At 43.9% G+C, this 72089-nt stretch overlaps 1 protein-coding gene across 1 annotated transcript; it reads left to right on the forward strand.

The window, feature by feature from the left end:
• The first annotated feature begins 13322 nt into the window (after positions 1–13322).
• LOC135196974 (peroxiredoxin-2-like) lies at positions 13323–47305 on the forward strand. Its single transcript, XM_064223848.1, has 6 exons — positions 13323–13599; positions 37805–37922; positions 38586–38721; positions 41561–41664; positions 41858–42023; positions 46225–47305. Exons 1-6 carry the CDS (start codon positions 13434–13436, stop codon positions 46276–46278), a joined length of 744 nt encoding a protein of 247 aa, XP_064079918.1. The 5' UTR covers positions 13323–13433; the 3' UTR covers positions 46279–47305.
• Positions 47306–72089: the final 24784 nt, after the last annotated feature.

Below are 72089 nucleotides of genomic sequence, written 5' to 3' on the forward strand. Positions count from 1 at the left end.
TTCCTAACAAGAACCGAATCAATGCCGACCCAGTTCCCGAAAAGAAACGAATCAAAGCTGACCCTGTTCTTGACAAGAAGCAAATCAATCCTGACCCAGTTCCCGACAAGAACCGAATCAAAGCTGACCAGTTTCCGACAAGAACCGAATCAAAGCCGACCCAGTTCCCGACCAGAACGAATCAAAGCCCGAACCAGTTTCCCGCCCACAAGAACCGAATCAAAGCCGACCCAGTTCCCGACAAGACCGAATCAAAGCCGACCAGTTCCCGACAAGAACCGCAATCAAAGCCTACCCAGTTCCCCAACAAGAACCGAATAAAGCCCGACCCAGTTCCCCACAGAACCGAATCAAGCCGACCCAGTTCCGAAAAGAACCGAATCAAAGCTTGACCGTGTTCCCGACAGAAGCAAAATCAAATCCTGACCCAGTTCCCGACAATAACCGAATCCAAAGCCGACCCAGTTCCCGACAAGAACCGAATCAAAGCCTACCCAGTTCCCAACAAGAACCAAATAAAAGCCCGACCCAGTTCCCAACAAGAACCGAATCAAAGCCGACCCAGTTCCCGACAAGAACCGAATCAAAGCTGACCGGGTTCCCGACAAGAAGCAAATCAAATCCTGACCCAGTTCCCGACAAGAACCGAATCAAAGCTGACCAAGTTCCCGACAAGAACCGAATCAAAGCCGACCCAGTTCCCAACAAGAACCAAATCAAAGCCCGACCCAGTTCCCAACAAGAACCGAATCAAAGCTGACCCAGTTCCCAACAAGAACCAAATCAAAGCTGACCCAGTTCCCGACAAGAACTGAATCAAACCTGACCCAGTTCCCGACAAGAACCAAATCAAAGCTGACCCAGTTCCCAACAAGAACCGAATCAAAGCTGACCCAGTTCCCGACAAGAACCAAATCAAAGCTGACCCAGTTCCCGACAAGAACCGAATCAAAGCCGACCCAGTTCCCGACAAGAACCAAATCAAAGCCCGATCCAGTTCCCGACAAGAACCAAATCAAACCTGACCCAGTTCCCGACAAACGCAGAATCAAAGCCGACCCAGTTCCCGACAAGAACCGAATCAAAGCCGACCCAGTTCCCGACAAGAACCAAATCAAAGCCCGATCCAGTTCCCAACAAGAACCGAATCAAAGCCGACCCAGTTCCCGACAAGAACTGAATCAAAGCTGACCCAGTTCCCGACAAGAAGCAAATCAAATCCTGACCCAGTTCTTGATAAGAACCGAATCAAAGCTGACCCGGTTCCCAAGAAGAACCAAATCAAAGACCGACCCAATTCCTGACAAAAACCGAATCAAAGCCTAACCCAGTTCCCGACAAAAACTGAATCAAAGCCCAACCCAATTCCCGACAAAAACCGAATCTAAGCCGACCTTGTTCCAGACAAAAACCGAATCAAAGCCCAACCCAATTCCCGACAAAATCCGAATCAAAGCCCAACCCAATTCCCGACAAAAAACAAATCAAAGCCCAACCCAATTCCCGACAAAAACCGAATCTAAGCCGACCCTGTTCCAGACAAAAACCGAATCAAAGCCCAACCCAATTCCTGACTAAAACTGAATCAAAACCCAACCCAATTCCCGACAAAACCCAATTCAAAGCCCAACCTAATTCCCGACAAAAACCGAGTCAAAGCCGACCCTCTTCCAGACAAAAACCAAATCAAAGTCGACCCTGTTCCCGACAAAAACCAAATCAAAGCCGGCCCTGTTCCCAAGAAAAACTGAATCAAAGCCCGAAACCATTCCCAATGAAAACCGAATGAAAGCCTGACCCCATTCCCGACAAAAACAGAAACAAGGCCCTAATCCCTTTCCAGAAAAAAATAAAATCAATGCCCAACCCCTTTCCCAACAAAAACGGAATCAAAGACCAACCCCGTTCTTGACAAAAACCGAATCAAAGCCCGACTCCGTTCCCGACAAAAAACCGAATCAAAGCCTGACCCCACTCCCGACAAAATCTGAATCAAATCCGACCCAGTTCCCAACAAAAACGGATTCAAAGCCCACCCCTGTTCCCGACAAAAATCAAAACCATATCAAAGCCAACCATGTTACCGACAAAAACCAAATCAAAGCCCGACCCCGTTCCCAACAAAAACTGAATCATAGCCTGACACCGTTCCCGACCAAAACCGAATCCAAGCCTGACTCCGTTCCCGACCAAAACTGAATCCAAGCACGACCCCGTTTCCGACCAAAACTGAATCCAAGCACGACCCCGTTTCCGACCAAAACCGAATCCAAGCCCAACTCCATTCCCGACCAAAACTGAATCCAAGCCCAACTCCATTCAAGACCAAAACTGAATCCAAGCACGACCCCGATTCCGACCAAAACTGAATCCAAGCACAACCCCGTTTCCGACCAAAACCGAATCCAAGCCCAACTCCATTCCCGACCAAAACCGAATCCAAGCCCAACTCCATTCCCGACCAAAACCGAATCCAAGCCCAACTCCATTCCCGACCAAAACTGAATCCAAGCACGACCCCGTTTCCGACCAAAACTGAATCCAAGCACGACCCCGTTTCCGACCAAAACCGATTCGGATCCAAGCCCAACTCCATTCCTGACGAAAACCAAATCCAAGCCGAACTCCATTCCCGACCAAAACTGAATCCAAGCCCAACTCCATTCCTGACCAAAACCGAATCCAAGCCCAACTCCATTCCCGACCAAAACAGAATCCAAGCACGACCCCGTTTCCGACCAAAACCAAATCCAAGCCCGACTCCATTCCCGACCAAAACTGAATCTAAGCACCACCCCGTTTCCGACCAAAACTGAATCCAAGCACGACCCCGTTCCCGACCAAAACCGAATCTAAGCCCGACCCGTTCCCGACCAAAACCGAATAAAAGCCTGACTCCGTTCCCGACCAAAACCAAATCAAAGTCGACCCGTTCCTGACCAAAACCGAATCAAAGCCCTCCCTCATTCCCGACCAAAACTGAATCCAAGCACAACCCCGTTCCCGACCAAAACCAAATCAAAGCCCGACCCCATTCCCAACCAAAAGTGAATCAAAGCCCGACCCCGTTCCCAACCAAAACCGAATCAAAGCCCGACCCCGACCAAAACCGAATCAAAGCCCTCCCTCATTCCCGACCAAAACTGAATCAAAGCCCGACCCCGTTCCCGACCAAAACTGAATCAAAGCCCGACCCCATTCCTGACACAAACCTAATCAAAGTCGAGCCCGTTCCCAACAAAAGCAGAATCAAAGCCCGACCTTGTTCCCGATAAAAACTGAGTCAAAGCCCTGCCCCGTCCCTGAGAAAAACTGAATCAAAGCCCGACCCCATTCCCAACAATAACTGAATCAAAGCCCGACCTCGTTTTCAACATAAACCAAATCAAAGATTGACCCCGTTCTCAACAAAAGCTGAATCAAAGCCCGTTCCCAACAAATGCAGAATCAAAGCCCGACCTTGTTCCCGACAAAAACTGAGTCAAAGCCCGACCTTGTTCCCGACAAAAACTGAGTCAAAGCCCGGTCCCGTTCCCGACCAAAACCGAATCAAAGCCCGACCCCATTCCAAACAAAAACTGAGTCGAAGCCCGACCCCGTTCCCAATAAAAACCGAATCAAAGCCTGACCCCGTTCCAAACAAAAACCGAATCAAGCCCGACCCCGTTCCCAACAAAAACCGAATCAAAGCCCGACCCCATTCCCAACAAAAACCGAATCAAAGCCTGACCTCGTTCCCAAAAACTGAATCAAAGCCCGACCCCATTCCCAACAAAAACCGAATCAAAGCCTGACCTTGTTCCCAACAAAACCCGAATCAAGCTTTGAACCCGTTTCCCAACAAAAACTAAATCAAAGCCCGTTTCCCCAAACAAATGCAGAATCAAACCACCCCGACCTTGCTCACGACAAAACTGAGTCAAAGCCCGACCTTGTTCCCGAAAATCTAAGTCAAAGCCCGCCCGGCCCCCATTCCCGAAGAAAAATAAACGAATCAAAGTTCGACCCCACCCTTCCCAACAAAAACCGAATCAAAGCCTGACCTCATTCCCAACAAAAACTGAATCAAAGCACGTTCCTGACAAATGCAGAATCAAGCTCGACTTGTTCCCGACAAAAACTGAGTCAAAGCCCGACCCCGTTCCAACAACAAACCAATCAAAGCCCGACCCCGATCCCTAAAAAAAACCGCCCGACCTCGTTCCCAACAAAAACCGAATCAAACCAGCCCGACCCGGTTCCTTAAAAAAAACCGCCGACCTCGGTTACCCAACAAAAACCGAATAAAGGCCTAAACCTCCTTCCCGACCAAAAAACCCAAATCAAAGCCCGACCCCATCCAGAACCCCAAAAAACCCGAATCAAAGCCCGACCCTGTTTATCCCAACCCTCTCCAAAAAATGAAATCAAACGTACCGAACCCGTCCCGATAAATGCAGAATCAAATAAGCCCAACCCCCCAACCATTCCGGACAAAAAACCAATCAAAGCCCGAAACACGTTACCCTACAAAAACCACCGAATTAAAGGCCACGACCCCATTCCCAACAAAAATCCGATTCAAAGCCTGACCCCACCATTAACCAATAAAAACCGAAATCAAATCCGCACCCGTTGCCCAACCAAAAACCCGAAATCGAAAGAAAGCCCGACCCCCATCCCGACAAAAAACCAAATTTTTTTCAAAGCCCGAACCCCGTTCCCGAGAAAATTGAACTCAAACCCGACCCCAGTTCCTGACGAAATCCTGAATCAAATCAAATCAACCTTCGTTCCGGACAAAAAACCGAATCAAAGCCCGAACCCCATCCCGACAAGAACCACCTAATCAAAGCCGACCCACGTTCCACGACAAAAACCTAATCAAAGCCCGACCCCGTTCCCGACAAAAAAATCCTAATCAAAGCTTGACCCTGTTCCGACAAAAACCGAATCAAAAGCCCGGATTCCACTTCCGACACAAACCGAATCAAAGCCCAACCCCCCCGTTCCCGACAAAAGCCTAATCAAAGCCCGACCCTGTTCCCGACAAAAACCTAATCAAAGCCCGAAGCCGTTCCCAACAAAAACCGAATCAAAGCCAACCCTGTTCCCGCCAAAAAACCGACCGACCAAAGCCCGAACCCATTCCCAGACAAAAACCGAATCAAAGCCCGACCCCATTTCCCAACAAAAAACCGATCAAAGCCGACCCTGTTCCCGATAAACCGATCAAAGCCCGACCCTGTTCCCGACAAAAAAACCGAATCAAAGCCCGACCCCGTTCCCGACAAAAAACCGAATCAAAGCCAACCCCGTTCCCAACAAAAACCAAATACAAGACCGACCCCTTCCCTAACAAAAAAACAAATCAAAGCCCCGACCAACCGCATTCCGACAAAAACCTAATCAAGCCCGACCCCATTACCGACAAAAACCTAATCAAAGCCCGACCCCTGTTCCGACAAAAACCTAATCAAAGCCCACCCCCGTTCCAAAAAACAAAAACCGAATCAAGCCCGACCCCGTTCCCAACAAAAACCGAATCAAAGCCCGACCCCATTCCCAACAAAAAACCGCCATCAAAGCCTGACCTCGTTCCCAAAAAACTGAATCAAAAGCCCGCCCCAATCCCAACAAAAACCGAATCAAAGCCTGACCCTTGTTCCCAACAAAACACCCGAATCAAGCTTGAACCCCGTTCCCAACAAAACTAAATCAAAGCCCGTTCCCCACAAAGCAGAATCAAACCCCGACCTTGCTCACGACAAAAACCTGAAAGTCCAAAGCCCGACCTTGTTTTTTCCCCGAAAAAAACGAAAAATCGAGTCAAAAGCCCGGCCCCCATTCCGAGAAAAATGAATCAAAGTTCGACCCCATTCTCAACAAAAACCGAATCAAAGCCTGACCTCATTCCCAAACAAAAACTGAATCAAAGCACGTTCCTGACAAATGCAGAATCAAAGCTCGACCTTGTTCCCGACAAAAACAAAAACTGAGTCAAGCCCGACCCCGTTCCCAACAACAACCAATCAGCCCCAGCCACCCCCGTTCCCTACAAAAAAAAAACCGCCCGACCTTCGTTCCCAACAAAAACCGAATCAAAGCCCGACCCGGTTCCTTAAAAATAACCGCCCGACCTTGTTCCCAACAAAAACCGAATAAAGCCTAACCTCCTTTTCCCGACAAAAAACCAAATCAAAGCCCGACCCCATCCCCGAACAAAACCGAATCAAGCCCCCGACCCTGTTCCCAACAAAAACTGAATCAAGTCCGAACCCGTTCCCGACAAATGCAGAATCAAAAGAACCATTCCGGACAAAAACCAAATCAAAGCCCGACCCGTTCCCTACAAAACCGAATTAAAGCCCCGACACCCCATTCCCAACAAAAAACCGATTCAAAGCCTGAACCCCATTACCAATAAAAACCGAATCAAAGCCGACCCCGTTCCCAACAAAAACCGAATCAAAGCCCGACCCCCATCCCGACAAACACCAAATCAAAGCCCGACCCCGTTCCCGACAAAATTGAATCAAACCCGACCCCGTTCCTGACGAAATCCGAATCAAATCCCGACCTTGTTCCGGACAAAAACCGAATCAAAGCCCGACCCCCATCCCGACAAGAACCTAATCAAAGCCCGACCCCGTTCCCGACAAAAACCTAATCAAAGCCCGACCCCATTCCCGACAAAAACCTAATCAAAGCCTGACCCTGTTCCGACAAAAACCGAATCAAAGCCGGATCCCATTCCCGACACAAACCGAATCAAAGCCCAACCCCGTTCCCGACAAAAGCCTAATCAAAGCCCGACCCTGTTCCCGACAAAAACCAAATCAAAGCCCAACCCCGTTCCCGACAAAAACCGAATCAAAGCCCAACCCTGTTCCCGACAAAAACCGAACCAAGCCGAACCCATTCCCAACAAAAAACCGAATCAAAGCCCGACCTCATTCCCACAAAAAACCGAATCAAAGCCCGACCCCTGTTCCCGATAAAAACCGAATCAAAGCCCGACCCTGTTCCCGACAAAAACAAAAAGAATCAAAGCCCGACCCCGTTCCCGACAAAAACCGAATCAAAGCCCAACCCCGTTCCCAACAAAAACCAAATCAAAGACCGACCCCATTACCAACAAAAACCAAATCAAAGCCCGACCCCATTCCCGACAAAAACCTAATCAAAGCCCGACCCCGTTCCCGACAAAAACCTAATCAAAGCCCGACCCCGTTCCCGACAAAAACCTAATCAAAGCCCAACCCCGTTCCAAACAAAAACCGAATCAAGCCCGGGACCCCGTTCCCACAAAAAAAAACCGAATCAAAGCCTGACCCATTCCAACAAAAAAACGAAATCAAAGCCTGACCTCGTTCCAAAAAACTGAATCAAAGCCCGACCCCATTCCCAACAAAAACAAAACCGAATCAAAGCCTGACCTTGTTCCCAAACAAAACCCGCCAATCAAAGCTTGAAAAACCCGTTCCCAACAAAAACTAAATCAAAGCCCGTTCCCCACAAATGCAGAATCAAACCCCGACCTTGCTCACGACAAAAACTGAGTCAAAGCCCGACCTTGTTCCCGAAAAATCTGAGTCAAAGCCCGGCCCCATTCCCGAGAAAAAAATGAATCAAAGTTCGACCCATTCCCAACAAAAACCGAATCAAAGCCTGACCTCATTCCAAACAAAAACTGAATCAAAGCACGTTCCTGACAAATGCAGAATCAAAGCTCGACCTTGTTCCCGACAAAAACTGAGTCACAGCCCGACCCCGTTCCCAACAACAACCAAATCAAAGCCCGACCCCGTTCCCTAAAAAAAACCGCCCGACCTCGTTCCCAACAAAAACCGAATCAAAGCCCGACCCGTTCCTTAAAAAAAAAAACCGCCCGGACCTCGTTCCCAACAAAAAACCGAATAAAGTCTAACCTCCTTCCCGACAAAAACCAAATCAAAGCCCGACCCCATCCCGAACAAAACCGAATCAAAGCCCGACCCTGTTCCCAACAAAAACTGAATCAAAGTCCGAACCCGTTCCCGACAAATGCAGAATCAAAGCCCAACCCCATTCCGGACAAAAACCAAATCAAAGCCCGACCCCGTTCCCTACAAAAACCGAATTAAAGCCCGACCCCATTCCCAACAAAAACCGATTCAAAGCCTGACCCCATTACCAATAAAAACCGAATCAAAGCCGACCCTCCCCGTTCCCAACAAAAAAAACCGAATCAAAGCCAGACCCCCATCCCGACAAAAACCAAATAAAGCCCCGACCCCGTTCCCGACAAAATTGAATCAAACCGACCCCGTTCCTGACGAAATCAGAATCAAATCCCGACCTTCTTCGCCGACAAAAAACCGAATCAAAGCCCGACCCCCATCCCGACAAGAACCTAATCAAGCCCGACCCCGTTTCCCGACAAAACCTAATCAAAGCCCAAGACCCCGTTCCCGACAAAAACATAATCAAAGCCTGACCCTGTTCCGACAAAAACCCGAATCAAAGCCGGATCCCATTCCCGACACAAACCGAATCAAAGCCCTTACCCCCTTCCCGACAAAAGCCTAATCAAAGCCGACCCTGTTCCCGACAAAAACCAAATCAAAAGCCCAACCCCACCCCATTCCCGACAAAAAAACCGAATCAAAGCCCAACCCCGTTCCCGGACAAAAACCGAACCCAAAAGCCCAGACCCCATTCCCGACAAAAACCGAATCAAAGCCCGACCCCATTCCCAACAAAAAACGAATCAAAGCCCGACCCTGTTCCCGACAAAAACCGAATCAAAGCCCGACCCCGTTCCCGACAAAAACCGAATCAAAGCCCGACCCCGTTCCGACAAAAAACCCGAATCAAAAGCCCAACCCGTTCCCAACAAAAAAACCCAAATCAAAGACCGACACATTCCCAACAAAAACCAAATAAAGCTCCGACCCCATTCCGACAAAATCCTCAATCAAAGCCCGACCCCCGTTTCCCGACAAAAACCTAATCAAAGCCCAACCCCGTTCCCGACAAAAACCTAATCAAAGCCCAACCCCGTTCCAAACAAAAAACCTAATCAAAAAGCCCGACCCCGTTCCCGACAAAACCAACCGAATCAAAGCCCGACCCCGTTCCCGACAAAAACCGAATCAAAGCCCAACCCCGTTCCCGACAAAAACTAAATCAAAGCCCGACCCCGTTCCCAACAAAAACCTAATCAAAGCCCACCCCGTTCCCGACAAAAACCTAATCAAAGCCCAACCCGTTCCCGACAAAAACCGAATCAAAGCCCAACCCTATTCCCAACAAAAACCTAATCAAAGCCCGACCCCATTCCTGACAAAAACCAAATCAAAGCCAGACCCCGTTCCTGACAAATACCGAATCAAAGCCCGACCGTTCCCCCGACACCAAAAACCTAATCAAAAGCCCGACCCTCCCGTTCCTGACCAAATACCGAATCAAAGCCCGACCCGTTCCTGACAAAAACCTAATCAAAGGCCAGACCCGTTCCTGACAAATACCGAATCAAAGCCCGACCCCGTTCCCGACAAAAACCAAATCAAAGCCCAACCCCGTTCCCAACAAAAACCTAATCAAAGCCTGACCCCGTTCCCGACAAAAACCAAATCAAAGCCAACCCTGTTCCTGACAAAAACCGAATCAAAGCCCACCCCATACTTGACATAAACCAAATCAAAGCCCTATCCTGTTCCCGAAAAAACCTAATCAAAGCCCGACCCAGTTCCCGACAAAAACCTAATCAAAGCCCGACCCCGTTCCCGACAAAAACCTAATCCAAGCCCAACCCCTTTCACAACACAAACCAAATCAAAGCCTGACCCTGTTCCCGACAAAAACCGAATCAAAGCTCGACCCTGTTCCCGACAAAAACTGAATCAAAGTCCAACCCATTCTCGACATGAACCAAATCAAAGCCCTATCCTGTTCCCGACAAAAACCGAATCAAAGCCCGACCACTTCCCGACAAAAACTGAATCAAAGCCCACCCCATTCTCGACATAAACCAAATCAAAGCCCTATCCTGTTCCCGACAAAAACCTAATCAAAGCCCGACCCCTTTCCTGACAAAAACCTAATCAAAGCCCGACCCCGTTCCTGACACAAACCAAATCAAAGCCCGACCCCGTTCCTTTTATCAGCCCAAAAACTGAATCAAAGCCCGACCCCACTCCCGACACAAACTATATCAAAGCCCGACCCTGTTCCCGACAAAAACCTAATCAAAGCCCAACCCCATTCCCGACAAAAACCTAATCAAAGCCCGACCCTGTTCCCGACAAAAACCGAATCAAAGCCCGACCCGTTCCCGACACAAACCAAATCAAAGCCCAACCCCGTTCCCGACAAAAACCGAATCAAAGCCCGACCCCACTCCCGACACAAACCAAATCAAAGCCCGACCCTGTTCCCGACAAAAACCTAATCAAAGCCCGAACCCGTTCCCGACAAAAACCTAATCAAAGCCCAACTACATTCCCGACAAAAACCGAATCAAAGCCCAACCCCGTTCCCGACAAAAACCGAATCAAAGCCCCACCCTGTTCCCGACAAAAACCGAATCAAAGCCCAACCCCGTTCCCGACAAAAACCGAATCAAAGCCCCACCCTGTTCCCGACAAAAACCGAATCAAAGCCCAACCCCGTTCCTGATGAATCTGAATATTTTGCTAACAGGAATGACCACACAAAGCAGACCATAACTCGAACATGATAAACACAGGTGAATAACAGTAAAACAAAGCTACTTGACTGTTTTTAGAGGCCACCAACTCTGAGTGTAATTCGCCTGTTACAGGAAAGCTGGAGAACTTCCACCAAGTTAAAAGAATGGCTGAAACCAGTCGAAACCAAGGGAACCATAGCATTTTGCTAATATTCATGAGCGCCCGCACGTAGGGGCAAGGGGTGTTGCGAATACTTTGACGACAGTGCACTAATTTAACCACGGTATTGTTGGGGGGATAGTCCTACCTGTATGGATAGGTCCCAGCCCTTACACAAGGACAGCTCAATGGAAATGCACTGAATTTTGATGATTTCATAAAAAAAATAATTCTCTGATACCATATTTACAAATTTACAAGGGGACTGACCAAAAATAAGGTTAAATTATACTTTGATGTAATGAAGACACAATGTGGCCACGCAACCACCAGAATCCAAGAAATCTTAAAGGAGCACAAAATTCTGCTTCAATAATCACAAGTACATGACCCCGATACAACACGGCTTAATCGCAAACACTTTACAAATCATTAAAGCCAATGATGGCAAAGGTATGAAACGATTACTTACTATACACTGTCATGGTCACCGAAGTCACTCAAGTCTCTCGCAACTCCCTTCCGTGTGGAACTGATCATGTTAACCGTAGAGTCCCCTCTGCCCAATTGATGGTAATTGGATGACTAGAAGCTAAAGAGAGAGTGCGATTACGGCTTCTGGGGTCTTTTTATACCCACATGGACTAGTCAGTTATGTTAAGATTTTTATTTATAAAAAGAGCATATCCTTTTCTTATATATATATATAAATTAATTAACTTATATACACACAGGGGAGCGTTCCATGGGGGGAGCTAGTGACTTGGAAATAAAATACAAAAATCACACGAGAACCATCACGTTCTTGCCTCCAAAGCGGGAAAAACGTAGAAAAAATATTCCATACACATACATTAATATATATATATATATATATATATATATATATATAATATATATATCATTCGAGCTACAAATGTCCTTTAATATCTAATTCGCTCTACCTCGGAATTGATATATTTTCATATATGTACCGAAGGGGAATTTTAGTTGAAAATAATTTCGTCCCCCCATGGGATCGAACCACCGTGCGGGGACGAAATTATTATCAATTAAAAATTCCCCTTCGGTACATATATGAAAATATATCAATTCCGAGGTAGAGCGAATTAGATATTGAAGGACATTTGTAGCTCGAATGATTTATATGAATCACGGTGATGTGATAAGTATTCATATAGTATATACCATATATATATATAGATATATATATATATATATATTATATATGTATGTATTTTTCCCTTTATCTCATCTTGCTTCACTTGAAATATTGGCATTGCAATTCCATGCATAATATATATATATATCATATATATATATATATATATATATATATATATATATATATATATATATATATATATATATATGTGTGTGTGTGTGTGTGTGTGTGTGTGTGTGTGTGATCACATCACATTAAGCTACAAATGCCTTTAATGTCTAATTCACTCTACCTCAGATCCAATATATTTTCATATACTAATGTCAGTTCTAATAATTCCGTCGGATCCCGAGCGCGAACCCAGGAACCCAGAAATCAGGACGCTGATGGTTTTTTTTTGAACCAACCTAGGGTTTAAAGTGTTTCTCTGCTTGATACCGGAAACTATCCATGTATGTATTAAGATTTGCCCCTCCCCGCTCACCCCTTTGGAAAATATGCTGCGGCAGCCCATGCATTTTTTTTGTTAATGTGAAATCATAGCTAAACTGAGTGACATATACTACGTAATCATGCCAGCATTATTAAAAACAAGAGGGCTTCGGGACCTTTTGAAATAAGCCAGACAAGTGTCCCAAATCTGTTAATACCGAAGAATACGCAAACAGCGAGGCCGGAAAAAATTTTTTTTTTTTCGTGTAGACCGCATGCAGTCTAACAACTTCAACGTCAGGTAAATATGGAAGTTTTATTTTGTTCCGTGCACTACGTAAGCCAGTAATGATTCACAAAATATTTATAATTGTAAGTTTTGAAAATTTACGTTGATATTTTAGTCGTATGTTTCCATGAATTTAAACATTATTAATTACAAATTTGGCTCCATGACATAATTTTCATTTTAAGCCTAATTGTCCCCGTTGTGATGCTGAGAATCCCTACAAACCACTTAACCAATCAGAGTTGGCCATGATCTAAGTGCCGAACGTTGAAGTGTTACCAACTACACGTTTTCGGCTACGTTTGATCCAAAAGAACTGACTCGTGGCATTTTTCATTTCTATTTATCTCACAAATTTTGTTTTCAGCGAGTCTTTCTATAGCAGCATTTATTTACATTGATATCTGTCGAATATCTGGTGAATGATAAACCGGGCATCATGTCATATATAGTATACTCTACCAAAAGTATCATAATATTATGGAACGATACTGACAGCTAAGTTTGAAAGTCGATTGATCGCTTTGTTATTATGAATACTTTTTTCCATTTCCTTTTGGTTGACATACTTTTTTCTGGTAAGACCTCGGAATCTGTTGGTGCTCAGCATCGACAGCCATAAATTTCGTATCTGGTAATACTGTCGTCCCGTCAACCAACCGACAACAATCTATCCGAGCAGGCTTACCCTGCAAATTACAAGCAAAATTCCCCACACAGACAGGTTGTCAACATGATTCCTAGTAAAAATACCATGTTTTTAGTCTTGATGTACATTGTGGCAGGAGTCCAAGGGAAACTGGCAGAAGAACAGTGTCATACCTTCGCTGGGGGAGCTGTTTACCCAAACACCGAAGGACGGGCATCTGGACATAATTTACAATGGACAAAGGCGTTGAGTGAGTAATTTCCGGACCTTTTGAAGGTGGCATGAAAACGACTTCCATTCAAATGTATAAATGGATGGTAGATCTATATAACTATTCCTCGGCGACCTACACTTTTTAGGATAAGGTATATACCTAGGTAGGGCAAACAACCAAGTGGACTACCTGGGCCAGTCTTGCCCGCTCGTTGACCCACCTTCCAGAAAAAGTTATTTAGTAACCCAAGAGGTGCTAGGGGGTTGCTACCAAAGGACGACGGCAATATTATGCATTAGCAACATCAGTAATGGAACCAATATTTTCTTGCTAATTTTTTAACTTAGCCTATCACCTAATGTTACACATGGTAGTATTCTCCTTGTTTCGCAGATTAATAATTAAATATGAAATACTAGATATTTAGAAAATTAATATTTAAAAAGAATATATTTTGGAAAGAAAACTTTCTTTTCGAAAAATGCATTTTAGTTTTGAAATGCTTTATACCTTATTTACTGATAGGGTAAACAATCACGGACGATCCACCATCATCATGCTGGCCGGGTCTTATTCACTCGATATTTAATTGGTGAAACAAGAATACAATTATAACTCTAAGCACACCATTCAAAAGATTGAAGTTCCGTCAACATAATGTGATATATGAAAGCCCCATACGAACTAAAATAAGCATGTGACGTGGCGCTCTTCGTAAAATATGTTTTCAAGGCAGTTTTGAAATCCAATATGGCGGCGATCGTGTGGCTGGCTGGTCTAATCACGGACTGTCCACCATCTTTCCCAGCCTTCCCAGCACTCATTTGAACAATGTTTGTGTATTTATGTAACATTTCTTGATCTTACTCAAGATTGCAGTTGTAATCAGCACAATAAAACAACATTTTGTTTCCTATATTAGTGAAAGTATGAAACTTGTTATTCCCGGGGTCATGGTTTGAACTGAATTCATTTTTACCTTGTAATCGGTGGTTTTATCCTTACTGCCATCACAACTGAAACTCCACAGTGCTTATTTGATGGTTATTATACACATTTTGGTCTCAATTCACTCCACATTGCACTTGAATCAAGTTGCTGTTCCTGGTTCCTAAGCACTCACTCCACAAACACAGTTACGAGCAGCAGACGACGACACTGCAAAGTTTTATTCCCTTAATTGTTTACTTTACTCATTATTTAGTTCAACTTTACTTTGTTATTTCAAAATGTTTATTTAATTCGTGTCTATTACCCCTTTTTTGCAACCAAATTACTCCGAAAAATTACAGATATTTCTAAAGTAGATACAATCTTATGTTTCTAACCTTGTCGTACATCTGGCTGCCGAAAACCATCGTGGAGCAGACGACAGATAAGTGGATTGTTTTTTTTTTGTTTTTTTTTTTTTCTAGCACTTTTCATTGATTTAAGTCTATATTAGTATTTTTATTTTGTTTTTTAATAATTGTATGCCAGAAATAAATGTAACCTTTAATGTTTTCATGCTAAGAATGGCAAAATCATCGTTGCCACATTAGTGGAGCTTCACACACATGCCGATGCATTATTATAAACTGTTTCCATGAATTCTAGTTGTCACAGTAATGCAATAATGATAAAATTGCTTTAATATTTATGTATATAGACTTTCAATACATAGGCTAATTTCACCAATTTCCATGTTTTGTGTAAGTCTTATACCCAGTTTGGAGGGTGAACACATACCAATTGGCAGGAGAGAGAGAGAGAGAGAGAAGGGAAGGTGAAGGAAGGAAGGACGGGTGGCGGTGGAGGTGGGGGAGAGGGTAGGTGGAGCTTTTTACATGTGTTCGTATCCATTTCTGGATAATGGAGTTTTTGTCTCTTGGTACAAGGACAAGTGTCGTTATTCTTTACGATTAATGATTCACGATACCCTTATAAATTACAGCACTGGGAGTAATACACTATAGCAAAATCTCGTTCTGATACGAGTGTTCGTTACAAAAATATTGCCAAAAAATGTGCTTGCACTGTCTCTGAAACCCATAGTAGGTATGCTGCTTAGTTGTCAATCAAGTTTTTTTGTAATCAAGTATTTTTTACAAGCTAGCTATTGTATAAATTTGTATTTTTCTCAATCAAAACATATGGTCCTCAATGCTAACTTTCCTCTTTTAACGACTTTCTGGTCATTGCAAATTTGGCCCCATTAATTTCTTATGGTGCGAAAACAAAAAGTAAATAATAAAGATATATATGCGCATTACGATTATAACAATTACATGAATAGCTGATAACAATCTACATAACTGGTAAACTGTTCTGCAAGAAAGTTGAGTATAGCAATTCATTTACAGGGTAATATTTTAGTTTCAACCATTATGGGAAATCTATTATATTGATATTTTCCCGAGTAAAGCACGTGATAACAAAACACTTCTTCTCAATACATTATTGTCGCTAATGCATACTTACAGAGAAAAAAAAAAGATTAAGTTTTTACCTCAAATTTTTCCTAAGTCGGGAGAGGTGTTTCCTCTACGGTAATGTTTACTTTTAATGAGCCCTCTAACTTACTTTCTTACGCAAACAAAAGCAGTTCCAGTTACTCATTATTGGCTGAGAGTGTGACATCGTTATGACGTCATGGGTTTCATAACCAATTACGAATGACTTGAGTCGAAAACTAAGTTTCACTAGCATTTCAGCGGAGTAATACAGTTACCGTCTAGTGTCCACTGGTATCCTTGTTTGACTGAATACTCGAATAATGAAGCGAAAAACGGCACTTTGTCTTCCTGTACCTATGGCAGAGGTAGTGGCTGGCCCTTCTGGCATTAATTTTGACAGACCTTCGATTTCCTACCGATTGTTTGCAGTGCAATGTGGTCGTCGGGTACCTGGCCACTTCCTACTTTAAGTTGCATGTCAGGGAACCTTGCAACGGCTTCACGTTTTCCCTCAAAGCACCAGCACATTTTTATCAACCAACAGTTTAAGGTAAGCTTCATTAATTTATAGAGTATATTATAATGGTGGTAGTATAACGATGTATACAGCAGTACCATCACTTTGGATTTGGTTTGATGGATGTTAGGTAGTGGCCTTAAGGGGGGGTCGCAGGGGGGCGGAGCCCCCCGCTAGGCCTAGGTAGGGTACAGGGCCCTAGGTAAGGTAGGTGGTTGTATTAGGTTCGGTAGTGCCCCGAAAATCACTGTGGCCTTAAGGGGGGTGCGCAGGGGGGCGGAGCCCCCCCCCGCTAGGCCTAGGTAGGGGTAGGGGTACAGGGCCCCTAGGTTAGGTTAGGTGGGTTTGTTAGGTTCTGTGTGCCCTGAAAATTACTGTGGCTTAAGGGGGGGTCGTTGGGGGGGGCCCTACCCCCCTCCCCCCGGTAGGCCTAGTTAGGGGTATGGGGGAGGGGTGCTGGAACATTAATTACTCATTTATTGCAAATATCATTTAATGCCCCAACACACCCTCCCCCCCTTCCCCCACCCAAAACCCCGGTTCCCAAAGGGTGTCCCCCTAATTGTGGGATGAACTAGGGTATACATAGTAAATCTCTAAATCGGTTGGTTTGCAGTCAAAATAACGTTAAATTCATTGAAACCACACTATTTCTGATGCAACAAATATATTTTTATTGCATTTTTCCAAATTTGGCTGAAACTAAAAATTTACCCATTTACAATACGTACGAAAGTCAAGATGTTGTGACTTCATAATACAGGACTTAAAAGAACGTTCTAATTCCGAAAAATAATTACTTATATTTGAGTCAGAATCGAGTTACTTTTTCAATAACTAATACTTTCAAATTAATTATCATAAATATGTAAAATATTGATGTTTTACTATTTATTTAAATAATTATCTAGTGCACGCTTCGTTGTCTTCTTCTACCAAAACAGTAGTTTCCTTAAAAACGTCATGGCCAGTGACCTTGTTCTGATTGTTGTGATGAAAGTGGCCCAGCGTCTATGGGGACAAGTGGTGTGCGGATTTATCACAGGAAATGGGAAGTTTGTTGACACAAGCGACTTCACAAACACCGAGATGGCGTCAATCTTCTAAGATATTTAAGCTTAAGTAAAAATTTCGAAAGCGTTTTGGTGAAATTTGCACTGTGTTGGCCACCCTTTACACTACCCTCTGTTTAAAGCTTTAAATTTGGCCTTAATTTCTAACTTTGGAGAAAATACTTACTTTGAAAGGAGAGTAGAGGTCTTTAGCTCCGTCTTTCCCCAACAAGAAGTCTTGACTGATGCCCATCTCCGGTGTCAGGACGCGTTATAAGTACTTTTTCAGAGGGTGGCATGCCGTGACTGTCAGTGTGTTGGGCCAGTCCATGCAGTTGTTTACCCTAATTTCACATTTTTTTCATGACAATATTACTCCTTAGCTATTCAAGAAACACCTGTAAGATTGCAAAATATATACAGCAGTTATTAATTGGTTGAATCGGTGTATGTGTGTGTGTATGTTAACGGACATATGCAAACTAACTTTTAAACCAATACAGTATTACTATCGTCACTGTCGCTATAATTGTCTGTCTCTATATCAGTATTTGATAGAAAAGAATAAGCATCATTATCACCAAAGTTTGCAATACATATAAACAAAAATTTATATAAATTTTCGAACGTAAATTCAAGATATGAAAGCCTCCCGGCCCCTGGGGCTGACGGAAGGTTTACAATTATGCTATTTTTATACCTATGATTAAGAGAAATCTGGCATCTTTTATGTTCAAGAGTGAGCTGAATGGCTGGTGAGATGGTTGACATCACTGAAACAGAGCTAAGGGGAGGGGCTAAATTAACCGCGATTTTTGAAAATGAAGCGTCGCTAATTTCTACGTCGTCCTTACGGCATATAAAGCATCGATTTTAGCGACACACCTTGTGGGTTAAACGTCCTGACACCAGAGATGGACACCAGTCACAAGTCATCGGTCGTGGAGGCAACACCTTGAGACCTCTACTTATCTTTAAAACTAAGTTTTCTCCCAAAGTACAAAATAATGTCATAATTTAAGATTAAACAGAGGTTAATGACAGTCTAGCCATGCGCAGTGCAAACTTACCTCCATGAGGCTTTCAAAATTTTCACTTAAAATACCTTACGTGTAGAAGATTGACGCCATCTCGATGTTTGAGGAGTCACTTGTGTCAATAAACTTAACATTTCATGTGCTAAAGGAGTGAATTAAGAACAAAATGTGTATAATTACAATTAGATAAGCACTGTGGAGTTTCAGTTGTGATGGCAGTAAGGATAAAACCAATGATTACAAGATGAAAATTAATTTCAGTTCAAACCATGACCCTGGGAATAAGAAGTCTCATACTTTCACTAATATAGGCAACAAAATGTTGTTTTATTGTGTTGATTACAACTGCAATATTGAGTAAGATCAATAAACATTACATAGCCTATATACGCTAATATTGTTCAAATGACCAATGGGAAGGCTGGGAAGGACGTGGTATCAATGCCGAACACGAAAGGGACCTTATGTGAATGACGCCATGTTGGATTTAAAAACTGTCTTTAAAGCATATTTTCATACAATCAACTTACCTGTCAGATATATACTTAGCTAAGACTCCGTCGTCCCCGACAGAAATTCAAATTTCGCGCCACTCGCTACAGGTAGGTCAGGTGATCTACCGGCCTGCCCTGGGCAGCAGGACTAGGAACCATTCCCGTTTTCTATCATAATTTCTCTGTCGCCGGTGGTATCAACATTGTTGTTACTACCTCCTGACCTGAAATCTTATTTCAAAGCATTTGATCATCGTTTCTTCGGACTTTTTGGTGACGTACCTGGATCGTGTTTTTGGCATTCGCTACTGTGGACTGAATTTGGATTTTCTTTTGGATTTTTCTCAGTATGTCTGATTCAAGTGTTAGTGTGAGAATGTGTGTGAATGTAGGCTGCAAGGTGAGGATACTGAAGGCTTCGGTTGATCCTCACACTGTATGTCGTAAATGTAGGGGGTTTGAATGTTCTTCATCTAATACCTGTCATGAATGTGAGGGGTTGAATGCTGAAGAATGGAAGACTCTAACTTCTTACTTGAGGAAGTTAGAAAGGGATAGAGTGAGACGTGCATCAAAGGGTGTGTGTTCAAGGCCTATTGAGCCTTTTATTGAGTCTATCTCTCCTAATCTTAATGTTTTTGATTCTCCCTCTATATCGGGACTTTCACAGGCTTTACATTCAGAATCGGCCTCTGAAATCGCCGACCTGAAGGCTACTATCCACAAGATGAGGTCCAAAATGGCGGCCCTAAAAGGTAAGGATAGTGACAGTGACATGTACAGTGAAGTGAGTGCTCCCAGTGTTGTGGAGGGGGCGTTTGATCGTCTCTGCGACGCTCCCAGGCCTAGACCGCTTCCAAGCTCCATGCCCAGAGAGAAGGAAAGTCGAAAGCCTTAAGGAGGTCGTGGAGAATCCCCAACGGTCAGACGTCCCTTCAGCAGGTTCTGTTTCGAATCGGACTGCTCAGGACCGCGTTAGGAAAAGCGTCCTGCGAGAGTGCTTCTCTTCTTCTCCCTCTCCTTCACCTAAACGATGGTGGAAGGATTCGGATCTTTCCAGGCCCTTGAAAAGGCATTGGAAAGAACCTTCTTTGAACTCGAGCCCTGAGCGCTTTTCTGATGAAGCTCCCTCCTCGATCAAGAAGGCGAAGTTTGTGCCTACGTCTCCCTATATGGATGTATCGGATCGTTCTCCTTCGAGGTCTCCCTCTCCTCCCACTGAGGAGGACGCCGGGGAGGCTTCTAAGAGGATCCTACTTGCTGTGCAGGAATAACTAGCCTCCTTGGTAGGAGTTCTGTCTAGAAATCCTACGCGCAAGAAGGACGTTGCGCTTCCTATCAAGAAGTCTCGTCCTCTTTCTCCTGCCAGGCGCGAGGCTCCTTCCAGACATGGAGCTTCCTCTTTCAAACATGTAGAAGAGGACGTGCATTTCAGAACAAGTGCAAGAGAAACGCATGACAGACGTGAGGCTGCGGACAGGACGCCAGCCGTACGCGAGACGTCTTCTAGGCGAGAAACGTCTTCCAGATACATGCAGCCTATCAGGCACGAGATGACAGCCAGAACGTCAACAGGGCGCGAAGCTTCAGACAAGCGCTTGGCGCCAGCCAGGACGCCAACCAAGCGCGAGGTGTCCTCCAGGCGTGAGGAGTCAACCAGGCGCGAGGCGCCAGCCAAGCGCGAGGCGTCCCCCCCTCAGACATGAGGAGTCAGCCAGGCGCGAGGCGCCAGCCGAGCGCGAGGCGTCATCCAGATGAGAGCAGTCAGCCAGGCGCGAGGCGCCAGCCAGGACGCCTTCCGAGCGCGAGGCGTCTTCCAGGCGCGAGGCGTCATCCAGATACGAGGAGACAGCTAGGCAAGAGGCGCCAACCAAACGCAAGGCGTCTTATAAGCGTCAATCGTCTATCAGACTTGATGCTCCAACCAGGCGTGAGACTTCTACTGTTGTCAAGAGGGACTCTGTACATTCTCTTAGTCCCTCTCCTATAAGGAGTTTGTCTCCCTCGGATAGAAGACTTCCTGTTTTTACTGGAGATTCTCATTTGGATCCCGAGATGGACGAGAATTCTGAAGACGAGGCTCGCGGTAGGGAAGGACTTTCCAGCTACAAAGTCTTAACGGCCCTTCTTCTTGAGGAATATGGGGACGCGTTAACTCCTGCCGCTCCTCCCTCTCCGCGCGCTCTGTTTTCAAGCGCAAAGGTGCCTAAATCCTCATCTTTCTTGAAAATGAGACCTACTATCTCCATGAAGAGGTTTTTGTGATACCTCTCGAAGTGGGGCTGTTTGAGTAGATCTATCCTTGGAGGCAGAGTCCTCGGAAAGTCTACTAGAAAAGACATGACCTCTGTGAACCAGTCGGTCGCTGGCCAGAAGGGGGCGATGAGAGTCATCCTCGTTCCCTCTGATGCCGCGAATTTCCTTATTACTTCCCCTAGGATCTTGAACGGGGGAAAGGCATATACGTCTAGTCCCGTCCAGTCCCAAAGAAGGGCGTCTACTGCTAACTGCTCCTGGGTCTAGAACTGGTGAGCAGTACAGCAGGAGTCTCGTTGTCCTGGAAGTTGCGAAGATGTCTACGAGAGGGACATCCCCATAACTTCCACAACCTCTGGCATACTTCCTGCTTGAAGGGTGGTCCACTCCGTCAGGCCAGAACGTTGACCTTTGGCGACTGATCAGAGATCTTTTTTGGCAACGGTACGTTTTCTACTCCTGATATGAATCTCGTCAGGATAGAGACGTCGTGTGCCTTCGCCCATAACAGGATCTCTTTTGCAAGGAGAAACAGGGATCGAGAGTGGGTTCCTCCCTGCTTGAGGTATGCCAGGGCTGTGGTGGTTGTCAGAGTTGATCTGCACCACATTGCCGGAGACTTCGTCTCCTGAAAGAACTGGAGCGCCAGATGAACTGCTGCCAGCTCCTTGAGGTTTATGTGCCAGGACACCTGTTCCCCTCTCCAGGTGCCTGACACTTCCTCCCCCCCCCAGTGTTGCTCCCCACCCCGCGGAAGACGCGTCGGAAAACAACACTAGGTCGGGGCTCTGAAGCTTGAGGGAAAGACCCTCTGCGAGCTTCAAAGGGTCGGTCCACCATCTTAGATGTTCCTTGACCTCTTCCGATAACACCAGAATCGATTCCAAATTGTTTTGGTGCTTCCAATTGTCCGACAGGAAGAATTGAAGAGGTCTGAGGTGAACCAACCTCCCTAGGGAAACAAACTTCTCCAGTGAGGAAATGGTCCCCAGCAGACTCATCCATGCCCCACCGAGCATGATTCTTTCCCCAGAAAGGTGGACACTTTGCTTAGGCAATCTAGTTGTCGCCCCTGGGACGGGAAAAAACCCGAAAACCCGAAAAGCCAACTGAGTCCATCTGAATCCCCAGATAGACTAAAGACTGAGAAGGGGTCAGATGTGACTTCTCGAGGTTCACCAAAGAAGCCCCAGGGACTTCGTTAACGACAAGGTCGTGTTGCAGGTCCTCCAGACACCGGTCTTTTGAGGAGGCTCGTACGAGCCAGTGTCCAGGTAGAGAGAGATCCTGACTTTGTGGAAAGATGAAGCGACCTCGCAATGTTCTTCATCAGTAGGGTGAAAACCATCGGAGCAGTGCTGAGTCCGAAGCAGAGCGCCCTGAATTGAAACACTTTTCCCTTTCAGGACAAACCGCAGGTATTTCCTGGACTGGGGGTGGATGGGGACGTGGAAATACGCGTCCTGGAGATCTAGTGAAGCCATCCAATCCCCCGGTCTTAAGGCTCCCATCACTGACTGAGGTGGCTCCATCTTGAACCTCGCTTGATGACAAAGAGGTTCAGGTTGCTGACATCGAGTACCGTTTCGCCATTCCCCTGACTGCTTTGGCACCAGGAACAGTCTGTTGTAAAATACCGCGGGGTGTTAATTCAGGTCGGAGACCTGTTCTACGGCGTGTTTCACGATCATCTGATCTAGCAGATCGTAAAGCACTTGTTGCTTTTCTCCCCGATAAGAAGGTGACATGTCCCTGGGTGTCGTAGACAGCGGGGGTGGTTTCAGGAACGGGATCCGGTAACCCTTCTTTAAGATGTCCAAGGACCATTTGTCCGCACCTCTCTCTTCCCAGGCTTGCGCAAAAAGCTGAAGCCTGGCTCCAACCGGTGACTGAAGGACTTCTGTTTCACTTCTTGTTCTTGGCAAGCGCAGTGGCTCTGCCTCTGGAAGTGCCTCTTCCTCGAGGGGCTGGTCTCGAGGAAGAACTACCTCGAAAGGGCTTCGATTTCTTGAGAATCGAAACTCCCGGGACGAAGGAACCGCAGGTCTCCTTGAAGATTGTGCGAGGAGATCTTGCGTGGCCTTCTCCTGTAGGCTGGTAGCAATGTCTTTTACCATAGCCTGGGGGAAGAGATAATCCGAAAAAGGAGCGAAGAGCAAATCTGCCTTTTGTGACGGAGAGACAGATTTAGCAGTAAAATTGCAAAACAGGGATCTCTTCTTCAAGAGCCCTGTGCAAAAAGTGAGTTGTAAGCTCCCCTCCGAACCCATCTCTGACGGCCTTGTCCATACACGACATTACGCTGGACAGCTCCCCCAGACTAATCGAGTCGGAACTCCTAGACTTGGCATCCAGAACGCCCAGACACCAATCTAGAAAGTTAAAGACCTCTAACGTCCGAAAGAGGCCTTTAAGGTGGTGGTCCATTTCCGTAGTAGACCAGGAAACTTTCGAAGAGGACAGGTGAGACCTCCTCGAGGCATCCACAATGCTTGCGAAGTCTCCTTGAGCTGACGACGAGGGAAGCTAATACCTACGTCTTCTCCCGTCTCATACCAAATGCCAGCTTTCCCACTAAGTCTCGAAGGTGCAGGGCAAAAGAAGTCTTTCCCAGAGACTTCCTTTTCTCCATCCAGTCATGGACCTTACGAAGAGCCCTCTTAGTTCCGAAAGGGACTTCTTCATTCTGACAAATGCCGAGACCTTGTTGATCTTGGAAGAAGAAAGTTGCGAGGGAGGAGAGCGAGGAGCTTCCGGATGAAACGTATCTCCAAACTCCGATTGAAGAAGGCGGGTCAATACCTGGTAGTCAGAAGAGACTGCCGCCATAGGTTTCTCATCATCAACTCAACCGAAGCGTCGCTAACCCTCTGCTTCCGACACAGGTGAAGTCGGAGGAAGTAAGGCTGAACTAAGACTATCTGGTCTAAGTTTCCAAGAGGAGCGTTGCTGTGAAGTGGAAGGCAAAGCTGACTCCTTAATAGAAACTCCGGTTGTCTCTAAGACCCGAAGTAACTTGCAAAGTCTCATCAAAAACAGGTGGGTGACGACGAAAATCCACATCCTCGTCCACCCGAGCGTCCGCTGGCGCACACCTGGCGTCCACTGGCGCACGCCTGGCTGCTACTAGCGCGGATTGGCGTCCACTCGCGCACGCTTGGCGTCCGCTGGCGTGCGTATGACGTTCACTAAAGCGCGCTTAACATCTCGCGCGCGCTCCGCTTCCGCCGGTGCACTCTTAGATGCCACTGGCGCTCACATGGCTTCCGACCGAGCGTCAAGATCCTGAACTTGCACAGAAGCGTCCACGCAAATATCGAGCTCTCGCACCGCAAGTTTACGAGTGGGTAATACCGCTTCATGCGCAGAGCGAGTAAATTCCTCTTCACGTCCTCTAGAGAGCCGCTGGGGAGTCGCACGAACTCTAGCAGGCGAAGAAAGTGGAGAGATAGACGAGCGAGGAGAAGGAGAGAGACCTTCTAGATCTCTTCACAGGAAGACGGTCATCCTTTCTCCTGGGACGTGGTTGCGTCCCTCTCTCAGAAAGAGCATCAGCAAGTTGTTGCTGCAAAGAGCGCAGGATCTTCTCAGTAGGAGAGGATTCCTTGTCAGGTGACGGGCTGATCCTGTGAGAAGGCGAGGGGCGAGGGGACGCCTTCTTCTTCTTCCCAGGAACTGCTGTTGAACGCGCTCGGAGCGACTGGGGCGCTCAACAAAGTCATCATCCGATGACTCCTTACGTTTCTTCTGTGGTGGGAAGCTGCGAACATACTCTCAGGCGAAGATCACCGCTCGAGAGCAAAAACTGGACTGAAGCGTCACGATTCACCAACGCTCCTTTTCAGCGGGCGTGAAACAGACTGAGAGCTCCACCCCTTGTGCGGGGAGGAAGCCTCTGAAGAAGAGAAACACTCTTTCAGGAGACGTGCACGCGCACGCTCCTTGGCAGTCTGGGTAGCGTCAACAGATACTGCCGAAGGCACGTCAGATCGGTGGGCGTTCCCCGTAACCCTCCTGCGGCTTTCGACATGCCCTCTCCCTGAAACCTGGGAGTCCGGCCAGCGGTCTAGGCCCAGAGGCGAAATGGGGCCGATCTGACGCACCCTCCACAAACGAAGGGAGCACTGTCACATGGCCCCCCCCAACTATTTGCACCTTCACTTTTGCCTTCTAAGGCGAGCACTTTTGATTCTAAATTACGAATCGACTCTAAGATAAGCGTAAGGGTATTACCCCCCCACAGACACTGTTTCAGGGCCCGAAGGCAACACTACAGGGTTAGGAGTAGTGATTAAAGGAGGGTTAGTAGGAGAAACATGAACTTCCTGACGTTTACCTGAAACGCTCCTGGAGGAAGACCTCCTTAACCTATCCCGTTCAAGCTTACGAAGATAGGACTCATACGCTCTCCATCCAGAATCAGAAAGACACTCAATTCCTTGTAGCGACTTTCATACATACAATCATGCTCCCTGCAACTCTTACACAAAGTATGAGGGTCTACTGATGCTTTCAGTAGCCTACCTCGACAATCATCTTCGGTACAAAACCTGGCGCTAGCCGAACTAGAACCAGACATCTTATTTAAAGAGAAATCAAGCCAAAATCAATCAAATCCACAATTAACGTGTGCCTAGCCACCGATCCAAAAGTCAAAATACCAAAAAATCCAAAAAGGGTACTTATAGTAGCCAAGTTTCCTAAATTCAAGACGGAGGTGCTGAAAACTGTGTTTACAACACCGGCGACAGAAAAATTATGAATAGAAAATGGGAATGGTTCCTGATACCCGCCTCCCAGCGGCAGGAATGGGTACTAACCACCTGACTCCCACAACGTGTGTCGTAAGTTTTTTTTAATTTCTGTCGGACTTTGGAAAATACAGCTATATATATATCTGACAGGTAAGTTTCATGAACAAATTGCTGATTTCCTGCTGTTCCTAAGGGAAGAATCTCATCTATCTGTATCCAGAATAAAGGGATACAGAAGCATGCTTTCGGCAGTCTTCAGGAATAGAGGATTAGATCTGGCAGATAATAAGGATCTCCACGATCTCATAAGATCCTTTGAGACTACGAAGTCTAAGGAACCGGTTCCTCCTAACTGGAACCTAGATGTAGTGCTCAAATTCCTGTCATCAGAAAGGTTCGAACCTCCTCATCTGGCGTCGTTTCGAGACATCACTAGAAAATGCTTATTCCTATTATCTTTAGCTACAGCAAAAAGAATTAGTGAACTGCATGCTCTGGAGAATAGAGTAGGATTCAAGGGGGACTCAGCCATTTGCTCGTTTAAAGCCTTGTTTTTAGCTAAAAATGAGAATCCCTGGCCTAAGACCTTCGAGGTTAAAGGCTTATTGAGTCTCGTAGGTAGAGAAAAAGAGAGGTCTCTATGTCCTGTAAGAGCTCTAAAGTTCTACCTTCAGAGAAAACACCAGATGGGGGGCTCTAGACAAGGTCTTTGGTGCACGGTAAAAGACCCCACAAGACTGATGTCCAAGAATGCTCTTGCATTCTTTGTGAGAAACGTCATTACAGAGGCGCATAAGATCTGTCCTGACGAAGAGTTTCGACTGTTGAGAGTGAAGGCTCATGAAGTGAGAGCAGTAGCGACGTCTCTTTCGTTTCAAAAGAATATGTCACTCAAAAACATCTTGGATACGACATTTTGGAGATGCAACTCAGTATTTGCATCTCATTACTTGAGAGACGTTCGTGTGACCTACGAGAAATGTTTTTCTCTAGGTCCTTTCGTGTCTGCGGATACGATCCTGGGTATAGGAACCAACACCAATCCTTAAGTAGATACATACCTTCTTTTTAGATATGTTCTAGACTTTCTTCTAAAAAAAAGGGGCTTGGTGTCGCACTGGCGGCCAGTCACTGTTGTTCAGTAAGAAACTCTTGTGTATCTTATTAGATGAGTATAATTTTTTTTTTTAATTTATATGTATGTGTGCGTATTGTGAGTTATGGTTGTTGTGAAAGAGTTTGGGGGATAACTCGGAACAATCTTTATTACTAACATGTGGTTAGGATCAGGTGTCGGGATTGGTTGTATGCTCCTTCATAAGGTGTATTGTCATATAAGTGGATCAGCACCCATTGACAAAGTCCTTTCAGGCTCTGCCGAGTAAGCGGATAAGACCCCATCGGCAGACCCACAAGAACTCTCGGCCATAGATCATATATCTCGCTAAAGTTTCTTGAGGTGATGCAGATTACTGGGCAACACCCACGAAGTCTACCACCTATCAGGTAGGAACCAAGGTTTATTTATACCTACAACATATGTTGTTTACCTGTCTATTCCAGAAGTAGCTGTCTCTTACCCTCCACCAAAAAGGGTGCCAATCAGCTAAGTATATATCTGACAGGTAAGTTGATTGTATAAAAATGAAAATGATATTGTTAAGATACAATAAAGTTTGTACATACTTACCTGGCAGATATATACTTAGCATATAGATCGGTCGTCCCGACAGAATTTCAAAACTCCGCGGCACACGCGACAGGTAGGTCAGGTGATCCACATTCCCGCCGCTGTGGGGGGCGGGGTCTGGAACTATTCCCGTTTTCTAAGCCATAATTTCTCTTCCACCTGTCTCCTGAGGGGAGGATGGGTGGGCCATTAATCGTATATATCTGCCAGGTAAGTATGTACAAAACTTTATTGTATCTTAACGAATATCATTTTTGTACAAGTAACTTACCCAGCAAGATATATACTTAGCTGATTGGCACCCTTGGTGGCGGGCAAGGCAAGAGACAGCTAAAAACAAAACAATACTTAAACTAATACATTAAAAACAGGGAAAAAACAACCTATGTTCTTGGATAACATAATCCATAGTTCCTACCTGATTGGGCTGAAGACTTCATGACTACTGTCGATGAGTCTGCTTGCCTCAAGAGTTTCAACGAGGAATGAACCTATGGTTGAATAACTCTTTGGATCGTGTCAATGGGGGCTAGCCCGCTTACGCGACAGAGCCTATACTGGATCGTACCAATGGGGGCTGACCCACTTACATGGTAGAGCCTTGACCTTTGTCATATCAATGGAGACTCGCCCTCTTACATGACAGAGTTAAGGTTATTAAAAAAATTCACAAAGAGCACTGAAGCCAATCCCGATCACCTGACCATGTTAGTATTGTTATAATCTATGAATTGTAAGAGGGTTCCCTATTCCCTCTGACAATTAACCAATAAAAACAACCACCAATAAACAGTAATTTAAGCATTAAACTAAATAGGAAGGATTAGCCTCAGCCCCTTCTCCCAGCACTGAATTCGCCGAAACATACGCTCCCAGAGCAAAGCACTTTTCGTACGAAATTTTAACGTTCTTAGGTAATTCGAGGCGAACACCGAATTAATTACTCCAAAATGTCGACTCTATAAGAGCCTGAAGAGACCATGTTTTGTGAAATGCCATAGACGTAGCTATGGCTCTCACTTCATGAGCTCTCACTCTGAGAACCTTGAGATGCTCTTCTTCGCACTTAAGGTGAGCTTTCCCTTATTACATCTTTTATGAAGTATGTAAGGGCGTTTCTTAGAAATCGATCTTTTCGGATCTCTTACAGAGCACCAAGACTTTCTTCTGTACCTTTCAGCAACTTCTTCTTCTCCAGGTAGAACTTGAGTGCCCTGACTGGACACAAAGTCCTTTCTAGTTCTCTCCCTGTTAATGAAGATAGTCCTTTTATCTCAAAGCTTCTTGGCCAAGGCTTTGAGGGATTTTCATTTTTCATTTTTTGCTAGAAAATGTTTAAAGGAGCAAATCGCTGAATCCTTCTTAAACCCCACTTTTACCTTCCAAAGCTTGCAACTCGCTAATTCTCTTGGCTGTTGCTAACGCAAAAAGGAATAATGACTTTCTCGTTAAGTCTCTAACGAAGTCTGCGTGAGACGGTTACAAATTTTTCCGACATTAGGAACTTGAGGACCACATCCAAGTTTCCAGCTAGGCTTCTTGATTACATGTTCTTTCGTGGTCTCAAAAGACCTTATAAGGTCATGAGATCTTTATTATTCGTCAGATCTATTCCTCTATGTCGAAAAACTGAGGCCAGCATACTTCTGTAACCCTTCACTGTTGAAAACTGCCAGGTTACAGTCTTTTCTCAAATATAGGAGAAACTCAGCGATTTCAGTTACAGAGGTACTGGAGGAGGATATTTTCTTTCCCTTTCACCACTTCTAAACAACTCCCACTTCGACTGATATACTTTAGAAGTGGAGACTCTTCTGGCTCTTGCAATAGCCTTCGCCACTTCTCGTGAAAGCCCCTTGCTCTGACAAGTCCTTCGACAGTCTGAAGGCGGTCAGACTTAGAGCGGGGAGGTTTTTGTGAAACCTGTCGAAGTGGTGTTTGTTTGAGAAGATCGTTCCTTAGTGGAAGCGATCTTGGAAAATCCACTGACCACTCCAGCACCTCTGTGAACCAATCGAGAGCCGGCAGAAGGGAGCGATGAGGGTCATTCTTCCTTCCGAGCAAGCGAACTTCCTCAATACTTCTCCTACTATCTTGAAAGGAGGGAAGGCGTATTGCGTCCAAGCCCGTCCAATCTAGCAGAAAGCTGTCTACTGCTACTGCTTGAGGATCCGAGTCGGGGAGCAATAGGTTTCTAATCTGTGATTCTTGTTGGTCGCGAACAGGTCTATATTGGGCCTTCCCCCACAGATGCCAAAGTTGTTGGCAATCTGAGGATTGAGAGTCCATTCCGTGGGTAGGACTTGTTCTTTTCTGCTTAACAGATCTGCCCGGACATTTTTCTCTCCCTGCACAAACCTTGTGAGGAGAGAGATCTTCCTTTCCTGAGCCCAAATCAGCAGATCCTTTGCTGATTCGTACAGGGAAAAGGAATGTGTCCCCCCTGTTTCTTTATATAAGCGAGGGCTATTGTGTTGTCCGTGAGTGAATCTGAATCCCCAGACCTGAGACCTGTTCCTCGAAATGAACAAAGCTAGATGAATGGCTGTTAGCTCTTTCTTGTTTATGTGCCAGGACACTTGTTCTCCTTCCCAAGTGCCTGACACTTCTTCCGAACCTAGGGTCGCTCCCCACCCTGAATCTGAGGGCGGTCTTGCAAACAACGCTAGGCGAGGGTGGGTTCTGTAAGCGAAGGGAGATTCCCTTGCTTAGTTTCTGTGGATCTAAACCACCAACGGATATTCTCCTTGATCCCTTTCGAGATTGGAAATGTATCTCCTAGATTGTTGGACTTCCAATCCCACTTCTCCTTCAGATAAAATTGAAGGGGTCGTAGTGTAGTCTTCCTAAGGAAACGAACTGTTCCATCGAGGAGAGGGTCCCCAGTAAGCTCATCCATTCCCTCGCGGAACAATGTTTCTTTCCTTAAGAAGACTGCCACCTTTTCTAAGCAGCGTTCTCTCCTTCCTCGAAGGATACGCTAGAAAATCCGAGAATCCATCTGAATCCCCAGATAGACAATACTCTGCTGGGGAGTCAGCATGGATTTCTCGCGATTTACTAAAAGTCCTAAGGACTTTGTCAACTTTAGAGTAACTATAGGTCCTCAGACATTTTTTCTCCGATTGGGCTCTTATTAGCCAATCGTCCAGATATAACGAGATCCTGATCCCTTCCAGATGTAGCCAATAAGCTACATTCTTCATGATGTCCGTAAAGACTTGAGGGGCAGTCGAAAGTCCGAAGCACATCGCTCGGAACTGGAACACTTTCCCTTGGAACATGAACCTCAGATACTTCCTTGCTGCCCCGGATGAATTGGCATATGGAAATACGCATCCTGAAGGTCCAGGGACACCATCCAGTCCCCTGGACGAAGAGCAGATAGAACAGAGGAAGAAACGTCTCCATTGAAAATTTCTTCTTTCAATACAAAAAGAAATTCAGGGCACTGACAGTCTAGAACCGGTCTCCATCCCCCCGATGGGCTTTCGGTACCAGGAATAGCCGATTGTAGAATCCTGGAGACTGGAGATCTTGAACCAGTTCTACCGCTTCCTTGGAAATCATCTGTTCCACTGCTTGCAAAATAGCAAGCTTTCGGACCGGATCCGAGTATCTTGCGGTCAACTTCCCTTGGAGTTGTCGTCAAGGGAGGATTTTCCCTGAAGGGGATCAAGTATCCTTTTTTCAAGGATAGAGAGGGACCAGGAGTCTGCTCCCTTCTGCGCCCAGACTTTGGCAAAGTGGAGTAGTCTTGGCGCCTACTTTCGTCTGGAGGACTTCCTGCTCATCTAGACTTCCCGAAGGACCTTCTAGATGGTCTACTTCTTCTCTCTGGTCTGCGATCCTCTAAGAGGGGCTAGAAGAGGAGGCACCTCGAAGGGCTGTACAAAAGAGGGTCTCTCTTTTTCTCTATAGGCACTGCCGGCCTAAACAACTTCTTGGCTGAGTGCGTGAGGAGATCCTGAGTTGCCTTCTCCGTAAGAGATTTAGAAACCTCTCTAACAGTCTCTTGTGGAAATAGGTGCGGGGATAACGGTGCAAAAGAAGAGATGTCCTTTGCAAAGGTGATACTGCTCTTGCTAAGAAAGAGCTAAAGACCGATCTCTTCTTTAATACTCCCGTTCCAAAAAGAGAGGCAACTTCAACGGAACCGTCCATGACCGCTCTGTCCAGGCAAGCCAGGACGCTCGAAAGTTCCTCCATGGAAACAAAGTCAGTGTCCTGAGCTCTCTTCGCTAAAAGCTCCCAAAGCCCAATCCATAAAATTGAAGACTTCTAGGGTTTTAAAGAGGCCCTTTAGAAGGTGGTCTAGCTCACACATGCCCCAAGTTGCCTTAGCAGACAGCAAAGACTTCCTCCTAGAAGAGTCCACTAAGGAAGCAAAATCCGATCTGCGGAAGGAAGGCCTAACCCCATAGGTTCTTTGGTCTCGTACCACCTTCCTGGTTTGCCTGTTAACTTGGAAGGAGGGCAGGAAAAGGGAAAAAACTGTCTTGCCCGCTTCCCTTCTGGAAGTCAACCACTCTGAAAAAGTCTTTAATGCCTTTTTCATACAAAGAGCGGGGCGCATCTTGACGAAGGAAGACGACTTGAGAGCTTTAGTGCTAGACATCAACGATCCTGGTGAAGGAGGGTCCGCAGGATGAAGGGAGTCTCCGAACTCCTTTAGCAGCAAAAGAGAAAGTCTCTTGTAGTCAGAAACTGCTACATCTACTGGCTCGTCGTCTTCCGATACTGTCCGCCAAAAAACTGATCCACAGAAGGAGACCGTTTTGGAGTGATCTGGCTCTTCCCGGGAGAAGAACTCCTTTCCCGAGAAGGGGAGCGCGGAACATTAGCACTTCTATACGAAGAGTGAGGCTCCTGCCTGTCGGAAACACTCTTGCGCCTACTAGACTCTTGTTGTCTAGGTTCGCGGCGCTTGCTAGGCTCCTGGCGTCCTGATTCAGGCGCTTGAAAAGATCCCCGCGTCCTGATTCCTGACGCTTAACAGGCTCTTGGCGCCCTAACACTTGACGCCTAACGTACTCCTGGCGTCCTGCCTCCTGGCGTCCTAACTCCTGGCGCCCTGACTCCTGGCGCCCTGACTCCTGGCGTCCTGGCTCATGGCGTCCTGATTCCTGCCTTCTAGCAGAATCCTGACGTCCTGAATCCTGTGTTCTGAGAGGCTCTTGACGCCCTTTCGCGTCTTGCTGCCTCTTTGCGCCTGTCTGGCTCCTGGTCCTGCAGACCCAAAGGATCCTGATACTTAAATCGGTTTTCCGGTTCCTTGAACCTAAACCGATCGAGACTTCTGCTCAATTCGCGGCGTCTCAGAGGGCGCTTCGGGGAAGACAGCCTATAGGGCGAAAGGCCTCTTCTCTCAGGAGAACAACTCCTATCAGACGAGTCTCTCGACGAAGGCGATAAACGCCCTGGAGATCGTGAGGGTTCTCTCTATACGAAGAGGGGCGCTTAGCGGAACTCTTAGGGAGCGAGACATCCTTCCTCCTTGTAGAGTCCTTAGCAAAAGAGCCTACGAGAGAAGCTAACTGCTCTTGCAGATTAACCCAAAAACTTCTTCGTAGGATCCTGAAGAGAAGGCTCCTCTTGTTTAGTCTTCTTAGGTCCCGAAGGCCAATCATCGGGAAAACGCTCTGGTGGGCTGGAGTCAGCCGCGTCTTTCCTTTAGGAGCCTTCCAGGCTCTCTTCAAATGGGCGCGAAAGAGAGGCCGAACTCCATCCTCGTTTAGGAGAGGAAGAGTCTGAGGCCGAAAAACACTCCCTTAGGACGCCTTTTCTGCGGCAATCTGAGGCAGCCTGGGACTTAACAACAGGATCTGCCGAAGGGACGCCTGACCGTTGGGGATGTTCTGCATCCTCCCTGCGGCTTTCGACATTCCTCCTCCCCTGGTCCTGGGAGTTTGGAAGCGGTCTAGGCCTAGGAGCAATGAGGAACCGGTCAGACGCCCCCTCCACTGCACTGGGGACACTGCACAAGTCACTATCACCACTCTTACCTTGGTTTAGAGCTCGTAGCTGAGCTTGAAAGTTTCTTAATTGAAGCTTTACATTTTCCCTCTCTGACGAAGAATCTTTGGATTCAGAACAGGGAGAAGCAGCTGAGGCTAAGGGAAAATCATTAGTAGAGAGTTAACTTCTTGTTCTAAGGAGCAAGATCTACTAGATGACCTAGCTGAAGCCTTTCTCAACTCTATCTCTCTCAAGCTTCCTAACATATGACGATAAGTCCTTCCATTCAGCTCCGTAAGTTCTCGCATTCAACACAGGTGTTAATAAAAGAACATTCATTCTCCCTGCATTTAGCGCAAATACTAGAGGATCTAATGCCGATTTAGGCAGCCTAACCTTACAACCTTCCCTACTGCAAACTCTAAACATAGGTGAAGCCTTAGCGTCAGACATCGTGAAAGAGTAGTCAAAACCAAACCAAAGTCGAAAAACAGTCCACAATAACGTATGCCAAGCCAGAGAAAAAAACAGAATACGTACCAAAAAACCAATCCAAATTCTCGGCAAACGAGTTTGAAATCCAAGATGGAGGAACGAACAATAGGTGTTGTCCGTTCAACCGACAGAGAAATTATGGCTTAGAAAACGGGAATAGTTCCAGACCCGCCACCCAGCGGCGGGAATGGGTGGATCACCTGACCTACCTGTCGCGTGTGCCGCGAGTTTTGAAATTCTGTCGGACGACCGAGTCTATAGCTAAGTATATATCTGCTGGTAAGTTACTTTGTACAAAAATGATATTGTTATGATACAATAAGTTTCATACATACTTACCGGCAGCTATATACGATTATGGCCCACCCAGCCTCCCCGCAGGAGACAGGTGGAAGAGAGAAAATATGATAGAAAACGGGAATGGTTCCTAGTCCTGCCGCCCAGGGCAGGCCGGTAGATCACCTGACCTACCTGTAGCGAGTGGCGCGAAATTTGAATTTCTGTCGGGGACGACGGAGTCTTAGCTAAGTATATATCTGCCAGGTAAGTATGTATGAAACTTTATTGTATCATAACAATATCATTTTATGAAGACCTCGCATGCTTATTTTAGTTCGTATGGGGCTTTCATTTATCACATTAGGTTGATGAAACTTCAATCTTTTAAATGGTATGCTTAAAGATGTAATTGTATCTTGTTTTACCAATTAAATATGGAGTGAATAAGGTTGATCTATCTGAGTAAGATGGACTCAAGGCAGTTGTTTCCCCAATGATTTATCAATTAGAATGAAAATGTAAAAAGTAAATAATGTGCATGTTAGATAGTACAGGACAGTTATAGCCAATTATTTCAAATAAAGTATAGCTTAGGGGAAGCAACCGCCTTGAGTCCAACATCTCAGGCAGATCACCCTTATTCACTCGATATTTAATTTGTGAAACAATAATACAATTACGTACATCTTTAAGCATACCATTCAAAAGATTGAAGTTTCATAATGTGATATATGAAAGCACCATATGAACTAAAATAAGCATGTGAGGTCTTTGTCAAATGTTTTAAAGGCAGTTTTCAAATCAATATGACGTCTCTCGCATCCAGTCTCTTTCGTAACTGGCATCAAAACCACGTCCTTTCCAGCCTTCCCAGCGCTCATTTGAACAATATTAGCGTAAAATGTAACGTTTATTGATATTACTCAAGATTGCAATTGTAATTAGCACAATAAAACAACATTTTGTTGCCTATATTAGTGAAAGTATGAGATATTTTAATGTCGGGGTCATGGTTTGAACTGAAATTAATTTTTACCTTGTAATCGGTGGTTTAATCCTTACTGCCATCACAAATGAAACTCCACAGTGCTTATTTGATTGTAATTATACACATTTTGTTCTTAATTCACTCCTTTAGCACATGAAATGTTAAGTTTATTGACACAAGTGACTCCTCAAACATGGAGATGGCGTCAATCTTCTACACGTAAGGTATTTTAAGTGAAAATTTTGAAAGCCTCATGGAGGTAAGTTTGCACTGCGCATGGCTAGACTGTCATTAACCTCTGTTTAATCTTAAATTATGACATTATTTTGTACTTTGGAAGAAAACTCTTAGTTTTAAAGATAAGTAGAGGTCTCATGTTGGCCTTCGAGAGGCTGTCACATCCTTCATAGAGCACTTTCCAAGGACCCTTCCCGAGAGAATCGGTCTACTCTAACAGCCTCACTTCGAGAGGTACCTAAAACCTCTCCGCTCTGAGTCTGAATGCGTTCAGACTGTCGAGAAGCGACAGGATCTTCAAGATTAATGGCAAGTCTCATTGCCAAGGCAAAGCAGTGCTGCCTATCTTGCAGTGTACCAATCGGAGTGGGCCGTTTCTGGAGATAGTGCAGGAAGAATGACTGTTCCTCCACCTTGACCTCTGTGAATTACTTTACCGTCTTCCCTTTCCGTCTGAAGTAGGGGAGAAGCTAGCAGTCCCAACTATTGTAGAATACGGAAATATGTTGTGGGCGGCCTCTAGGCTCAAAGATTTGGATCTGTCAAACAACAAAGCCCTTCACGATCTTTGAGGTCTGTGTAAATCTTGAAATTGTCTGGATCGAAGCTTCCAGCATGGAACTTAGATGTAGTCTGAAGTTCCTGATGTCAAAGCATTTCGAACCTTTCCTTTCTGTAAACTTAATGCACATGACCAGAAAGGCTAATTTTCTAACCTCTCTAGCTACGGCAAAGATGGTTAGTGAGGTTTTAGCCATCATCAGAGGTTTTGGCTTTAGAGGACATAATGCGGTGTGTCCTCTAAGCCTCCCGTTCTTGCTAAGAACGAAAACCCGTCTAACCCTTGGCTCAGAAGCCTGAAGATTGAGGGGATGGCACAAATTATTGGGCAAAAGCCACAGAGAGTCCTGTGCCCTGTCGGGGCTCTCAAGTTTTATCTTGATAAAACTAAAGAAAGTAGAGGTCATTCGGACAATCTGTGGTGTTTCGTAAAAGACCAGACTTGCCCATGTCGAAGAACGCCCTGGCGTTATGGTTGAGGAGTTCTTTCAGAGAGGCTCATTCGTTGTGTATATAATTAAGTACCCACCCACCTCCCCTCAGGGGACAGTGGCATTAGAAAATCTGAATAGAAGATGGGAATGGTTCCTGATACCCGCCTCCCAGCGGCGGGAATGGGTACTAACCACTGGCCGACCACTGCGTGTGCCGGAGTTTTTGAAATTCTGTCGGACTTCGGAGAATACAGCTAATTATATTATATTAGGATATAATAATATAATATATGTATATATTACTATATATATCTATTATATATATATTATATCTATCTATATCTATTCTATATAGTCTATTATATTATATCTATATATATCTATATATATATCTACTACTTACTAATATCTATATATATATATGCATGCATGCATGTCATTGCATGCATGCCAGGGTAAGTATGAACAAACTTTATTGTATCATGACAATAACATTTCTGGTAAGAATTGGCATGCAATAATAGATACAAGGTGGTTTCTGACAAATTTACAGTGTAAATGAGGGAACCTTTGCTTTGCCTATACTGTGCCACCCCAAATCCTAGGGTAAACTTGCCAAATTCGTAGATACACAGTGCAAACAAAAAATTAGTCAATCTAACCCATGGTATTCACAGAAACAAATATAAAGTTGCTGTATTATAGATGTAGATAAAACCATGTTTTACCAGAAATAAATGACTTGCTCACAAGCTATGCATAGGTATTATATGGATTGGTAGAAATATACAAAACTGCAAGGTGTAGAAATGTTAAATATTGTGCATGCATATTTTGAAGTGATAAGATCCTTAGGATTTGGTATCTCACGCTATTTGCATAATAGTTTTTGCTTTTGGTTTCAGTATTCAAAGAAAGCTTTGGCTGTGTGTGTATTATCCAGGTTACTATTAATGTAATATTCACAGAAACATAGAGATCAAACCGTTTTATTGTACTTCTGATGTTTGCTTTTTTCAGTATTAAAATTATTGAAATATAACTTATATTACAGTTAGCAAACCAGCTCCATCATGGGAAGGAACAGCAGTTATTGATGGTCAGTTCAAAGAGTTGAAGTTGGAAGATTATCGTGGGAAATACTTGGTTTTCTTTTTCTACCCCTTAGATTTGTAAGTACAGAACAATTTTATTCTTTCAAAATACAACAGAAAAATACAGTGATTAGGAGATTGTTTTGCATTATATCCTTCCTTTTCATTTGATATCTCCATGACTTTTTGTGTTACTTTCTAAAGGTACACGTATTTTGTACTACATATTTACCTTATCCCAGAGTAGATATGAAGTGGAAAACTGAAAGTATTTCATCTTCAATGAAATTGTAAATCCCATACTTGTCTACTTTTGCAAGCCTGTCACATGCTTCAGAGGTGCTCTTTTTTGGATTTAGTCATTTTTCAGGGAAGAGTAATTCGGTTAACAGCAAATACATAATAAGGGAAGTTATCTTTGGATGAATCAATAGTTCCACCTTTTGAAAAGGCAACTATATATGTTTATTGCCTATTTATTTAGGAAAGCATGTAAATAATAAGCTGTTCTATCCTCTTGATAAAGGTTTCTAGTTTCTGCCAACAGGGTGCCTGTTTATATTCAAGCACATATTGTCATTTCGAATATCACATTCCATTGATTTTCAGTTCAGATGAAATGCATTATATACATACTACAGATTCTGACAGCGGAATAATTTTGAATATAGTTTTGCATTATGTTTGCCCATTTTCCTTCAATATGGGTAGCTTGTTATTATTTCCGTCAATTATTTTCAGCACTTTTGTATGCCCAACTGAAATTCTTGCATTCAACGACCGTGTCAATGAATTCAGGGCTTTGAACACAGAAGTTGTGGCCTGTTCAATTGATTCTCACTTCACTCACTTGGCATGGACTAATACACCAAGAAAGGTATGTATATATTGGCTTTTGCTTTAGATTATATGGTTACTGTTATCATGAATGGAATATGTAGGTATGTGTAGTACTGTGGTTTAGAAATATTTGAACTCAATATAGTGGGATTCAAGGAGCAGTTTATTTTAGTGTAATAATGGAAAATAAAAAAGGTGTAAATTTGGCCTTGTCTATGGTCTTTGTCCTTAAATACTGTTCGTCCATCCATCATTGGCAGTATTAAGCTCTCCTAATTTCATTTATACCCCCCCAAAAAAAAACCCTGCCCTAACCACCCACACTTATTTTTGTTTTGTTTTGTTTGTCTATTAGTTGTGATGTACAGTACAGCTTTTATAATAACATTTTTACTTTAAATGTCACTTTAGTAATTATTCTAGAACTGATTGGACTGCTGTAGTTTAGAATTTGAACTTTTCAGTCATAACTGTAAAGTAGATAGAGGCTAAAATCAAATGTATATCAATTATAGCACAGTACCATGTTCTGCTGCTAGATTATTTAGTTCATGATGATAAATTGCACATGCCCAACTACATATTTACATAGTTCTATTATATATCTTAATGTTTTAACGACATATGATCCATTTGGTACAGTTGTCAGCGTTATTTTGTGGATTTTCATTTTATATAGTCCCTGGTCCCACTAAGAATTTTGTTAAAGAGTGTTACCTTTAATGATAGTATGGTTATAAAATTTACTGAGGAATTTGGTTTTAATCTATTTTTATGGAAGCAGTGGTGCAATGATAAGTAACCCTTGTCTTTTAGTTCAGGCCTGACGGAGACAAAATGAACGGTGAAGGAGGATACTTGAGCTAAACATTTAGGGAACAGTTAGGCCACTTTTGGAAGTTGGTGTGTTACAGGAGTGTTGGTAAATTGAAGCATGGCAATTCTAGTCATAAAAGTTCCTTTAGAAACTTTTGGTCCTTTACAATAGGATAACCTAGCAAATGTGGGATGGAACAGCCATTTAAAACTTACTGATGAGTCAACTATTGACGGGTAGGGAAAGCCCTGCCAGCCTGTTGGTCTGCACTCCAATTTGCTTTTGGCCCTTGTTAGATGCAGGTGGTTTCCTTTGGCTCTCAGACTGTCGTTTGCATTAGGATAGGGTTGCAAATGTGGAATGGAATGGCCATTTAAAACTTGCTGACAAGGAAGTCAACTACCAAGGGGGGAAGGGGAAGCCCTGCCAGCCTGTTGATCTGCACTCTACTTTCCTTTTGGCCACTGTTAGATGCAGATGGCTTCCTTTGGCTCTCTTTCTTTGTCTTTAGTTTTGATATTGTGATTTGTGATGTGTGTTTGATATAAAAATGGATCAAACATATAATCTTTCTCACCACTGGTACTTCTTCCTTCTCACCCTGGACTTTGACTGCTAATAAATGGGAGAAGAAGGCTCCTGTCTCTAATAAATGGGAGAAGAAGGCTCCTGTCTCTGTGCAGGAAGTTTGTACGCAAGACTCCCAGCATTTGTTAATGTCTGTGGAGAGCACCAACGGGACACTTGGTAGGGGTACTGCTGAATCTGTTACCCCAAGGAAGGATGCAACCACTATCTGTCAAGTCCCTTGGACCTAAGGGTACTGGCACCAGACCGGTTAGGAAGGCTGACCAGTCCAGTCAGGGTTCATGTTCCATCAGTCTATGACCCTTGGCCAGCATGGCCCAGCAATAAGTGGGGAAGGAGTAAATAGGTGATCTATCATCTCCCTCCTGCTCTGCAATGAGAGCAGTCCAGATGGCCTTGGGTAAGGGATTCTGCCTAGTCTGGAGGATCACCAGGACATGGCATGAGGAGGTTCCCCATTTTGGTTTCCTTGTCTGTAGAGGTTTCAGCCTCTGGGAAGACAATGTTACGCTTTGGGGGAGAGCCCCACCCATGTTTGCATGAGTGGGACCACTCTCCCCAGATGGAGTAAATCAGAAGATATGGGATCATGAAGGGTCTTTTACCCAAGGACTTGGATACTCCCGAGTTGCAGAGGCAGATTTGACAAGTCAAGCTGAATAGGGGCAGCACAGTGACCAGGACTAAAGTACTGTGGCTGCACTATATAGTGTGTAGCATCTTTGCAATTGTTTTCCATTCAAACTCCAGTTGTGTAGCTTAGCATTTACACTGTAGTTAAAATATTTAATATATAGAGTAGCTATAAAGAAGTGTGGAGGAGTTTGCTAAGTTACAAGGTGAATATGCTCCTAGAATATCTTGTCTGTTAACATCAACTTATACATCATGTACATCTGTACTATACTTACATTAATAGTTCCTCGTTGGAAGAGTGGTTTGCGCTCGACCACCAAACCGGTGGTCCGAAGTTCAATTCTCGGCCTGGCCAATGCGGAATCAGAGGAATTTATTTCTGGTGATAGAAATTCATTTCTCGATATAATGTGGTTCGGATCCCACAATAAGCTGTAGGTCCTGTTGCTATTTGGTTCCTAGCCACGTAAGAATATCCAATCCTTCGGGCCAGCCCTAGGAGAGCTGTTAATCAGCTCAGTGGTTTGGTTAAGATATACTTAACTTATGTTAAAATGTCAAGTGTAAAATTATAGCATTCTAGTTAAGGTTGAGACAAATTACTTGCAGTCAGTCTGTTTTTATGCTCACCCTACCCCCCTCTAAAGGATTGGGTTTATGGAACTTGGAGCATTTGATATGGCTAAATTTTGAGCAGTGGAAGGTGAAAGGTAAATTGATAGAATTCTAATAAGTGGCATCTTGCTCTGAATGGGTCAGAAGACAGCAGTTTTTTTTTTTTTTTAATGGTAAGAAGTAACTGTGCCAGAAGTAACTTTCACACATTTCATTTCAGGATGGTGGTCTTGGGAAACTGAACATTCCTTTACTCTCAGATATTACTCACAAGATAAGCATTGACTATGGTGTTTACCTTGAGGGTCAAGGTATTGCATTGAGGTATGATAAAAATAATGTTTATGAATTACAGTACTTTAACTTTTCACTGATTTAAAGGGTTTTTTATGCTTAATGGATATCTAATCATTATTACTATACAGCAGTTTTTCATGGATTCAGGATTTTGTAGATAACCCGTTTCATATACAAACAAAAAGATGGAAATTACGTATATAGATTTTTATGCCAACAGAGGGCTGTTCATCATTGACGACAAAGGAGTGTTGCGTCAGATTACCATGAATGATCTACCTGTAGGGCGCTCGGTTGATGAAACACTTCGTTTGGTACAGGCATTCCAGTTTACTGATTCACATGGTGAAGTGTGTCCTGCTGGCTGGAAGCCTGGTGATGACACTGTAAGTATACTTATATATTTACCATTTACTGTATAACTGTTTTAGTTGTGAAATGTATTAGAACTAACACTTCAGTATCAAATTATTTGTTATGGTGGTTCAATTGGTTTCAATAGAACTTCACTTTGGTGATCTTGATTTCATTGGTATATATGTTGCTTTTTATGATATACACTTAGAAATTCACAAGAATGTTCAAAATACTTTCAGGTTTTGAAGATTAAAATGTATTTTCTTCCTTGTAATAACTATACGACCTATGGAATTTTATAATCTAGTTTGAGTTAGTGTGGTGCGTTCAACACATTCAATTCTCTCCATGACTTTTGGCAGGTACAGCCTCGATCATTGTATTTTTATTTTTTGAGAGGGTCCACATTACCCACTTTTCCTCTTAGACAAGGCCATAAATAGGCCTTGTAATATATATACATCTGATCAGTACCTAGCCCCTCCTAAACCCAACCAACCTGGAACCTGAAGAACTATAGAGCTGCTGTTCATGACTCATTGGGTAGATCTATGGGCTCCCCTAGCTCTCCGAGAGACAAAGTCTCGGAGAGCTAGGGGGAACCCTTAGGTCTACCCATTGAGTCATGAACAGCAGCTCCATAGTTCTTCAGGTCCCAGGTTGGTTGGGTTTAGGAGGGGCTAGGTAATGATCAGATGGATATATATAACAAGGCCTATTTATGGCCTTGTCTAAAAGGAAAAGTGGGGAATGTGGACCCTCTCAAAAAAAGAAAAAAAAAAAAAAGTAAACTACAACGATCGAGGCTGTACCTGCCGAAAGTCATGGAGAGAATGGAATGTGTTGAACGCACCACACTAACTCAAACTAGATATTAAAAATCCATATATAGTATAGTTATTACAAGGAATAAAATACATTTTAATCTTCAAAACCTGAAAGTATTTTGAACATTCTTATGAATTTCTAAAAGTATATCATAAAAAGCAACATAAAAAATACTTCCACTATGGTTACAATATTCTTGTTATTGTAGGATTTACCAGTATACATAAACCCTTTTAAGATACTATAATTTTACTTTTGTCAACTAATTATGTTCTTTCAAAAGTCAGACAATATTCACATCAATGGCCATACTCAAAGCATCTTCTATCGCCTCAGTGGCGTGGTTGGTATGGTGTTGGCGTGCCACCTCAGTGGCCATGAGTTTGATTCCCAGGCATTCCACCGAGGGGTGAGAGATGTGTATTTCTGATGATAGAAGTTTACTCTTGACGTGGTTCAATAGTCAAATAAAGGTGTTGGACCGTTGCTGAATAACCATTGGTTCCATGCAATGCAAAAACCATCATAAAAAAAAAGCATCCTTTAAATTGTTTTGGAGAAGGTTTAAATCTTGACTAGCATTCTTACATGGTCCCCCAAAGGTAATATAGTCAAGTAGGTACTCTGAGAAGTTTATCAAAATGACATTATTCGCTCTGTTAATTTTCTTGACTTGATATACATCTGGTGGTCTGCTTAATAATTCGTCCCTCTGTTAATTCAAATAAATCTTTAGGGTATATTACTCCTTTAGTGGGGATCCTGAGGCTATATTTGAATTTTGAGATGGCAAAAATGACTGTAACTTTATTCTTATCCTTAATGAGAATGCTCTGTCCATATCATTTTATATTATTAGGAGAAATACCAGTTAGGGCAGTATTGAGGATCTCAGAAGCTTTCAAGAAATGTTCACTGTCTCCTTTTTATGTTGCCACAAACCATACTGGGATAGAGGATTTTCTCTCCACAAACCATACTGGGATAGAGGATTTTCTCTATTGTAGGCAGTTTTTCTTCAGGAAAGTAATCAAAAGGTCCTCTCTAAGGTTATTGGTGTCAAATGACTTTGTAGTGGCTTGTTATTGACTTCATGGTCATTCAGTTGGGTGTTGGCATTCTCTGCAGATCTATTAGTACTATCAAAAACAGTATAAGCATCCAAAGAAGTCTCATCTTTGGCTATTTTGAGTCTAGTTCTTTTAACTTTATCAAACTTTATTGCCATTACAATCAAGATTCACAGATTTTTCTTTTGACCATATCTATCCATTATTTGCGGGAAATTCGCTTATTCATGGGTTTTTTCGACAATAAATATTCACTAATTAGTGAATTTATTTTGAGGTTATTTTCATGACTAAATACATTTTTATGATACAAAAAGAATTTGCTAATTTTTATATATTACCATTGATTACTACTGTATTAGTAAGTTTAATAAGGTTAAATGATATCACATAACAAAAATAATAATTCTCTCTCTCTCTTTTACAGATTAGGTTTTTTGCAGGATAAATAAATTATTTAATAATTTTCAAATAATAATAATGTAAACAGCCTAATATTAATTCATTAAATAAAATACTATAGTGAATTAGTAAGATTTTAGTTTATAAATTTAAAAAATTATGTAGGAATGAAGGTTAAACCATTCTACCCTATCTTTCTTTTTAGATCCAGGTACTAACTGGGGTCCAGAGCTGTCAAATATGTCAAGTTATGTGACAGGAGGGGGGAGCGAGTTGCTGAGTCCAACTAACGTTCACATAATTTTCTCTCTCTCTCATTATATGTTTATTAATATTTTCAAGTAATAATAATATAACTAATTACAAAATTCATATGGGATAGTATTTTAAAGAAATACAGTACTATTAATATTTTCAAATAATAATATGTAATATAACTAATTATAAAAGTCATATGGGATAATATATTAAAGAAATACAATAATCTTTCCATTTCATTCTTTTAAATAAGGATAACTCTCTCTCTCACTTATGTATGTTTATTTAGGTAGCATTACTTTAAATAAATAATTTACCTAGTAACTGATTTTCAAATATTAATAAGATTAATAATTACTATACTGTATATGTATAGAGTATACTGTGTAGTGTAGGCTATGCTTCCATATATGTAAAGATGGTACTGATTATCATAGTGTAGGATAGGCTATATTCGAGATACGATTTTTCCAACAAGTGCTGTTTTTTTTTCTTTTATAACCAATTCCATTTTTTTTCCAATAAAAAACCTAACCCCATTGTAAGTAGGAGAATACTTGTAATAAGTAGTAATAATAATATACCTGCAGTTACAAAATTCGTGTATTTGAATAATAATAATAATATACCTGCAGTTACAATAGGATTTGTATATGATAGTATATTTAAAAGATAAAATAATCTTCCCTTCATCTTCTGACTTGAGTCAGAGCTGTCAAATATGTCAATTTAATATGACAGGTGGGGGGATGGTTGCAATTAGCAGGTCACAGAATGCTTGTTATTCTCTCTCTCTCTCTCTCTCTCTCTCTCTCTCTCTCTCTCTCTCTCTCTCTCTCTCTCTCTCTCTCTCTCTCTCTCTCTCTCTCTCTCTTGTTCATAGTTAGCTGAAGATAATTTTAAATATCTAATTTTACCTTCACCATCTAGAACTATAAATGCGCCATTCTAAAGCAAGACACAATTAAGAATTGTATAGAACTAGTATAAATGAGCTGTTCTAAAACAGACACAACTAAGATTTGTATAGTACAAATAAAAAGCACTTTGTTCATGAAAAGGAATTTCAGAACAAAAGCTAAGAGGCAGAATAAAGCATTCCTTAAAAACGAGGTTGCGAAGACTTCCGAAAATAGATTTGGGGAGAGAAATAGATTATGTAATCTTTGCTTAGTCCTATATTTTTACCAATCATTTATTTAGTTTTATTAAGGGGAAAGTATTAAGCTAACTTTTCAATAAAATTACAGTAACTTTAATTTCATGTAAAAATTAGCTTAATACTTGGGGAGCATGATTAGGGTCATTTTGGGCACATGAATAGGGTCACATTGAGTGTTCTAACTCTAGAAAATTTGACTTGTGTGAGGGGGTCTAGAACCTAACCTCATGTAAGATTGAGGTATTAATGTACTATTTTAGCCTAGGAGTTCTGATTACTTTAGGAAAGATAACCTCCCACTCTGGTTAGGTTAGGCTGCTGAAAACTTAACCCTTGGCCTTTAGGATGAACTGTAAATTTCTGAGATTTATTTTAGTTAAAACATAAATGTAGTAACTGAAGTATTGTAAGTGTGTAAATGTAAGTTGAAACCCCTACCAAAGCAATTTTTTTTTCTTTTCCCCAAACTTTTTGTCATGTTTCATTCATAATATGAATTTTTTTTTTCAGATCATTCCTAACCCACAGGAGAAACTCAAGTACTTTAGCAAAGCCAACCAGTAAAATATACAATGTCAATTAATAAAGAAATTGAAACATCCATCAGAACATTGTTATAGAAGTTGTACTCCAAAGTATAGTGTGTTCACTGTTGTATTTTCCATAAAAGTAGGGTGACTAAGGAACATGAAGAAACATCTGTTATTGACAATGAAGTTAAACTAGGTAAACTAGATTGTAGTTTCTGCTTGCTAATTAGTAAAATGAATTTGATTAGAAAATGAGTTGTTGTTTGGTAAAGAATAAATTTAAATTAATGTAGTTGTTTCGAGAATATGAACAGAATTACAAACAGAAGTGTCGTCTGGAATGGAGAGGATATTCTACAATGTTGGGATATGCTAAAGTACAATGTAGGATGACTATTGTAATGTTATAATGGGCAGCCAAAAAAGGTATGAGATAGATAAGCACAGGTGTAGCTTGTAAGTTAATAGTCATATGATAAATTTGTGTTGTACAATGCAGTATTTGTAGTTATGGTAAATGTGTGCTGAAGTTTCTCATTTACTACGTTTTAACACTAGGGAATGGGCCCTCTTGTTTTCAGGAATCATTTTTCATAAGTTTTAATAGTGCCCCATATAGACTGTAAATTAAAACATTCCAGGAAGAAGGAATTTATTTTTGTATATTTAGATAAAGATTGTATAGTGACTTAACATGTGTTTACCAAAAGAGCTTTTTGTCAAGTCTTTCATTTACTTTGTGTTAGGTGAACCAAAAGAGCTTTTTGTTAAGTTTTCAATTTACTTTGTGTTAGATGAAAGACCAGGATTAGCATTAATAAGCATTTGTCAATGATTTTTGGGATGTCAAGCACTGAATTATCAGGATGTTATATAGTAATAATAATTTATAAATCTTAAATTTGGATGCATAGTTCCATGAAAATTTAATCTTGAGTATTACAAGTCTTCAACTTTGATCACACGTTGATTCAAAGTGTATTAATTGTCAGTTGGTAACTGGACCATTGGTTGTAAGATTTGTATTTTTCATAAAATGAAAGTTGTTGAAAGATTTTGTATTTGTTTGTTTTATTTACACTATTCAAGTCTCAAAAGCTAATTGGATTTCTAAGTCCTTGTATCTGTCTCACCCCTTGAAGAGGCTGGGGGCCTTAAGGACCTTCTGCAGGGATTGAATGTACTTTTATACTTTCCATCTCTGCAGTGTCTTGAACAAACAATTGGGAATTCTCCTTCCTTTTATTCCTCCTTCTATCACTGATGACATTTGCATGGCACTGAAATATGGAAAAGATTGTTCATATAACCAAAATGGAGGGTAAAGGTAGACAGCATACCTCTCCACCTGTATGACTGGAGTACCTGAAGTGATCAAGCGAGGTGAAGATTCTGTCAATCCCCGCCCCCCCGGTGCTGGGTCTGATCTCGACGGACTGATGACCTTTAAGGCACTGAGGGTATAGTGTACATCCAGGCAAGGGTCCCAGGGCAATTACCACTGTAGGTGACATCGTTGTTCCTCTCCCCACTGGGCCTTGGTGAGAGGGACCTCATCCTGGATGAAATTCAAACACTGTCATATGATGACAACTTAAAAAACTGTTGACCTCGGCTTAACAATGGATGACTGAAAGATGCTCAATTCAAATGAAGATGATGGTATTAATATACCAATACCATATATAGATGGCCTTGGAAACCTAGATTTAGGCAACATCCACCCTAGACACACTTTAACACTTTGGAAGTGGAAGTTGGTCAAGGTTCCTAACCTTAGAAACTGACAAAAAAATAGCTTTAAACTGGAAAATTTCTTATTAAATAAACAACTAACAAAATGTCATTCAGGCACATTGAAGACATACAGTTGATAGAAACCACAAAAAAAAAAAAAAAAAAGTGAAAATTACATGAATATCACAAACATTAAGATTTTAAAGGTAAAAAAAAAGAAAACAAAATAACAAAAACGACAGTATGAACAGGGTATAGTACCTCCTGATTATGATAAAGCAATTGAATAGAATATTTGTTCATACGCGAACAAACCTTCGGTCTTAATAATAGGATAATTTCTAGCGGCTAGCTGGATCTGGTTAAAAAACAGACGAAAGCAAGGAATCTTGTGATATCTGGCACGCATGCATATATCGGGTGAAGGATGGTCGACGACCATTCACCTACGATCACGCATCAGTATTTCTTGACTGCCTGGGCGAGAGTAGTGTTTACCTCTCTTGGCCTTTACCCAGTTCATTGCCTGTTTCGCTTGCGTTTTGTGTGTGTGTGTTTGGGAGATATTATGTCTTCTGCTCCTTCTCAGCCTTGTCAATGTGTGTGCCCTGGAATTCCAGGTTTTCCGTGTTCTCATCTTTGGCTTCGGCAGCGGCTGACCCCAACGTCGTGCAAGGATGCCATGCCCGGCATCCTTGCACAGGATGCCGGGCATGGCCTTAAGAGCGGCGGAAGTCATTTAATGGCATGAGAGAACATCGGAGGGTTTCGACTCTTCCTTCATGGGAAGGTTTCTTGCCCCTTCCTGATTTCCTTCATGGGAAGGTTTCTTGCCCCTTCCTGATTTCCTTCATGGGAAGGTTTCTTGCCCCTTCCTGATTTCCTTCATGGGAAGGTTTCTCGCCCCTTCCTAATGTTTTGTCTCCTGCACTATCAACCCCCATAGTAGACTAGTTCCTGTGTCTCCTCCCTTTTCTTCCTTTGATTCATCACTGGAAGTATTGGGAGGCCACCAGGCTGATGTTTGTAATGTTGCCTCCTCTTCTTTGGGAATTATTTTGATTCCTGGGAAGGGGGAGGCTTTATTTTTTCATCATTCTCATTTCTTCCAGAGTTGATGGCGGCGATTGGAAGATGCTCGGTCTAGAGGGTACCCTGTCCTGGAGGGGTTGCTTGCGTGGCTTTTGGAGGCTCGCTACCCCCCCCTCCTCAGGCTGGCCAGGCCATCCCTCCTTCTCCCGGCCTCGTCTTCGTGGGTAGTAGAGGTCAGCCATCTTGTATTGCTCCGCCAGTGACTGTTACCACTTCTTCGAGTCAAGAGGGAAGCTGTGACGTCGCGGGATCCATCGTTGTGTATTCCTCCTCCAGTGGCGTCTGATTCCCCTTCTCACCGAGGGGAGGCCGTGACGTCATCACCACTTCTGACCTCACTCCCATTGATGACGTCACTCCCAGTCATCACCTGAGCACTGCCTCTCTCCATCATGACATCATCTCTGCCGCCCTGTTCGCTACTTCTTCCTTCCATGACATCGGAGCCTTCTCTTGCAGATTGGTCTGAGGTTATATGCCAGGCAGTGCTTATGAGGTTGGACTCTGTTTTGGATGTTAAGTTGGCTGCCTTGTCGGTTGGGAGCATTGGAAGGAAACGCGTTGCTTCGTCCTCGCCTCCTGCGAAGAGATCGCTTGCGGAACCAGTGCTATCTTCTCCCTCTTCCCCCTCTGCGCCACGTTGGTGTATCAAGAGTTGGAGGGCTAAGGATTTTGCTCTTTCTTTGCCTACGAGGGAGGAACTATGAGGACGTGTTCTCAAGATTGTTGATGTTTCGGAGATTGTTAGTGGCTTCCTCCTGCATCGATTCGCGGGCGTGTTGCAACTTCCCCGTTCGTGCACGTCTCGAGTGTTGCAACCTACCTTGTCCATGCATATTGCGAGCGTGTTGCAACCTCCCGAGAGTGTAGTGTAACTTCCATTGTGTATTCTGCAGCAGCTGCTTCGTCCTCTGCATTGAATCATGGCCATGTTGCAACTTCCCCCGTCCGTGCACGTCTCAAGTATGTTGCAATCTACCCCGTCCATGCACATCACGAGTGTGTTGCAACCTCCCCTGTCCCTGCACTTAATGTAAGTGCTACTTCTTCTCCAAGGCCTATTCGTCGCCGTAAAGATTTCAAGGCGCCTGTCTAGGTCAAAGGTGGTGAGTTTGAACTTGCTGCAGCAGGAGTGTTTGACCTGCCCCTTGCACTGATGCTTCTTAGAATTCGATTCTCGAGGATTCTTCTGTGATCTCGAGCGTTCCGGATTCGTCAACTCATGTTCATAAGTCAGCCACGCCCATGACCATTCACGGATATGTTATTGAATCATCTGTTGGAGGAGAACGTAGTGATGTTCGTATTGTTATAGTGGGTTCGTCTCGGGAGCCGACGCATGGACCCAGCCCAGACAGGTTAGTTGGTGTTTCGGGCTGTTTGACTGATGATCCTTCTCCGTTGCCAGAGCAGGAGGAGGGAGACACGCAAGAGTTTGTGTCTTCCTTTTCGGAAGTTGTTGATCTCGTGAGTGGGTTCAACAATTTGGAAAATACGTCTCAGGCTCGGTCATCTTCCCTCCTTGCTTGGAAGCCTTGGTGGGAGCTACGCAGGATCCTAATCCTCTCTCCAGCTTCCCTCGGGTTAACGCCTCTGTTTCGGACCGGGACGGTTTGCTTCGCTCTAGAGGCTCTGCCAAGTTACTACCACTGCCTCTCACGGGGCTAGGAAGTACTATGCTACAAGCTCTACTTTTTTTATGTTGTGCTACCCTAACCCAGATGTTGTTCGCCTGTAGCTAGGATTGTCTTTGGAGCAGGTGTAGCTGGTGGCTCCGTCCTTGTCTCCGCAGGATGCCTCAGCATTGGAATCTATGGCAGCCTCCATGCTGCTCACAGTTTCTTGGCTGGATTTCGGGTCTGTGGTCATTGCCAAGATAGCTCCTGACAGGTCCCCAGAAGAGTTGGTGACTGCTTCCTCTCTTGCCAATCTGTTGCAGTCCAGAGGCAAGGCGTTTTCGTATATGGCTCACCTCAGTGTTAGTTTCTGGGCTATCCTGCAGCTGATTAGAATGTAATAAGCCAGCGTCGGGGTGACACCAAAGACAGACTGGTGCACCAGGCCATGTCTTAAGTTGGAGTCTCGTCCTCGGAGATATCCGGTTCCTCCTCCTCCTCCTGTCCAGCAGTAGTCAAGAAGACCGTTGCTTGGTAGGCCATTGAGGAATTCGAGTTCGGCAGGGCCTTCCCATTCGAGTCACCCTTGGTCAGAGGATCAATGTCCCTTTCGTTCTTGTTCCTTTAGGCTGAGGGGACCCAAGGGGCAGAGGTATGGGGCCCTTGGTAGGTTAGGCACCTCTCCTGGGCCAGGAGGGGTGCCTAGCAGGCCATTGGGCCAAGTGGCAGAGAAGTGGGTGGTAGATACCCTTCGGGTGGGGTACTTTCTGCCATTCGATTTCTCTCCCCCTCTGTCGGACAAGCCGCAGCTCACGAAGGCATACCCTCCAGATTCTATAAGGTTCTTGGCTCTTTGGGAGGAGGTGCAAAAGATGCTGGACAAATTGCGACAGAGGAAGTGGTGCGTCCGTCTCCATTTTACAGTCGCATCTTCTTGGTGCTCAAGGCATCAGGAGGATAGAGACCTGTGATCAACTTATCCACCTTGAATCACTTCTTCAGGAAGACACGGTTCAAGATGGAGACCCCGCGTTCGGTGTTGGCAGCCGTGAGGGAAGACAACTTCGTGTTGTTGATACACTTGAGGGATGCATACTTCCAAATCCCTGTTCATCCGACATCCAGGAAATTCCTTCGCTTGTCTCTTGGGAACAAGGTCTTCGAGTTCAAAGTCCTATGCTTTGGGCTGACAACAGCCCCTCAAGTGTTTGCAAGGGTCTTCTCTCGGGTCAAGTTGGACCCATGCTCAGGGGATCTGTTTGCTGAAGTACCTCGACGGTTACTTGGTCTTGGAAGTTTCCAGGTAAAAGCTGCTGCAGGACAAGGGTCGTCTACTTCAGTTCTGTCTGGAACTGGGCATCGTGGTCAACCAGGAAATGTTGAACCTTGTACCCAGTTAAGGGATTCTCTACTTGGGCATGGTCATCGATACGGCGGTGGAAAAAGTTTTCCTGTTGGACCAGAGATTGGAGAAGTTGCGGGTGGGGGCGCGCAACTTCCTGTCGGAACCACATCAGTCAGTTCATCAGTGGCAGGTTCTTCTGGGAGTGTTGTCATCCCTGAAGAGGCTGGTCCCTCATGGGCGTCTTCTTCTTTGGTCTCTGCAATGGAGACTGGGGGAATTCTGGTCCTCTGGCGGGGGACTCACCCCTGTTAATGTTCCCTCTGTCTCTGGATGTGAGAGAAGACGTTCGTTGGTGGTTGGATGACCAGAATCCTTTGAAGGGTGTCCCTCTGTGTTCTCTTCCACCAGACTTCCTTCTGTTCTCAGACACCTCCCTCGCAGGTTGGGCGGCCTTATGTAGGCGACCTCATCGCTTCAGGCGTTTGGAGGACAAGCAGCAGCATATCAACGTCTTGGAGTTGAAGGCAGCCTTGCTGTGTCTGAAGAAGTTTTGGGAGAAGGTAGAATGTCATTCTGTCGTTCTCGTGTCGGACAACACCATGGTGGTAACCTATGTGAACAAACAGGACATCTGGTTTCTTGTCAACTTCACGCCTTGACTGTCGAGGTTCACCAATGGGTGGTCAGCAGTTCGGTAGAGCTCTCAGCCAGGTATATCCCAGGCAAACTGAATGTAGTCACAGTCAAACTCAGTCGTCGGGATCAGATCCTAACACTGAGCGGTCGTTTCATCAAGTGGTAGAAGACAAGCTTTTCCAGGTTTTGGGTAGACCCATGTTGGACCCTTTTGCAACTCGCCTCAACAAGAAGCTGGAGATTTTCTGTTCAGTGGTCCCAGATCCTTTAGCATTGGCGGAGGACGCATTCCAACATCCCTGGGACAACCTGTAGGTGTTTGCCTTCCCTCCGTTTTCTTTGATCCGTCAAGTTCTGAACAGGCTAGTAAGTTCACAAGGTCTCAGGATGACTTTGGTAGCCCCTCTATGGCCTCAAGCTGAGTGGTTCCCAGATCTGCTGTAGTTATTGTCAGAGGTTCCAAGGGAGATGTCCCCCTTGGCGACATCTGTGTCAGCTCCATGCGGAAGTGTTCCACCATGCGGAAGTGTTCCACCAATCAGTAGAGTCCCTGTCTTTTCTCGGTTGGAGACTTTCAAGTTTCTCCTCCGAGCGAGAGGCTTTTCTCAGAAGGATGGCTGGGCATATGTCCAACAGTCTCAGAGAGTTGACCTCCGCGGTTTCCAAGGCAATACGCGATCTACTGTGATTGGTGTCGTAACAGGGTTTTTCTCCACTTGCAACCTCTATTCAATGAATAGCAGACTTTTAACTTTCCTCAGAGATGAGAAACGTTTGGCCGTTTCTGCCATTAGAGGCTACAGGGCGGCCCTGAGTTTGGTGTTACGCCTTAAAGGTATCGACATCTCCTCTTCCTGGTAACTTTCCTTATTATTAAGGGGTTTGAGCAGTCAAGTTCTCCTACAGAGCTCAAGCCTCGGACGTGGGATGTTTCCTTGGTTCTCAAGTGCTTCACTAAGGGTCCATATGAGCCCTTGTGTCGCTCATCTGACAGGAACTTGACGCTCAAGGCAGTTTTCCTTCTGGCCTTGGTATCTTCCAAGAGGGTAGGAGAGCTCCACGATCTGAGCAATGACGTGAAGTATGGCAGGGGTTGGGGGTGGTTGTCCTTCGAATTTGTCCCGGATTCCGTGGCCAAGACCCAAAAGCCTTCTGTGCACGATTACAAGTTCACTTCGTTCTCCATTCCATCACTGAATGACTTGTGGGTGGTGATGCTCAAGAGCGTTTGTTGTGCCCTGTCTGGGCCCTACATTGCTATCTTAAAAGGACTCAGCACCTTGGACCAGGCTGCCGCAGACTTATTGTTGGCACAGGCCATACAAGAAAGAGGTGTCTAGAAATACTATCTCTTTTTCGATACGGGAAGCCATCAGACAGGCATACTTGTCTCTTGATTCCACCACCACGTCTGTGCAGGCTAGAGCGCATGATGTTAGGGGTACTGGTCCCTCTCTGGCTTTCAATAAGAAATTGGCTGTACATAGAGGGCTGAGCGCTGGTACTTGGTTACGCCAGTCCACGTTCCCCTCTTTCTATCTTAAGGATGTTGCCCACAGATCCGTGGACGCGTTTTCCCTGGGTCCTGTGGTGGCTGCCCAACAGGTTGTGTACTCATAGTTGCCCCTAACAGGGCACTTTTGTATCTTTCCTAGGATGATTGTGTGGATGAGAGAATGAGGGAGTTGGCTGGTCCCCTTCTTTCTCTTGTACCTTTTCTTCTTCCTATGGGCGGGTTAAGGAATAGACACGTCATTCACACGTCATTCACTGGACTGGTCTGATACAATGAGTAAGGTAGTCATACTGATAGTGTGGTCACTTAAAATGCAAATGTCAAACCCTCTATTTGGTAACATATGGAGTTGAGAGTAGTACAAACCATGGTGTGTTGGTTTGCTATTAGACAGTCAGTTTCTCTTTGGTTCCCTGTGCAATGATTCTCCCGTATATCATTGTACATCTCTCAGGGTCTGAGTGGTTAGATATCAATTTATCTAGCTTCTCAATGGGCTTCAGTCCCTCTCCAGAAGTCATTTCTTCTGGAAGCTGGACTGGTGGGTAGGCCCCCAGCCATCTAGGATGTCTTGTACCTCCCTCCTATTGTTAAGACCGAAGGTTTGTTCGTGTATGAACAAATGACAAATTTTCTAAGACAATTTGTATTTTTCATAGCTACAAACCTGAGGTCTTAGCATTATACTGCCCGCTTCTAGCTGCCCCTCTGTTTGTTAAGACATCCTGAGTTGGGAAAGACTGATGTGTGATCGTAGGTGAATGGTCGTCGACCATCCTTCACCCGATATACGCATGCGTGCCAGATATCACAAGATTCCTTGCTTTCATCTATTTTTTAACCGGATCCAGCTAGGCACTAGAAATGATCCTATTGTTAATATCGAAGGTTTGTAGATATGAAAAATACATAATGTCTTAGAAAATTTGTCATGTTGCAGAATTCCCTTAAAAATGTATACATACCAACATACAAGACTCAAATACATAACCAGTAGACAAAGTAATAGACAGTGAGAATTGCAAAAATAAAATTTGAAGGTCAAGAATTACCTTTGAAAATTAAAATATGGGTCGACGGAGTGAGGTAAGACCATATGTTTCAAAACCACTACAATGCCAAAACTATATTAAGTACATACAGACATACAAATAAAAATTGCCAAAATAAATCTTAATGTGCAGATTGTGGATCTAACAAATAATTAACACACCACACAGTGCAAGTTTGAACCAAAACACAAACTGGCAAAATCATCTTGCAAGGTCAAAAGAATGCATGTATTATTTATACAATACAGAGCTGAAATTATGAGAATGAATAAGAATGCCTATAAAAGAAGCAAAATTAGAATTGAAAGTTAAAAGAACTCATGATTCTGCCAAGAAATGTACATTTTCTTCCATAACCCTTCCCATAGATCGGTAAGGTCTTGGCCTGCCACCTTGGTGGCTGCGAGTTTGATTCTCAGGCATTCCACTGAGGGATTAGAGATGTGTATTTCTGGATAAAAATTCACTCTCCACATGGTTTGGAAGTCGTGTAAAGCTGTTGGTCCCATTGCCAAATAACCATTGGATCCATGCAATGTAAAAACCATACAAACAAACAGCCTAGGGCCATGACCTGATGCTGGGTGGGAAAGAGACAGGGTGGGGTTGGCCATCTGGCCTCCACCTGGACCACTCTTCAGCCTTGGGCTTTGTTACTATGCTCAAACAATTTTTGGCTTGGTTTTTTCTTCCTCTTTCATTTGATCACTTCTTTCTCACTATACCTACCAATCCTCTGCCTCTGTCTCCATCCCTTAGGTCTGTGCTGTGAGGGTAGAAAGCCTACTTCGGGTTGGTCTTCTAACAGCCTGGATGTCATAGGGCATAGCCTCCTTGTTTTTTTTCTTTTTTGCCCTTACTCCTTCATGCAGGGCACTCAAGAAGTGGACTGTATATTTCCCTAGCACATACTGAGGCCCATATGGCTGATGATGGAAATCAAACCAATTCTACGGGGATGGGGATTGACCGTGCTCACAGTCAGTCCCCCCATTTTTTTTGGTTTTTCTGACTTAGCTAGTTTAGAGATCACGAGCCAGGCTATTCCCACAGAAATCTCATCCCTATCCTCTTTTACCATGTCACTTGTCGTCTCCCACGCTCCCTATCCATCAGTTCATTTTTGGTGACTATGCTACAACCGTACGAACCACAGCGTTCTACCATGAAACAACGGGACACTACAGCACCTCTTCCTTAAAAAAATTTTTTCTTAAGGCTTCAACTTCATCCTCTTCTACTCACCTTGAAATTCTCCTCCATTACCGACCAAGCCCTCATGTTAACCATCTTTGGACCCCAGAAGCTGGAAAAGTACTTCATCCCCATGACCACTCCTTACGCAATTGATAGACTCCACTTTCAAACTTGCCAGCAGAGACCGATATGAATGGTGAAATTTCTAACAAGACACGACCACTCTTGTCTTGTTATGGTGAACACAGGGCTCAGACTCAAGCAATTTCCACCTTCAAAGACCTACAAGGTAACGCTTCCCTACCACTTCACATCCTCACCTCAGCAGTTACACTGGAATAGTGGTCAACGGATCTCAAAGAACTCCTAAGTGAATGCCATGAAGTTCGCCATGTTACATGCTACACTCTTTGGGGCAAGAGCAACACAACAGGAAATACCAAAAAATTTTGTAATGATCCCTTTCCAGGGGCAAGACATCCCACAAGATATGTATATTGGAGGTCAACATTACAAAAGTCCATAAGTATATTCCTCCCCTGTCAATGCCAAAGTGCTGGTACTTTGGGCACTCAGCCAAATTTTGCAGATCACCAATGTGCTGCCCAGTTTGCATCTCTCCTGACCATAATAAAGGAAATTTCCACTCACAAGAGCACATTTACACCAATAGTGCTGGCAAATAATTTTTTACCATAGTTAATCTGTCTACAAGTTTGAAACAGAGGTGGCTGCCCTCTACTTTAAGCATGGATTGACCTTGAAAGAAGCTAGACAGGAGGCTTGCTGCCTTGGTTGTACCTCTGTCACCCTGGCCCAGATTGTGACAACAGCAAAGCAACAAACCAAACCACCGCCAATATCACACCACAACCAACCCGTCCCCCCCTACCCCTTCTCCTCTTTAATTCCCCAATCCACCACCACCTTTAATAGTTTCTTACTCTCACCCCTTTCTTTGCCCACCTTTCATTTTACCTGTCTCCTTTCATGCCCAACTTTCTAGTCAGACTTCTGTAGAGAAAAAGTATCCTTGACCTTGTTTTATCACTAGGTTGTACCCATGAGTCTCTCTTCTTATCTCTCCTTACCTTTAGACTTCCCTCCTACAGATGACTCACCCATTATTCCTGACACTCACCCCTCCCTACTTCATACTGAAGACAGTTCACCACTACCTAACAACCCTACCTCAACCATACCGACTATAATTATCGCATTGTATATCTCGTTCCCTTTAATGTCTGTGCTCCAGTGGAACATTCAAGGATTCTGACCCCACAGACACAATCTCAAATATCTCCTCTTACAATAAACAAACTCAAGTAATATGCCGCCAAGAAATTTTCCTTACCCAGCCACCGAACCTTATTTCCAATTACCATTTCCATTATTCTCCTCACCCCATTTCTGCGTCTGTTTTAATTCATCACGAAATACCATACTTACCAGTAAGTATTACAACAACCTTTCCTTATACTATTACATGAGTCGACTTACAACAATGGATTACCATAGTATCAGTCTACCTTTCTCCCTCCTAACCTACTGACTTCACTGCCTTTCAAGGCCTTTTTTCCCAATTACCATCCCCCTTACTTGTGAAAGGTGACTTCAATTGCCGCCACTCATTATTGGGCATCTCTGGTATCAATTCCCATGGACATGCCCTTGAACAGTTATTAATATCCAATAACCTTTCTATTTTAAACTTAGAACACCTGACACATTTTCATGGAATAACACATTAATTTCCTTGTCTTGATCTATCACTATGTTCTCCTGCTCTCCAACCAGACTTTCATTGGTCAGTATTAGACCTCATAACTAGTGACTACTTCCCTATCCTTCTTTCACCTATTTCCTGTCCCACTTCGTAACCCTCCATGTTGGCGCTTTGATAAAGCTGACTGGCGCTCTTTTTCCATGGCTTCAGACGTCTCTAATTCCTACATCCTTTTTATCAACCCTTGACATGGTCACATACTTCACCATACCTGTTTTAAGTGCTACATTCACAGCCATTCCATGGACACCTGACCTTTCACATCCAAGTGTGTACTCTGGTGGAACAAAGACTGCACCAGTGCTCTACACATAAAAGACACTGCTTGTGTAGTTTCAAACGAAAAACAAACTCCTGGATGCCTCACTGCCTTTATACATGCTTCGCAAATCAGGAGTTGGAAATGCTGTCTCCGCATGAACTTCTTCCTCCCCTATTTCAGCTGTCTGGAGATGTATACATAAATTATCAGGAAAACACCCACCTCACAAAGCCCCAGTACTAGACATAATCACAATTTTTTAAAGTAAATTGTATATTTCCTAAGTATACAAACCTGAGGTCCTTTACATCAGGAATTACTTTCAGGATAGGTTGGTTAGGCAGTAACTAAAGTCTGTTAGACGGGTTTGTATTGTTAGGAAAAATATAATTTACTGTGGTCCTTTACGTTGGGAAGACTCGGATTGGTGGGAGGAATGTGACTGAGCTTCTAGAACTAACTGGAGTTCAGCACACCTGGGCTATTCCTCCTGGTCATAAGAGCAAGGAGTGCCCAGCCTCTTGACAACTTGATTGGAGTACAGGAGCTGCATGATCAAGAGTCAGACTTCTGGGCCTCTTCGAAATGAGTGAGGAATTGTAACTCATCTGGAAAAGGGCTGAGAAGAATATTTAGAGTCGGAGGCATTAATGCAAATTTCTGGGAGGGTTTATATTATTGCCAGTCTCCTTCCTCCCCTCACCAGCAAGTGTAAGTTTGAGTCCTATCCTCAACCTGAAGGAAGAGGAGGGGAAAGTGGAGAGGCTATGGAGGAGTAGTAATGGGTTGCGTGAGAGAGAGAAGAGAGAGAGAGAGAGAGAGAGAGAGAGAGAGAGAGAGACGAGAGATGAGAGAGAGAGAGAGAGAGCAAAATTCGTGGAGGGATGAATGGGAGTGGTTTGATGGCGGGCGTAAGAGTGTTGTGGCAATCACCGAGAATATCAGTGGTGAGTGTCTGTTACAGACAGTTGGGAGAAGTGAGGGAGTCTGTGATCAGAGCCTGTGGTGGAGAGTCAGTTTGTTTGGCAACAGTCTTAAATATTATCGATGGTCAGTTATTTTGTGTGTTTTGAAATTGTTGTGTCTATGTTGTTGAGTTTGTTGTCCTTGTAAGTTCTGTTGTGTTGTAGATGAGTTGTTGAGTGTTGTTGTTGTGGTTCCATGATGTTGTAGGCCATGTGCTGATATTTCCTGTTATTGTTTTTTGGTGTTGATAGTGATTGTTTGTGCAGTGGTCTTTTGTTGTAGTTACTGAATTGTTGTGTGGTTGTTGTCCTTGTTTGTGCATTGTGTTGATAGCTAGCCTAGATTAGCTATATCCAGCGGACAGCACAGCAGCTCCTCGCCCTGAGTGTGTGGTAAGTACAAGTGTGGTTTAGTTTTTTTTGTTTTTTAGCTTGTGTTCCTGCCACATTATTTATTGGCGCCCAACATGGGGCTGCTGATGTGGCAGCTGCAGGACGGTTGGTGTGGTGGGTTGTATGATTGGTGAAGGAAAATGAGTAAGGAAGGTTTAACTGAAGGGGAAAGGCTGAAGGAGGAGTTGAGGTTAGAGAGAGAAGTGAGAAGATGACTGGAAGTAGAGAATGACAGGTTGAGGATAGAGTGTGAAGAGCTGAAGAGCGAGTTAGAGAAAATGAGAGGAATGCTAAGGAGTGCGAAAGTGGAAATGAAAGAGGAGGTGAAAGGAACAGAAGAGAGAATGGTTGAGAAAATGGACGAAAAATTTGGAGTAATGATGAATGCAGTGCAGGAGATGATGAAGGGATTCATGGGAGAGGGAGCAGTAGGAGGTAGGCCTACTGGATCTTTTGACAGGCCAGGAGCCATTAAGAAAGTGAAAGAATAAGTGGATGAGAGTAGGAGTGAAGAAGGTGATTTGGTTGTGATAAGTAAGGGAAAGAAGGGGAAGACACAGGATAAGGATAAATCTGAGGACAAGAATACGAAGGGGGCTGAGGAAAAGAAGAAGACTAAGGGAAAGAAGGTTAGTAAGGATAATGGACAGGATGAGACTACTATAGGACTGAATACGCCGGGAAAGGACTGAGAGTCATTTAGATAGCGTTAAGTGGAAATGGGAAAGAAGAAGGGTAAGAAGAGCTTAATCAAGAGCATGGATGTTAGTATGGAAGTAGATTCATTGCATTTGGAAGAAGTTAAGAGGGATCAAAATGGAAGTAGCTAAGGTGAGAGTGAGAATGAGCAGGAAGTACAAAAGGCTGTGTATATGAGAGAGGTACCCCGATGTGCACAATACGTGGAATATGGTACTAGGGACATAGGGGACTTTTTTAAAGGAATGTGAGAAGTATTGTGTGGGTAAGTATGGGGATAACAAGAGTTTGGCCAAGAGAGTTGGGTAGCTTTTTGACAGGATTTTTGTTGAGTGTGGGGAATGTGCCTTATGAGTGTGAAAGCCAGCATTGTGGAACAGGTGAAGAGGATAAAGAGTAGCATTAGATATAGGAGAGAACATAATTTTGAAGAGGCAAGAATGAATGTTGGTGAGTCGTTGTCAATGTATGTGTGCAGGTTGGAAACACTGGCTAGGAAAAAGTTTGGGGACAAAAGGATAAATGAATGTAAAGAGTTAGTGAGGAAGTTTTTGGCGACGGTGCCTGAGAGTGTGTATGAGTTTATAAATCTGAAACGTGAGGAGAAAATGTGATGGACAAATGAAAGGTTAACATGGAACGACATTTTAGAAATAGTAGAGGATTACAAGCTAGATAGGTGTATGAAAGAGAGTAGAAGTGTTAGTGTTAGGACTGAAGTAGCTAGCTTTAGAGAAGGTAACGCAGTGTAGTTAACCCTAAGAGAGATCAGAGTGCAAGCGTTGGAAGAGTAAGGTCCGTTAGTCGTGAACGAGAACTGCAGTGTTATAAATGTGGAAAGCATGGACACAAGAAGAATGAATGTCGGTGGGCATTAGGAGCGTGTTTTGGGTGTGGACAGACAGGTCATAAGGTGAGTGAATGTAAGAAAGATAGGGATATTAAGTGTTACAGGTGTGGGCAGGTAGGGCATATAGCGAGTGGATGTCAGGGTACCTGTGTGACCGAAGTTTGTGGTACGTAATTGTGGAAAGAATGGGCATTATGCTAGGATGTGTAAGGAACTGCGTGCGAAATGTGTTGAATGTGGAGTGGAAGGTCATGTAGTGAGTGTGTATAGGTAAAAGAGGATGAGTCAGGCTGGGAATTTGGGAAACTAGGTACAAAGGGGATTCCGTTGGGTGGGTCCTCTGGTGTGTGGGCAGTAAGAGTGATGCATGTGTGTGAAGGATTGTTGCATGAAAAAGGGTTTGGAGATAGAGCTCACGAATGTATGAGTGTAAAAGTGATGTGCAAAGGGGGATGTATTTGGTTGCTTTGATTGATAGCGGGTGCAGTGTCAATGTTCTTTTTAAGAATGGATGTGACAAGTTGCAGAGTGAGTGTGAAATTAGGAAATGTAAAGGGGAGGTGCGAGGAATAGGAAATTTAGGTATGCCTGTGGTGGGAATGTTAAGTGAAAATGTAGAAATCGAAGGGGTAGTGATGGATGAAAGTGACTTTTATGTGATTGAGGGAATGAGTGATAAGTATATGTTGTTAGGGTACAAGTTCCTGAAGAAGTGTGGGATGGTGGTCCATCCGAGCACGAATATGATTGAATTGCATATGAAAGGGAATGTACATGGAGAGTTATACTTGGATAGGGATGGAGGGGTAAACGGTAAAATATGGAAGGGGGTGCTGTTGGTTGCGAAAGAGTGTAAAAGTGCCGCGAGAAGTCGTTGAAGTTGTTAAGAGTGAAAGTTGCGTGGCCGGATAGTCTTGGGATTGTCAATGGTGACAAGTGTGCATATGTGGTTGAGGGTGTGGATGTGAACAAGTTAGTAAGAGTGAGCGTGCATGTATACAACGGGATTTTAGATATGGAGACTCCTCGGGTTTTTGTACCTGATTGCCGAGTGTTTGGAAAAAGCGAGTGTGGGCTATACGTGAAGGTGATTGTGTAGGGTTGTTATATACGTTGGTGAATTTGGACGACAAAAGATAAGTCAAGGTATGGCAGGTGATGACAGGTAGTGTGAAAGAAAGTGATGAGTGGAAGTATGATGAGTTGAGAGAAAGAATTGAGGTGGATGAAAATGCTAGTGATGACGAGAGGAAGTGGTTGATGCAGATGTTGTGGGATAGGGGGGTGCGCTCAGTCGTGGTGACGAGGATTTTAGGGGATGTAAGCCTCCCGAATTCAAGATAGTTTTGGAAGACAATACCCCCTTATATAAGCGTCCCTGACATTTTTCTGTGCCTATTACCCGAGAGATTGAGGAACAGTGTAAGGAACTTGAGAGAGTGGGAGTGATCGAGAGGAGCGAGAGTGCTTGGAATAGTCCTATAGTCCCAGTATGTAAGCCAGATGGAAGTTTGAGAATGTGTGGATTACAGAAGGGTAAATGAAGTGACTGTGAAGGAGCGATTCCCAATGAATGTGGTGTCTGCTTGTGTGTACAATATGCTTGGGATGAGTGTGTTCACGAAATTAGATTTGGCAAGGGGCTATTACCAGAAGCCTCTTGAGGGAGGGAGCAGGCATGTTACGGCTTTCTCGAGTGAAGCTGCCAAGCAGTTAAGTTTTGGGTTGGCTAATGTGCCCGCTGCCTTCCAGAGGGTGATGAATGTAGTTTTGGCTGGTTTTGATAGAGGGAAGGTGACTGTGTTTATAGATGACATTTTGATTGCGAGTGAGACTGTTAAGGAGAATATAGAACTGCTTGAGAAGGTGTTAAAATAGTTGGAAGAGGTTGGAGTGAAGTGAAGCTAGAGAAGTGTCCGTGGTTGGCTGGGAAGTGGAATTTCTTGGCCATAAGGTGAGTGCGAATGGCGTAAGGAAGAGTGAAAAGTTTGTGGAAAAAGTAAGGAAGTTTCCACATCCCTGGACTGTGCGCGAGTTGAAGTTTGTTAGGGATTGTTCGGGTATAGGGAAGACGTTGACTGAATGGACCGGGAAGAAAAATTGTACTAAGCTGAGGTGAGATGAGTGAATGGTGGGGGGCATTTGAGAGATTGAAAGAGGAGCTGCTAGAGATATCACCATGGCTTTTCCAAACTATGGTGAGGATGCGAGTAAGCTTGAGTTGTATACTGATGCGAGTAAGTTTAGTCTGGGAGGATGCTTAGTGCAGATGCAAGAGGTGAATGGGGAGGGACAATTGAGCGTACATTGGTCCCCGTATTCGCAGGGGATGCATATCAGACCCCCCCCCCCCCCCCCCCCCCCCCCTGAATAGTTAGAACCCGTGAATAGTTGGAACCCCTATAAAAATGCTTAAAACCTCCTATTTTGTTAGTTAAAAATCATTAAAAACCCACTAAAATTTGTTATACCTGGTTTTTTTTAATAGTTTCACAAAAAGTGCATTTTAAGATGACATTTATAAAAAAAACAGGAGAAATGTTCCCACGAGAAATCCTTGAATGTGTGAGTTTGCGAATCCAGAAAATTTGTGTATGTGAGTAAAGCTTTTAATGAAGCAGAGCTGAAGTATTCGGTGGTTGAGAAGGAGCTTGCGGCAGTAAGGTTTTGTGTAAAAGCATTGAAAGTGTTTTGTGTAGGGTAAAATTTGTCATATGGACCGACCATCGGCCATTATTGTATACGATCAAGAAGGGAAGCGTGAATGCTAGGATCGCGAGGACTATAGAGGATTTGAGTGAGTTTGATTTTAGATTAGAATATGTGCCGGGGAGTAAAAATGTGATTGCTGATACAATGTCTAAGATGTATGGTAAGGGCAATGGTATCATGAAAAGCGATTGGAGTCCGAATATGGTACCTGAGGGGTTAGTTGTAAAAGAGTTTTGAATGGGAAGACAGTGTGTGTGAATGTTTGTTTTCAGCACTGAAAGACTTGGAAGGTAAGGGTTTGGTTGAAGGGGTACCCGGTAGAGCGAGTGAAGTTGATGAGTGATGTGCAGAAGGAAGTGGCATATACGGAGGAACAAGGTGGGGAAGAGGAAATATTGCATAAATTATTGTCAGCAGTAGCTGAGTTGTTTGGAATAAAAGTGTTTTTGTGTTTTGGATGAGACAGACTGGTTGAATATCGAGGGAGGGTAAGTACAAGTAGTGAGGATGGGGTTTTGATGGATGGGGTTTTGATGATTCAGTGTGGTGAACATGGTTGTAATTGGTTGGTTAGGAAAAGGGACTGTGAAGGGGTTTTGAATCATAAGTGGAGAGATAACTGAAGATGAATGTGGCGAGGATGATTGTGATATGGATAACCAGGGAAAATGGTGACATTTGTCAGAATAGATGGTAGTGAGTACTGTAGTTTAGTTGACATGGGGGTACAAGTTTTCTTAGTAGTAAGCGGGTCAGTAGTGAGTGAACTTGAGAGATGCGATTGGGAAGTGAAAAGGTAGTGTACAAGAGTAAGAATACATGGGTTAGGACAAGGAAGTATTTCAGTATGGGAAGAGGTGCGGTTAAAGGTTAGATTAGATTTTGAAGTAATACATAACTTTATAATTATGGGAATAAATGATATGCCAGATTGCTTTTTGATAGGGATAGATTTTTTGAGGATGCAAGAGGTAGGTGTAGATATAGGAAATGGAATTCTTAGAGAGGGGGGGTAGACAAGTAGCTAGGATTCAAGATAGTAATGTATTTGTAGCGAACTTTGTGGGTATGATTGATAATGCTAGGAGTGAGAATGATTTGTTTAGTGAGGAAGAGATTGAGGAAATGCAAGATAAGTGCCTGGAGATGAGTATGTTGCGACAATGTGTTTTGGGAGGAGTGCGTGTGGAAGATTGGCCATGTGAGTTGGATGTATATAAGAGGGTTGCTAAACGGTTTGTAGTGTGTAAAAATATGGTGTACTTTTTACATCAGGAAGAAGTGTATGTACCGGTGTTTTCTGTTGAGTCAGCTGTGAGTATGTGTTTGTTGATGCATGATCGGTTTGGGCATATGGGGAAAAATAAGTTGTGGGAATGCATGATTGTATACGCCTGGGTTGAATAAGATATGTATGGATGTAGCTGTCACATGTGAAGACTGTCAGAGGGGAAAGTATTAGTGCGTGCATGCGAGTCCGCCTGTGTTGCGATTGCAGATGAAAGAGCCATTTGAAATGCTTGTGATTCATTGTGTTTCTTTGCCTAGGACTGTGAGAGGACACATGGGGATTATTGTGATGGTGGATCACAGGAGTAAATTTGCCTTTGTGGTTCCCATCAAAGATAAGAGGAGTGAAACTGTTGAGCGAATGTGGGTCAGGTGGTGTTGCCTAAGAGAGAGTGTGTGTGTGTGTGTGTGTGTGTGTGTGTGTGTGTGTAAGCCGGTGAAAATGTTGGGTTATAAGGGACCTGAGCTTGTGGGATGGGAATTTAAAGAAATGTTGAAGAATTGGGGTATTGTGCATGTGTATTCTACTCTGTATATGCCCAGTGCGAATGGTTTGGCTGAAAGGAGTTGGAACGATGACTGAGATTTTGCAAATGATGAGTAAAGGCGACATGATTGGGATATGTATGTAGGACGTGCGTGCAGTGTGGGTATATAACACCACACTGCAGAAGAGTATAGGTATGTCTCCTTGTAAATATGTGTTGAATTCTGACAGGATTGTTAGAACGCGGTTGGGTCTGTCAGAGCAGTGATCGGGATTTGTGGAAGAAAGTGAGTGAAAAGTTTGAAAGTTTTAAGCTTGGGGATAGTGTTGATAGAGGTGGTTGAAATAGGAAGAATGAATGTGAATAAGGTAAGGGAGAAATTTGAAGGGCCTTTTGAGATTTTGGAAGTGGGACCGAGTGGATTGAGTTATGTTTTGGGGAAATTGCGAGTAGGTGGGGGGATGGATGAGGTTAAGGGACACCATAACCAGCTCCGTAAGTGGAAGGAAGTAGGTACCACAGTATGTTCGGGAGAATGTGATGAGTGAATGGTTGAGGATGAATAAGTATGAGCCGAGTGTCAGTGAACAAACCTGTCTTGAGAGATCGACAGTTAGTGTTGGTTGAGTATGGAAGAAAGCGGAAGAGTGTAGAGAAAGGAAGTGGAAGGAAGAAGCGTGAATGGCATGATAAGGGTGTTAGTGGTAGGGTGCAAACAGTTGATAAAGCGTGTAGTACGGATGACTGAGAGAATGAATGATACTTGTATGAATGATACTTGTAGTGTATGTGGGTTTGAATTAACAGGGACAAGCGAGACTTCAGTGAGAAGGAAACCTAGTAGTGAGGAGGTAGTTGATAGTAGATAAGTCTTTGCAAGTTTGACAGAAGTATGGATGAACTGAGTAGTTTGGTAGCAGAAATAGGGGAGATATTGGGACCAGAGTTAGAAGATGTTGGTGAAGTAGTGAATGAGATTTGGGAGGATAGTAGTGAGGGTGATAATGGGAATTTGAATGAAAGTGGTTTGGAAGAAGTGAATGGTGATGTAACTGAGAGAATGTATGAGGGTCCTCAAACAAAATCCAGGGAGCCTGCATCCCAGCAGGAGACGTTATCAAATGTAACGGGGGAGGTAATATGGAGGGGTAGTAATGGTAATTTAAATTTGACAACGTCTTCAAAAGAGAGAGAGAGAGAGAGAGAGAAGAGGAGAGCAAAATCGGTGGAGGGATGAATGGGAGTAGTTAGATGGCAGGTGTAAGCGTGTGTCTGTTGTGGCGATCGCTGAGTATCAGTGGTGAGTGTCTGTTACGAGAGTCAGGAGAAGTGAGGGAGTCTGTGATCATAGCCTGTGGTGGCGAGTCAGATTTTTGGCAGCAGTCTTAAATATTATTGATGGTTAGTTATTTCATGTGTTTTGAAGTTATTGCTGAAATATTGTTGATGTATGTTTGAAGGTTGTTGTGCCTGTGTGGTTAAGTTTTTTGTGCTTGTGAGTTCTGTTGTGTTGAAGATGAGTTGTTGGATTTGCAAGTTGTTGAGTGTTGTTGTTGTGGTTCCTTGATGTTGTCGGTGGTGTGTTGACTTGTAGTGTTATTGTTTTTTGGTGTTGATAGTGATTGTTTGTGCAGTGGTCTTTTGTTGTATAGTTATTGAATTGCCATGTGGTTGTTGTCCTTGTTTGGTTGTTTGTGTATTGTGTTACGACGGCTAGCCTAGCCTAGCTACATCCAGCGGACAGCACAGGACCTCTTGCCCTGAGTGTGTGGTAAGTACAAGTGTGGTTTAGAGTTTTTTTTTTTAGCTTGTGTTCCCGCCACAAGGACAGTCACTCTCGCATCCTTCTTACCTCTAGAACTGCACACCATAGGCGAGATGCAACTTGTGCTCTTGAAGGAGCTGGGTAAACAAACACAACTTGTGAGCATTCACCACCGGTCCAAGGAAAAGAGGTTCCAAGGACCTGTGGGCAGACCCGTAGGAAGAAAGATATAAATGTGGTCGTAATGAGACTGCATCTATCTTACAGTCCGACATATTCTTCAGAGTCATGAAAAGTACCAAGTCACTGGCACTGAGAGAGCGTACAATGGACGTATCCGACTGCAGAGGAGTTCCTCACGATCTTGTAGGACTTGGAGGAAGATGTGTAGTTAAGACACTTCTGCACTGGAAGTCAGCAGTGGATAATGGCATTGACACTCAACGAAGGATGTCAATCCTTCGTAGGTACAACACACAAATAGGGCAAAGTAATGACTGATCTGGATCAACCAGTACAAAAGTACAGTGTGCAGGAGATCACAAAAGATTCAGACTCATCAACAGATGCCGAATGATTGCACATCCGAGACAGTCATGAAATGAAACCTGTCTTTTGTAGGGTGATGTTGAGAACGAACCATGCAAATCAAATTTCTTCTTTGCCGACGGTGTTGAGAGACAAAATGATGATTCTTGTGAGGTAAGTGCAAATTAGAAGAGAGTCAAATGCCTTCTAAAGAATGAGGTCCCTGTGGTGGCACCAACCAGTGAAGACAGCTCTAATCCCTGGTGTTTTACAGAAGACTGAAAAAGTTAATCTGCCATTTCATTGCTGCTCGGTGAGAAAGTTGGTGCTTGCAATGAAGGCAGAGAGTCTTTTAGTAATGGAAACACAGGGATTGTATTGCTTGAAGAACAGTTTCTTGTGGATTGGATCAGGGAGGAACTTTTCTATCTACTCTGGAAGCAGAGCTAGTCCGGCAGGGAACAGGCGGAGTCTTCTGTTATTCATTTTCAATTCGGGGTGAACTAAGAATAATTGAACACCTTACAAATTAGAAAATGTACATTGAAGACAAAACTCAAATTGTCAGAAGAAAATCATTCTGTGTTATCACAGCAACCGATGGGGGAAGGTGCGATGGATCAGAAGACTATAGACTTCTGTTTATACCATGGGGTGAACAGAACGATAATGAGTCTTATGAGAAATATTTGTCTGAAAATTCTTGCATCGGCAAATGTGGAGCATGAGACATGGGCCTTATGTGAGAATTCCAACCAACCAGAGGCCTAAGTCTGGTTCGAATAGTTAGTTAATCCTTGACAGAGGAGAAACGACACTAAGACCAACAAAATCCCAGAGAAAAGGCAGTACTTTGCCCCTTGCTTGCCTTCTTATACTGAGTTGCCTGGTAGTGTATTCCATGTTCGAATGCTTTTAGCTTAAAACCATTAAGTGCAAAAAAGATACACTCGAGTACATATTTGTATTTTAACCAAAATGGGAGGGAAAGATACCCCTCTTGTTTAGTGCTAATGCAAATGTTGTGTTGTTGGCAAACAATAGTCATCTCAAAATCAAAACCAGAAACTCTTGGGAGGCCTGAAAGGCTGTCCTCTGTTTCAGGTTAATTAAGGTGCTATTCGTCTCAGTCACATTACCAGAAGAATTAACTTACAGATATGCGCCTATTACCCGGACGGTGCAACTAATAGCAGACACATGTCATGAGGAGAACATACTAGTATATTTGTAGGTACCTGTAAATCGTGCTCCAGCCTAATTTTTCTTCATCCGAGAGACAAGAATAAGGACTGGAAGCAGACCTTCATTCTCTAATGGAGAGAGCGAAGGTGAAGCTGTCACAAAAGGAGACTTCCACGGTGATAACAGGACACTGAAGATAACTAGTTCAAGCCGAACTGGTGGTTCCCAAAACAGTAGCACTGGAGAGGCGTTCAAACTTCTCGGTGCTATCCATCCTGAGTAGATTGACATATGTTTGGTAAGATCCTAAGATTGAACTAAAATCAGTCTCTCGTATTTGAACTCTGGGGAGTAGACTCCATAGGGTTCCTCTTATTCCTTTGTTCATCCTGGTGTAACCCCAAAAGTAAAGGGAAAAAAGATAGGAGGATTGACTATTCTTGCCTGCTCTTCTCTGAACTTACAGTGCTCTCACTCTGTCAAATGAAGCATTCATTTCCTACAACTGTTTCGTTCATGCGAATGTGAGCAAAAGTTGAGCAGAGTTAAATGCAGTAAAAGGTGGTGAGAACTTTCCACGTCTTGCTATGCATCTGTCTACTCCATGATCGAACCTCACAAAGAGGGCTACACAGAGAACCTCCTCCTAGCTCCTCCAGATGCCTTGTCCTGAGGGACAGCGACATCGATCTCGGCACCTGAAGAATAGCCATTCCTGGCTTTTACAGGTGGGTCTGAGCCACCAATGCGACTCGATCTCTTCTCTTGCCCTGCGCCACTGTAATGGCAGAGAGAAGATTACCCATCACTGACTGTGGGTGTACGAGTACCCGACACAGCCCCGGTTCCATGAGCAGCGCCCTTGGAACCAGAGACAGAAGAATGAACCTGGGTTCAAACTCCTGGGGCTCTCGAGACTATATTTTGGGGATAGTGTCCCGGTTCCCACTCCAGAAGGAGCAGGAGAGCCGAAGAGACAGCCAACTGCTTCCTCCCCAGGGAAAGGATGTAGACCCTCAGAGGTCTCGAGGCAAGACTTCTTAGGGAGTGGAGGAACTACCTTCCTCTTCTTAGGCCGTGGAAACCTTTGAAGAGAGAAGTGAGGAGGCGTCAAATGATGATGATGATGACCCCTGTGAAAAATCGCTGGAACACAGGAAGGGAGGGTGCCATGTAATGGCAAGGGACCACACTGATCAAGAGCAGCGTTCGTTCAGTAGAGCCAAGCACTTGGCTCGGCAGAGCTGGCTGGCCAAGCCGAGTCGAGTGGGCTGAGCAGATCACCAATACATAATTATGAGTGGTAATTATCAGCGAAGAACTATCACTTCTTCCCAATTAACTGTTCTCCTTCAAGGCCAAAGCTCCAAGAAGAAGAATAAAGAGGGATTCTGTGTCTGCTGTCTTACATGTTTGGGCCCCAAGGTCCAAGACATGGGGATGGTGCTTGACCATTCATCACCTAGAAAGTGTTCCATGCAGTACCAAGCTCTACATAACCCCAAACCTGAGTGAAGAGCAAACTCATCTGTACTGGTAAAGGCTCATCTCGCTTTCCAAGCACTCATGGTAGCGATCACTCGGCGAGCACTAAAATTTGTAAGAATTCCCACACTCAGCAAGAAAAACCAGACTCTTGCAAGACAATAATCGGGCGAGTGAGCCTTGTCTTGCCCCGGTGCTCGGCAACATGATCAAGCCAAGCACTCAGTGAGTGCCTGCAAAAGCAAGGGATCCAGGCGCTTGGCGAGACTCCCGACTATTGTAATAATTTTGATAAAAATTATCGGGAATGGCCGTCTCACCCCTGAGTGTTTGGAAATTATGAAAAACCATAACACTCTGAGAATGCCATTTGCAGATCATAGAAGACCATACACTCGGAGAGGGCTAGAAATTCCCAAGAATTTAAGCACTCAGCGAGACCCCCAAGTTTGTCAAACGATCATCGGGGAGGGGCCCCTCCTCAACTCCTGTAAAAATTGAGGAGGAACAGGCATAAAAACCAGTCATGTATGTGAGCATTTCAGACTGGAATATGAGTACAATTCAACAGAATCTGCATTTGCGGCTCCCAAAAACCAAGAACCCACAAGGGACTGTGAATTGAAATCTGTCCAAAGGACAGAGAGAGCCAGGGAGAGCATAGTCTCCAGGTGTTCAAGTACTCAGAATCTAAGCTACCAGATGTCGAGAAGGTGAGAGGTCTCTCCGTCATTGACAGAAGATCCTTCCTCAACGATGAAGACATAAATCCGGTGGTAGCCTAAGATCCTTCCAGGAATGTATTCCCCCAAAACAGAATACTGCGGAGAGCACTCTGCAGGATCCCTCCTATCCACCTCGCCCCTCCCAGTGCAGCCGTAGGAAGTAGAGGGAATAGGTGAGGAAGATTGGACACTCTTGCTCGCCTTGCTAGCAGAAGTAGCAGGAGAAGCGGCACCGAGACCGGTCGGTCATGCGTACATGACCATGGCCTGGGTAGAGTTGAGCGTGCACCTGACTGGCGAGGGCTGGTATCATCCTAATGCATCCCAGTCCTTGTCAAGGCTCAGTGTGTGCACGGCCTGTGGGACCGTCACATCAACCCTTGGTACAGAGCAATCACTGGCAAGGCATGCGTCACCCCGAGTGACTCACTCCTTTCTTCCACTCCAAGCCTGAGTCGTGACTCAGGCTTGGAGCGGATTTGGCGTCATTGACTCTAGATGCACACGAAATAGTCTTAGCA

The sequence above is a fragment of the Macrobrachium nipponense genome, chromosome 18 (assembly GCF_015104395.2).
Source record: "Macrobrachium nipponense isolate FS-2020 chromosome 18, ASM1510439v2, whole genome shotgun sequence".
Taxonomy (NCBI): Eukaryota; Metazoa; Arthropoda; class Malacostraca; order Decapoda; family Palaemonidae; genus Macrobrachium; species Macrobrachium nipponense.

Excerpts from the sequence above, each read along its gene's own strand:
- LOC135196974 (XM_064223848.1), top strand. The coding sequence starts at position 13,434 with ATGATTCCTAGTAAAAATACCATGTTTTTAGTCTTGATGTACATTGTG. Across the intron at positions 13,600-37,804 it reads ACAATGGACAAAGGCGTTGA|TTAGCAAACCAGCTCCATCA; the intron begins GTGAGTAATTTC and ends CTTATATTACAG. Across the intron at positions 38,722-41,560 it reads GGACTAATACACCAAGAAAG|GATGGTGGTCTTGGGAAACT; the intron begins GTATGTATATAT and ends ATTTCATTTCAG.